This window comes from Helicoverpa zea, chromosome 3 (assembly GCF_022581195.2).
Source record: "Helicoverpa zea isolate HzStark_Cry1AcR chromosome 3, ilHelZeax1.1, whole genome shotgun sequence".
Lineage (NCBI taxonomy): Eukaryota > Metazoa > Arthropoda > Insecta > Lepidoptera > Noctuidae > Helicoverpa > Helicoverpa zea.
In genome coordinates, this window is record NC_061454.1 from 11235273 (window position 1) to 11299106 (window position 63834).

At 37.7% G+C, this 63834-nt stretch overlaps 5 protein-coding genes across 6 annotated transcripts; 2 read left to right on the forward strand and 3 right to left on the reverse strand.

Annotated features, from left to right (window-relative positions):
• Positions 1 to 7482: 7482 nt before the first annotated feature.
• On the reverse strand, positions 7483 to 14981 carry LOC124646303 (centromere protein I-like). Its single transcript, XM_047186424.1, has 14 exons — positions 14687 to 14981; positions 14452 to 14604; positions 14077 to 14162; positions 13527 to 13634; positions 13159 to 13305; positions 13020 to 13082; positions 12824 to 12936; positions 12115 to 12275; positions 11251 to 11408; positions 10704 to 10850; positions 10081 to 10213; positions 9703 to 9871; positions 8950 to 9347; positions 7483 to 8087 (listed from the first exon to the last, which is right to left on the reverse strand). The coding sequence occupies exons 1-13, from the start codon at positions 14853 to 14855 to the stop codon at positions 8954 to 8956; spliced, it is 2001 nt and encodes a 666-aa protein (XP_047042380.1). The 5' UTR covers positions 14856 to 14981; the 3' UTR covers positions 7483 to 8087; positions 8950 to 8953.
• A 2535-nt stretch (positions 14982 to 17516) lies between these two features.
• Positions 17517 to 25817, forward strand: LOC124645433 (BRCA2-interacting transcriptional repressor EMSY). The gene is made up of 6 exons (XM_047185237.1): positions 17517 to 17696; positions 17837 to 18011; positions 19111 to 19414; positions 19809 to 19977; positions 20052 to 21971; positions 22057 to 25817. The coding sequence occupies exons 1-6, from the start codon at positions 17636 to 17638 to the stop codon at positions 22524 to 22526; spliced, it is 3099 nt and encodes a 1032-aa protein (XP_047041193.1). The 5' UTR covers positions 17517 to 17635; the 3' UTR covers positions 22527 to 25817.
• A 68-nt stretch (positions 25818 to 25885) lies between these two features.
• On the reverse strand, positions 25886 to 40052 carry LOC124645442 (aspartate aminotransferase, mitochondrial). Of its 2 annotated transcripts, none has more exons than XR_006986231.1 (11): positions 39935 to 40052; positions 39184 to 39409; positions 38508 to 38664; positions 37699 to 37842; positions 37317 to 37523; positions 33408 to 33503; positions 33004 to 33154; positions 31218 to 31392; positions 28381 to 28531; positions 27515 to 27896; positions 25886 to 26275 (listed from the first exon to the last, which is right to left on the reverse strand). XR_006986231.1 is itself a non-coding variant. In XM_047185249.1 (11 exons), the coding sequence occupies exons 2-10, from the start codon at positions 39267 to 39269 to the stop codon at positions 27771 to 27773; spliced, it is 1293 nt and encodes a 430-aa protein (XP_047041205.1). In that variant the 5' UTR covers positions 39270 to 39409; positions 39935 to 40047; the 3' UTR covers positions 25886 to 26204; positions 27767 to 27770. The 2 variants fall into 2 exon arrangements, 1 of the variants encoding a protein (XP_047041205.1); XM_047185249.1 differs by having other exon boundaries at positions 25886 to 26204; positions 27767 to 27896; positions 39935 to 40047.
• Positions 40053 to 42032: 1980 nt separating this feature from the next.
• LOC124645875 (WD repeat and FYVE domain-containing protein 2) lies at positions 42033 to 52008 on the forward strand. Its single transcript, XM_047185840.1, has 9 exons — positions 42033 to 42296; positions 43684 to 43864; positions 44713 to 44879; positions 45376 to 45489; positions 46131 to 46256; positions 46651 to 46847; positions 48312 to 48453; positions 48883 to 49629; positions 49675 to 52008. The coding sequence occupies exons 1-8, from the start codon at positions 42136 to 42138 to the stop codon at positions 49049 to 49051; spliced, it is 1257 nt and encodes a 418-aa protein (XP_047041796.1). The 5' UTR covers positions 42033 to 42135; the 3' UTR covers positions 49052 to 49629; positions 49675 to 52008.
• On the reverse strand, positions 51610 to 54970 carry LOC124645874 (peritrophin-48-like). Its single transcript, XM_047185839.1, has 3 exons — positions 54247 to 54970; positions 52686 to 53991; positions 51610 to 52601 (listed from the first exon to the last, which is right to left on the reverse strand). The coding sequence occupies exons 1-3, from the start codon at positions 54329 to 54331 to the stop codon at positions 52316 to 52318; spliced, it is 1677 nt and encodes a 558-aa protein (XP_047041795.1). The 5' UTR covers positions 54332 to 54970; the 3' UTR covers positions 51610 to 52315.
• Between the last annotated feature and the right edge of the window lie 8864 nt (positions 54971 to 63834).

Sequence of the window (63834 nt, forward strand, 5' to 3'; positions counted from 1 at the left end):
TCAAAAGGATTCAATATTGGATTCATTAATTAATACTACCTTTGTGATAGGCATACCGCATTCGACATGCGGACACTGACAGACAGGGGGGGCGAACACTAATTAAGGGATTTTGGAAATGGTTTCGTTTTGTCTGGGCTAGACGGCTTTGATACGCCCGTGATGAACAATTTGAAGCCTGCATGTATTCTGGGTATCGATGCAATCATGTCGAATATTGAATCGCTAGTATTTCACAAAGGGTTCGCCTCCCCTCTGTTTATTAATAAAGCAAGTCTGGAGAGTACTCCACGGTGGAATTTAAATTCAGATGGATCTGTACGCCATGATTAATTTGTAACATTGCTATTTTGATCAAACATTTTTATGATGCATGGCATTCTGTTCTGTTATTTAGTCGTTGTAAATGTGATTGCCAGTATTGTTTTCCAGTTTGGGGAGGACCTTATATTTTATTTTTTTAAAGTATCGTATCGGTGGAATTATCGTCTGTAGTCTAGAAAAGTGAGCCACAAATGTGAACAGACACCTTGAAATTTATTTTCCCCGATTTTTTGGGACGAAAGTTTTCTATGAAAAGTTACCGCACCGGTCGCACCGAATTGCAGTTACTACATACATTGAATTTTAAAAAGTAGGTAGGTACCTAGTACCTAAATAAAAAGAAAATGCCACTTGATAATACTGATATTATTTAATAAACTTTCGCAAGCTTTGTGCTGGCATCAAAATGCACAATAATTTATCAAATTCGTGGCTCATAGGCATGGCGATGTTTTACGAGCCGCCATATTTCACGGGACATGACACATGGCGCGCTGGCTACATAACGGATGACTTGTGGCGCTCCCGGACAACCTACTGTCGTAATATCATATAAGTACTGCAACACTATGTCATGTGTTATTAAAATGTGACAGGCCACTTGGTGCCGGTTGAAACTTGAGAAAAGTTTTATATGTGACAGGTATTTTCCATCTTCCTCCCGCTTTTACTCTTATTATAGTTCGGCCATTCAGAGAATGCGTTCCTGACACGTCGCGATTGAACTGACGACGTAACTACATTCATTGATTATTGATATAATAATGTTGTTTTAATGCTCCTCAATTGTTAAAACGGTAAACAACCAGCAAAAATATTTTTATCGTAACTGCAACGCCATTGCAAAGTTACGTCGTCAGTTCAATCGCGACGTGTCAGGAACGCATTCTCTGAATGGCCGAACTATAGATAAGTACAAATTACAATGTAGCTTTGTTCATGTGAGTGACAGTTCCTTCTTATAAATATGCAATTTCTTTTCATTTTCAATTCTTCACGCTCATCCTTTCTTACCTCTTAGTTTGATGACCAGACACCTATTTAGATCAGTAATAAAAAAAAAACATAATCAACCCATTTATACATGGAGAACAAAGGAGTTCTTTCACGTATCGCACGATCCTCATCTTGACGCATCTAACATCCACCTGCAACTTTTCACAAGCCTCCCTCAACTACCAGACAAAGAACTCCCCAACAAAAACCGTAAAATAAAATAATAATTATAAATGCACTATCCATAGTAAAATACATTGCGCGTCAGACATGACACGGGAGGAGGTGGCTAGCTCGTCCGGGCGGGGGGAAACTGGGGAGGGGATGGATATTCTATCGAACTGTACTTATATCAGTTATAACTACAGCCATACTCCGACATGTTGGATATCCTGGAACCAGCGTACACAATTATATACCTGCCTATGTAAATGGAAGCTGGCGTATGTATTACGTAGATACACTGAGTGCACACATGCATCAATGTTGTGTGCGTTAGGCATTAATTTGGATCCGATTTCAATTATGGGCGCGGTAAGCAAGGTATTGCATCTATGTAGGTAATATTATTGCGATTGTTTGTTTATTATTGTATTGATTATTGAGATTACATGCGTGAAACGTAATTTCCTTCGTACTTACTTGGCGATTAGTAAGAAGCTATATGAAACGCTTTTAGATGATAACTGAAGAAAAAGAAGAAGCCTAGAATGCATTAAAAAGCCAAAGTACATTACCTACTTTTGTACTGCTTTTTCCTACTTCTAACACATTTGTCATACTTCAAAAAGTTTACCTATTGTAAATTCAACAAAAGCAGGATGAAGTGTGGCAACACCACGCAACAGTAACAAATAATATGTAAAATGTAGTGTTCATGTAAATGAGCTTCATGTTTGGCCACTCGCCGAGGAAAACAATTGTCTGCTCCCGACATTCTGCGCTTAAGGCCACACAAAATGTTATAAATAAAATAGAATTATACCAGCTCTACACTCTGAAATACTGTAGCAAAAGTGTGGTTTATGTTAAATAGGTACCCACCTAGTTTTACCCAAATACACATTTTCCGGAATATACATTTATGTAAATAGTGGTCCCCAATTAAGCCATCTGGTCATAAGAGACAGAGAATGATAGTTAATATGTATATCTAGATTGTTTTTCAAAAAACATTTGGTGACTCTGAAAAACTGATGCCTGGTGAAGAGGGACGGCTGGTCTACTCACCATGATAGATACCATAAAAAGTCGCCATTCGGAGAAGGTATTTACTTACTTTAGACAGTATTCTACATGACTCTAAAAGCACCATATGACCCTGTACATAAGTTACCATTTTGTGAATTGTGTTTTTAATAACAGACTTATTTCTGGTTTACTACGCTTACCCCAGGAAACGAACGCAAAATTCGCAACAATACTACTTAAGTACGCACATTTCACAAATCTAATTAGGTACCCATCAAGTGAGACAAAGCGGGCGTAGAATGCCGGAGTCAACAATGCCTAGCAATTTCCTGAACTCCGAACATAATTACCAGTAGTATAGCACGACGGCTTTGCGTCAGCGGAACATGTTTGTGAGCGAGCCATTCAGGAGAATGAGGTCAAACCCTCCACTCACGTAATCCCGTCGGAAGCTGCGTCCATCATATCTTGTCGCCCACTTTGAGCACCACTGCCCGGCCGCCACGCACTCAATAAATACCCAATAAGATTCATGACGGACCAACGAAATCAACTGCGTCAATACTCAGCTTTCTTCTTTTTATAGAACTTCTTAAAATTATAGCTAAAAAATGCCTAACTAACTTTCCCGCATTAGAATCCAGAGCTCTAAACAAAAGCTCACAGAAAAGCACCATTTTAGCATTTAGCTGAAAATACGCCAGCAAGCGTAGCAACCGAGTACGACGTTAGAACAACAAAGCTCCGTATGTAACGTCGCTGAAAGTGGCATTAAAGGAAATAATTAAAAACCTTGTTAGTCTTAGCTGCGAGCAATAAGAGAGCGGAGAGAGCCTGGCAAAGGAACGTCGAGCGAACAAAATAAAGCACAAGCGCTGGGGCGGGCGCCGTCTGAAACCTGTATAAATGCAGCACATTTCCAGGCGTCTACCTCTTTATTGCCTGCCCGAGCCGCGCGAGACAAAAGAACTAAAACTGCGCCTCGGGAATATTAATAAGAATTTATCTCACGCCGCCGTAAGTATCTGCAGCCCGCCTTCATTTTAAAATTCATAAAGCTACGACGCACGTTCCACAAAGAAAATGTTAGGTACGAAAACGATTTCGCTTTAAATGCAATTTACTTATTCATCGCTAAGTAATCCTGACCCGCAAAGAAATGTTTTAGCTCGTACTGAACAAACAGAGTTTTATGGGAAGAGAAAGTTTGCACGCCCTCGCTCCCTGGACAAAGCGGGCTACCGGCGAGCGAGAGCGGCCGGGTGCTGCGCCGCCACCGGGGGGACACGCGCCCCACATTACGATGCTGCGTGGTTGCTCCTACTTGTAATGCAGGATCGTGCCACCAACTTATTTGGGCAATCGTACGATCCACACATTTAGATAGAACTCGTGACACAGACCTATATTTTTTGCACATCTAAAACCTGGAATTAACTCTTTGTTATAAGTATATTACAAACTGGCTACTACTACTAGGTACTTTAATTAGGCTCTTGGTGAGCAAATGTGGTACTAGGGAGCAGAATAAATTGGGTAAGTAGGTAGATGCATATTAGTAAATCACGAGATCCAAATCCAATGTAGGAATCCAGGTCGCTTGCATACAATTAATCGGCTGAAAATACGAATTTAAATTATTCACGATTCGCTGAAGAAATGTGAATTTAGATGAAAATAATGCAAACGAAATGCCAACTCGACGCCCGACGTGAACGCACCCGATTTGTAATGGCTGGCGTCACGCGGTCTGGCAAGATGGCGGCGCGCGCTCCCTGGAAATGTTCCACCATTATTTTCGGGTTCTCCCATTTTCTACTATGAGAAAATTCCATGAATCGGTCTTAGAATTACACGGTAGTCAAAATATTCAAAAATATCTTCGTTTTCTTTTCTTAACCAAAATTTTAATTGGGTATTAAACCGTCCACAGAATCGTCGATCTATCTAAGGTAGCAAGTTGTACAACATTGAAGTAACACAAAACCATTAATAAGCCTCTTACCCTATCCGTCTAAGTCAACATCGGTGTTCTCGGAGATGCGGCGGGGTGGTGGCTGGGGGGACTCGGGGCGCGTTGCCATGGCAACGCACGGGGGCGCGGACCCGAATTTTATCGATTCGGGTACAGACAGCAGCCGGGTGAGCTTTCGCCTACACTAACACGATTCAACACCCGTGTTTGCAGATATCAGAGGTTTATACGGGCTTTGACATTCGGAAACACAGCCGTTTGTACGTCTCTCCATCTTCTTGATGTATACAGACCATGTTAGTCGCGTACAAACCGCAAATTAGTTACTTAGGATTAGCACTTAGGTAGGTAAAACGTAGGTTTTAGAAATTATTATAAAAGTTCCAACCATTAAAATCTAGGAATACCAATGTGCTACAACTTTTTAGGTACTTGGTTAAGAGGTGGTAAGACCTATACTAAAAGATAAGGGTTACCAAAAGCAACCTGAAGTTTGACCGTATCTCTAATCAAACTGAAAAAAAACTTTCAACTGTTAGACTTAACCAAGACTCCTTTAATCTAAATAGGTAGGTACCTAGGTATACAATTTCCTATACTAGTACCAACACATCTACAAAGCTAATTGGAGTAATGTAAGCAATATCACGACAGCCTTTCTTCGTGTTCACCCGAGCACATTAGTTTAGCATAGGAACGATGTGGATAACTACATAATCCGCGCCACCCTAAACAACAATTTGGCAAAAATGGGAGCAGTAGTTACTTCGCAACGAAAACACGTCTCCCGAAGCGATTTTTGAGTGGGGATAAAAAGGAAAGTGGGGTTGCAAAGGGTTCTCCACGCGAGATATGAACTAGTGCACCCTACCCGCGCCACCCCTATCAATTGTTACCAGTTGCGCATATTTTTACCCGCAGAAACTACCCGCTGGGAGCTGTGAGACCGCACCGTGTTTTGCGTTAAATCACACGAGAATATTCGCTTTCTTGAGTTATGGTATACTTGGTGCTTATTTGAATAAATATTGGTTATACGGCTGCACACGATGGCACTTAACTTGAATTAGAGTTTTGTTAAGGTAACTTTATGGCCATGTTCACACATTACTCCAGCAATGAGATTTCGCAATGCGTTAGATTTATGTGGCTTTGTCTAATGGTCTGAATGATAGTGCCGAATGCAAAATAGCAACTCTTTGTCATAAATTCATTCCATCATCCATCTTATCATATCGAGTTCTTCCGTGTTTCGGAAGACACGATAAAGTGATGGGTCCCGGCTGATTTGAACATCTTTAGCAGTCGTTAAAGTCTAACAACTAGTCTTACCAAGGGGTAAGAATCGGGTTGCCCGGTTGTGAAATTGTGAAAGTCAGATGTGCAGTCGCTCATGTACTCATGTAAAACACGGGTTTTCAACTGCATCCAGTTAAACTGTAAGCCGACCACAACAAAGTTGGGAAAAGGCAGACGATGATTAATTAATCATCATTTTAATTTCTACTCACTGTTGACAGCATTGTAAGTAGCCTAAGATTCTAATAACAGACGCCAGTGGACAGGCACCAATTTGTCAGTATACATCTGTAGGTGGGTGTCTTATCTATTACCGATCTGTTGGCTCGAATGCGGAAGCACCTCGTGTGTAAATAACGAGGGATAAGCTATAAGATTATTTTGTGAAACTTACATTTTCTTACATGAAAAGTTTATATTTCTCCATTTTTTTTTTCTTTGAGTCCTCACACCAATCAGGGTTGTAAGCATACAGGCCCATCCCGCCATCTCTTCATATTTCTTCTTACTACAATGCTATTGAACTCGGGCTCTCTGATAAGAATAGCAAGAGAAAGACCACTTTCAGAATAATAAACGAAAAACTTTTATCTTAAACCGAAGGGATTTATAAAATCTAGAATAATATTGTGACTCTTAAAATCTAATGTAGGTAATCCAGGCAGACAAACAACAATCAAACGCAAACGAGGCCGGGAGAATACGAGAAAAAAATCAGATTTTCCAGTCAACTTCCGTAGGCGGCATTCACAAAAAGTATCGCAGGGTCCGATTAACACAGTATCCTTGAAGATGTCGCTCGCAAAAAGGGGACAAAAGGCCCTGAAACATTTCTCATTGAGGCGAAGGGCGGCGAGCGGTCGTGGGGTGGCCCCCTCGGGCGACACCCCGCCACGTACCAGTCTCCAGCCACGGTGTCCATAATTTATGCTTTCGAGCGGACCACGAAAAATAAATGAGCACCAGTAACAAGACGAAATGGAAAAGTAACTCACGTCTTTGTGGAGAGCTGTTTATATGCTCATGCTCTCTTATATCAATCAGCTATGTAAATTGTGCATTTAAACGAAATGGGATCTTGGTACATAAGTATCGTGGGAAATGCTTCTACCTAAAATTGGTAACTTTGTAATTTGTACTTTTGATGGGGCAAAGAGTTTTTGATCGTCTAATAAACAGAAGCGTTGGCGAAGGTGTTTTTAATTTTAGAGACCAACTTTTTAGACATACTTATTCATGAAACGTGTGGATACCTTACTTTTGTAACACCAGTTGCCAAAACCATTTAAAATCCTAATTACCATCTTGGAGCTACTTTTTCTCAAGTGTACAGATACAGCTTGGATAGGTTTAATACGCGTATGGGATATACGCGTTTATTTGAGTTGTTGAACATTGTGATCATAGCTAACTTCGTATTATATAGGTAAGAATTACTAGGTTTGAATTAAAATCGCACTTTGCAATCAGCGATATCTGAAAATCCTACTAATATTATAAATGTGAAAGTTTGTGAAAATGTATGAATGTATGTTTGCTATTCTTTCACGAAAAAACTGCTCGACCGATTTGGTTGAGATTTAATATGTAGATAGGTGATACCCTGGATTAACACATAGGCTACTTTTATCAACACATCACGCGGGCGAAGCCGCGAGCGGAAGCTAGTATTTATCGACGAAATAAATAATTCAAAATTTATAGTCTCTTTTTATTTATTAAAAATGTTAAAACGATATAATATTGAATTACAATTAACATTCATAATCATTTTATTGAGATTACTTCCTAATTAAAATTTAGGCACATCACTTAGCACGAACTTAGGTACTTTATGTCAGGTATAATTCACACAATAGTTTCTTACAGTACTAAAAACCTAAAATATTACTTTATGTTACTCTAATTGGTCCATTCTTAAAATACTCAGTGGCAGTGAATATTTATTCAAACCTGTTATTGTCATAAACAATTGTAAGATTCCTTATTACCCTTCCACACTGGCGGATTTTCTGCGCGGTTACGCTCGGTTCGGAAAAACCTAGCGTATAACGGCAACAAAATCCACATGTATCACCACATGATCTGTCTACAGATTACGTCAAATTACTTTGTCAAAAAACCCCAGGCTTCTTAGGTATTGTGCTTTTAAATGAAATTGATTTGAAATCTTACACTAATCTCTCTTTGAGCCACACTTGCACAATTTTCAAAATCACATACACAATTGACATTTCGCCTAGACACAGGCACTACTAACTACTACTATTTAATTTCTATAACATAATCTTAATCACTGTTATAGATAGTTCAACTCAGATTTGCGCGCGGCCCTATGTGTGCGTCGGCTTGTAAATATACAACTTTCATTCGTGTGACAGTGACGTCGTCCGAGCATGACGTGTTCTTATCGCTTTTTGTTATGGGTACAGTCGTTTACGAAAATGTCTAGTTCTTCACGGACAAAATGTTTAAGGAGTCAGGTAGCGTTTCAAAAAATGAAACAACATTCAAAGCTTTTTATTATTACATTTTACAGTTTTTCATTATTTTCTCATAAGTTTTTTCAAATTGACGTTGACAGTATCTAAGAAATAAATGAGGTGAAATATCTAAGATGAATTAAATACTCCTTACATATTTTCTAGATCTCGGGGTACGCGGACAATAAATAAAAGTGTGGACTAAGAATGTAAAAAGACGTATAATCTAGTATAATAATGTAAACAAAATGTGTGAGGAATTTTAAAAAATAATATTGCTTCGCATAATGTCGACCAAAATAAGACGGAAATAATGAAACTCATAAATGAACGTTTAAGTCATATTGATGAAGGGATGTTGGGTAATACTTGTCGACATGTACAAAAGAAAAAAGAAAAATACTATAGACATTTTGACATGGAGTCAAAATTTATAATTTACCTCGGTGAGAGTAGCGAATCCGAAAATTCATCATTTGATTTTTCAAGTAGCGATTCAGAATCATTATAAATAAATAAACATTAAATTACGTAATAACTGTTTTTCTTTAAACAGCCGTAACCCCTAAATAACTGTATTTGTACCCGACTGTACCTCTTGTCACGCACACAAAGTCACTGTGTATGTACAAGGGTTACCCACACATAAGGCCGCGCGCAAGACTGAGTTGAACTTACTATACATTTATTGGTAGCGCAACTCCGTGACCACTTTCTTAAGAAACCTGCTCAAATTCGTGAACTCTTGACCAACGACGGCATTGAACCATAATTTGTTATCCGCATCCCGGTGATCTATAGCGTCCAACTGTACATAAGTGTAGGGGGCAAAAGCAATACTGTTTCTTATACTTAATTTGGAGTCTACATCAGGCATTAATGAAGCTAGTTTGCCAACTAACTGTGGGTGCATTTTATTGAAGACAAAGCCTTGTTTTCTGGCGCTGAGAAATTCTTCGCTGTACACACAGTTCACGAGGTCCGTTGTGTACGCTTGGAGTATCTGCATTTGATTTTCGAATTCTCCATCGTTGGTTATCGTGTTAGATTTTTTCATAGTTGAGATTATATTTTTGTACCTGTAAGAAAGAGATGTTTAAGGGTTTTTCTTTTGGTGTCTCCTACAATAATTGTAATTATAATTCATCCATTCGAAAAACAGGCCTACGATGTTGCTTATGTGGTATTCAAAAAAGGAGATTTTCAGTTGTTGTACGTAGGTAAGTTTGTGCGCGGTTAACTCATGTTAGGTTGAACATGGAGAATTAAGCGCGCGAAGTTTTAAATAGTTCGCTTTTGATATTGATTCTTTATTGAGTCTATTGAGTATTTTAGCGAGGCATTTGGGCTTTGGGCTTGTATGATAATACCGCCACTGGGAAAAGGCTCGGGAGATGATGAGAGTGAACAAATGAAAGTATGAGTAAGACATACAGTATCATGAGTCCCGCGACGCTGTCGAGCAGCGCGGCGGAGCAGGCCAGCAGCGGCAGCGCCAGCGCCAGCGCCGGCGCCGCGCACGGCGACGCGGCGCGGTGCGCGGCGCCGCTGCGCGCGCGGCACACGGCGCCCTGCACTGAGCTGTGTAGTACTATCATGTCATCTGTAAGCGAGAATACTTGTTATTTACGTGTTCAAATATTCACCTGTCCATATTGTCGCTTAGGTTACAATAGCGCGTAAGTCGAAAATTGGTCATATTTATACAGCATGGAAGACTTAAAGCAAGATAAAAACATTCTAAATTTGAATGGTATTCGGACAACCAATAACAAGTTCTCACGTTTAACACTACAACCAAAAAACAAATACCTGGATTAACTTGTAACTCCTTGTTGCACATGTCAGTGATGGCCGTTGCGACCATCTTCAGTACGGAGCTATAGCTCTCAGCTGACGGTGCGATGCCCATGAAGTGCAGGCGAGGTCTAGTACTGCAGTATACCTGAAAACATCACAATATATCACCTTCCTGCCTTAAGCCTTTTCTGGGGTTAGTTCCCAGTATAAAGAGACCAAGTACCACATATCCTCTTTATTATATTGGCATAGATAAAAGCTCGTCCTGAGATTTAAGTACACGTATTTAGTTAGTTAAGTTAACCTCAGCCCTTGCATTTGGTTGCTATTGAAAGGATGCATTAAGAACTACTGGTCCACCATCTTGGATACGCGGCCATATTGGATTTAGAATGACGTCAATGTCATTCAAACTGGACATACACAGCTCAATTGAGACGCAAGATTTCGCCAGCACATTTAACATATGCAAGTTAAATAAAAGATTTTATAGGCACTATATTAAATTCTGCTGAAAGTGACAATCCTAAGACAGTATGCATGTCGCGGATTAGGCCGAAGGAAACTTACTTGGTCTCTTTATACTAGGTTATCAGATGCAGCTGAGTACTAAGCCTATAAGTGAGAATACTTACGAGATTAGAGTACATATGGTTGAAGCTATTGAGTATAGCACACTGCTCTAGGGGCTGGGCTCGATGGTATATGTTGATGAGAGCCTCCAGCACGCTCGGCAGCTGCTGCGGGCTGTCCGCGCTCACCCACTCCACTAGCTGCAATATCTGAAAGGTAAAATCATATTTGTAATTTATTTACCCGGCTTCAAAAGCCATAAAATATAAATCAAATCTTAAAAATAGAAGGCAGGTAACTAAAATAAAAGTAATAGAAAAATACCAATGAAATTCTCTCTTCGAAGACGAAGTATACGAGGGCGGATGTGTTGTGCAATGTACCTTAACATTGCCCATTATTGCGCATTATTGTTGCAGATTATGAAAAAATAAATAAAAGTAAACGTGTACACAGGATGTCGCAAAACTCAGCGGCAACCTATAACAAGCAAAAGACCAAGTAATACCAGTTACAATCCCTTTTTTCGGTATTCTCGCCCGGTACTCGGAGGTTACCGTTAAATTTTACAACAACCAGTATACCTATCTATCTTATTATAATAACTACCTCAGCAAAATAATCCTTTTCGTTCCACAAGGGCAGGTACTGCGCCAAGAACCTGGTGATAACAGGTATGCCTTGCATCAATGTTTGCTGCAGTATAGCCAGCCGATGTAGTAGGTCTTGCTTCTGTATGTATGTGTGTGGTGAGACGCTGAGGAAACCTGTGAAGTGAGGAGAACGTTATTTTATTCTGTTTTTTTGTTTTTGTTTATAATGCTAAAGGGTACTTTTAGTGTAAGCAAATTGGCTTTTTGTATTTAATTTCGTAACAGTTATACTCCATTTAAAATAACATTATAAATTTAAGTAAACCTTTTTTACTGTTTGTTCAACCGATTTTGACTTCTATTGCGTTAGTAGTATGATTAATGGCGGCTGCAGTAAATACTTGGTATTGTAACCACTATTTTGCTTTCAATTTCGTTATTTTGTCTACGGAATAGAAGTCAAAATCGGTTGAACAAACAGTAAAGAAGGTTTACTTAAATTTCTAATATTATTTTAAATGGAGTATAAGTTACAATGTTGGTTACAAATCTACTAATATTTCAAAAGTCGATATATTGTAGATTGTCGTATGGTTAATAGGTACCTACCGGTAGAATTGTTTTTCTTGTAGCCCAGGCTGCATGTTTAAAAACAAAATAAAAAACATAAGAACGGTCATATTTTTTTTATATGCCATTTTTCCAAATTCTACTTGAAGTTACAATAGTGTAACATATCAACCTTTCATCGATGAAATAAATGGATAGCCTTTTCCCAAATATATTGGGGTGCAGTTGAGTACTAGTGCTTTACAAGGAGAGACTGCCTATCTGACCTCCTCTACTCAGTTACCTAGACAAACCAATACCCTATACTTACAGTTATTAAGTAGATGATGTAAATCATGTGACAGGAGTTCCTGTTCGTCATGCGAGGCGACCGCCAGCAGCGCGACGCCCGTCGCGTTGCACAGCAGCGCGCGGACCCGCGCCGGCCGGGACGCTGAGCTTTGTAACCCGCATTGAAGAACTGATACCGGACTGCATACAGGAAAACAAGATTTAAGTCCACAAAATGCTACTTATGCCCATTTTCACCAAGAAATACCTAAATTTAGGGATCCCCTAAGAGCATTTAGGGAACACTTAATACGAATTTCGTTTTCACCAAAGTTTAAGTGTCCCTTATTGGGGGAGCCCTTATTCTAAGTGACACTAAGTTAGGGAAACGTTAAGAGATTGTTGGTAAAACGGACATTAGTAACTCACCTTATACTCCATCTGAGAGTAAGTTCTTAACTAAAGGTGAACAATCAAGAAGTTGCTAGTAGCCAACTTTAGGGGAAAATCTACTCTTTAAGTGTTATGTACCTTGTTGGATGTATATGTAACAAAAACTAGTTACTATAACAAGAAAAATATATTTATCACCCAGAAAAAAATACGAGTGCACAAATATTTCAGTAACATTATTATGTATAAACCCATATCAAACCATGGAGCAGTCTCGTTTTTTTTTTTTTTCAATAAATTATTTTTTCAGCACAAAGTAAATTACAAAGATTCAAATCACTTTCTTAATAACTCACTCTGTAAAATCCAGGAATTCTCTTTCCTTGTCACTTGCATACTGTTTAGAGCCAATACTGAAAAACTCCATATTTGGAACCAATGGCTCTGCTTTCTTATTTCTTCCACGCTCCTGTAATTTTTATCAACCAAAAATTACTATGTTTTCAAAATTATAATTAGAATACTATATCCTAAAATACATATAATACTTACTGAATTAATAGGATTATTCCATGTCAAATGATGCTTTTCCTTGCGCAATGTGTTTCTGTTTTCCTAAAACAAAATAAAAAAATATATATGTCATAAAAAATCACTTTTTTTTTTTGAAGGAATATCTTGGGTCACTTACCTGGTTCCTCTTGAATCTAGCAAGGAGGTTGGGGTTGACCTTTTTGAAGGCTGTATGTACAGAGATGGCTGGCACATCTTCAGGAACACATTCTGGTTTGTAGGACTTGAATAGTCCTAGAAGGACCTGCAGTTGCTTGTACAAAGTCTGCAACAGTAAGTAGAAGTACATTACTATTTTAATGTACACTGTAGTACTGGGTTTAGATTTTTGTCTTTTGTAAGGCAAAACTGTTATAAAGCTTCACCAGAATTCAATATACATAAAGATATATCATACATTCAATCTGGCCACTACTTCAGTAGGCCTAATCAACTCATATGCCATACTAAGTTAAGTGACCATTGAAACCTATTTGAAGAGCTTACCTTTTTAGTCTCTCTTTTCCTGGCATAGTCAAGTAATTCAAGAACCCTCCTTCTAGTGACATCAATTGGTTTTGTGAGGGTGTACACCAGCTTCATGGCATGAGGTGACTGAAATTAAAGACAGATTTTTATTTACATACATAATTTACGCACATGGGATTTAAGACTGACTTTGTTTCTATGTAAGACACTGGTACTCAGCTGCAGCTGATTTGTCTCTATGAATTTGTAACCATAAAAATAATTGGAGGGCTTGACCAGCCATGAATCGATAGAACATTTCTGATGTACACAGTTACAGTATCTTGTTAAGAGTAGATAGAAGGATGATCAACTTCAAGGAACTGCTGTCTAATGATTTCTTTGTTTTCATGTTTTTTGGTATGCACATTACTTTTAAAGTTACCCATCAATCATACAAAGATAGATATTGTTTAATGGATCAGGATTGGCCAACAGTTTCATTTAGCATTCTCTGTTTAGACGGGTGCAATATTGATTCACCCAGAGTTAATAAGATAAAGATAAATAATGTTCTATCAATACTTACAAGAACTTCATAAGACAAACTGACGTAGAAGACATCATATCCAATTTCCAGAGTGTCCATATCAATACATTCACATTCCATGGCAGCTGTAAATCATAAATTTACAATGTAAACAATATTTGTAATGTTGTAAACATGTTATAATAACTGAAAAAACAGCAATATACACAGTCTCATTATGTTTGTTTGTTTGTAATGAATAAACTAAAAACTACTTGATTGATTTTATAAATTATTTCTCCATTAAAAAGCTACATTATCTGCAAGTAACAAAGGGCATATTTTATCCCAGTACGGGCTGTAATTCCCAAGGGACACGGACGTAACCGCGGGAAAACGGCTAGTGATAGATAATGTTGTTATTTGTCAACATACCTGTGAGCCAGTCAAGTAAAAATGCTATCCGTGTGAAGCTCGACTGGTCTTCGTAATTAGATAGTATCCAACTCAGAGCATATTCCACGGTACGATCGTCAACACTGTCTGGGGGTACAATGCAGGCACCCAAATTCACCCATTTTGTTTTCGCTGTAAACGCAACAGGTTCAATAACTTAAAAACCACCCGAGATAAGTTGAAACACTCGATACCATATTCAAAGAATACTTACGAATAGATAAATTCAACCAAACTTTAAACAAAGTATGGAAATCATTGTATTGTAAACCACTTGTATCAACTGCGTAAGCTAGTTCATCAATTTTATTCTGAAATAGATCTTTGTCAAACCCTTTCTTTAGTGATTTTATATAATCAATAATCTCATCTACATCTGCCATCTCAATAAGAAGTGAAAACTTTTCAAGATTATCAAAATATTATTCCACTTTTTATTCAATAAATTCAAACTTAAAGAACGTTGGGGATAATTGACTTTGTTGACACTATTGACAGACACGCCGCTGCGAATGGACGCTAGCAAAATAAGCATAGACAACGGCTTGGTCGCCCTAATCATTATTTTTAATTTGGTTATGGTTGTTAAGACAAATCTTTTAAATTGTAGCTATTTCTTATCGCTATATAATATCGATCAATTCGAACTTATAAAGCTATAAAATAAATATTCTGTGCACTATATCAAAAAATAGGTTTGTTTCTCTTGAGGTAACAGTTTGCGAGGAACGCTTGTGCTTATCGCAAAACTAATTGCACGTCAAAAACGCTACAGATTGACTGTTTTCTAAGAAAAATAGGAAGAAAATTAAAAAAAATCAAATAATCAGTTTGACATATTTACTTTTTATTCTTTAAATAATACGATAGGTTTGCAAAAAAAATGTCATTTCTGTACTTTCTTTGTAAATGCCCACTCAACGCGTCTACGTCTATGGTACAAACAAGTTATGTTACTATACCAAAAGTTTTCCCATAAACTGTGGAAACTGTTAAGTAGTAATTAAATTTAAATTACTCCAAATGCGAACTTTTTGTACCGGACAATACTGACAGACAAGACACACTTTCAAAATTCAATGCAATAGCCCCGGATATTAAATTAATTGATAAGGACTCTCTTTGTCTCCTTGGTTCCCCAATATATGAAAATTCATTTTCGAATTTTATTCAGGACAAAATACAAAATTTCAATCATATTTCGGAAAGGCTGCTCCAAATTAACATGCACTCAGCCATCACAATCATTAGATATTGTTGTTTTGGCCCAAAATTAACATACTATTTGCGCGCTTCCACTCTATGGAAGCACACAAACCTTTTGGAACAACTTGACAAAATTATTAGACACACATTAACATCAATTTTAAATGTGGCCTTGGACGACCGAGCCTGGATTCAGGCTACTCTTCCCGTTCGCATGGGAGGGCTTGGCGTCCGCAAAATTTCAAGTATTAGCCTACCGGCCTTTATATCCTCCGTCCATGGTACTGAGCAATTGACCAGGAAAATTCTTCCTATCACACTGGCCAATTGCGAGGTACCATGTCTGACTGAGGCTGTAGAGGCTTGGAAAATCACCTGCCCGAATACTGATCCACCCGTCAACCCGTCCTCCCAGAGACAGTGGGATGAGCCGCTCTGCAGAGTTATACGGAATAATCTGCTAAATACGTCAATTTCTTCTGCAGAGCGAGCGCGCCTTCTGGCTGTGGGCGAATGGGAGTCGGGTCTATGGCTTCTGGCACTTCCGTCGTCAAACATAGGCACATTGTTTGACGACACCACTTTCCGGCTTGCTGTTTGCTTGCGTTTGGGTGCTCCGTGCTGCTCTCCTCACCGCTGCCACTGTGGCGAAGCTGTCAGCAGCCTTGGACACCACGGCTTGTCGTGCAGCCGCAGCGCGGGACGATTTGCACGGCATGCGAATATCAATGACATAATCCGTCGCGCTCTTGTTGCCGTAGGCGTTCCAGCCATATTAGAACCCAGTGGTCTGGCACGCGACGATGGCAAGAGACCAGACGGTATGTCGTTGTTCCCGTGGAAGATGGGTAGGTCTTTAGTATGGGACGCGACTTGTGTCGATACTCTTGCACCATCTCACCTTCCTAGCTCGGCGCGATGTGCTGGTTCCGCTGCTGCGGCTGCAGAGAACCTCAAACGGCGCAAATATAGCACCCTGGTTGGTAACTATACCTTTGAGCCGTTTGGGGTTGAAACCCTCGGGCCGTGGGGTCCAAGTGCTCATCTGCTTTTTAAAGATCTGGCAAAGCGACTTGCTGACACTTCAAGTGACCCAAAGGCTGGTTTTTATTTTGGTCAAAAATTAAGCATTGCCATCCAACGTGGCAATGCTGCCAGCCTCTTGGGTACACTCCCGGTGGGCAGCGATGAGGAGTTTTTTGATGCCATTTTTTAGTTGTATATATGTATAAATAAGGCTTTTTTTTACGTCATGTAAATATGTACATAAACTGAACCCAACAATAAAATAAATAAAAAAGATTAAAATCCCTTATTTATTTCACAAGAGTTTTCTATTAAAATTGATAATCCCAAAAGTGATATCTTTCACGGTATTTACTTAATTGCTTGTATGTTCATCCGTTTCTCCGCCAATTATGTACCAATAAAAATTGCAATGTTTTTATTTTATTGACTGGATCACGAACCTGTTTCATCGTCGGCGTCGTACAAAAATAGTTTTACTTCATATTTCTACATTACATGAGTTATGGTTATTAACGTTTAATTCATCCCATGAGACATAGTCAGCATTAAAACAGTACAAATATATGTATATTTAAGCAGTCATGTACCTATAAATTTTTGTTTCTATTCACAGTTTTCAATCTACAAACATTTATCCCATTTTAGTTGTATAATACTGTCTTCAAAACTATGTACTTTCGTTTGTCAGTGCCAATTTTGCCTTAGATTTTTTGGTTTCACGTGGATTTTGTAGGAAAATAGCTGGTATCACTAAATAACATAGACACGACGCTTTATATTTTCGCTTCTCTTATTTGAAGTGTCAAAATGAACGAATTGTCGTTTGAAGTAAACAGTATGGATATTTGCCAATTGACTATTTTATAAAATATGTTTAAAATCATATAATCAAGAGTTAACTTTTAGTGTTAAATAAAAGCCGTCTAAAATGTGGCCCATGCTCCTTAATATGACGCGCGACGAATGTCGCCTCACGCTCCGCAGACTCGGTATATATTTAGTCCTATAAATGGCTTTCATTTTCCCTCCTATGGATTTCTTAAATTATACTCAACGCGTTGTAGCTAATTTGTCGACAATCGTATTATAAATATGCTTAGATAGTAAGAGTTTACTCATTTGTTTGTAGAATTGGAAGCCTACTCGAATATGATCAGTGTGTTTAGAGCACAAGGAGCATTGGAAGACAACAGAAAAAAGCTACTGGAGGAACTGCGCGCCGTTTTGCATATAAGCAATGATCGGCATAGCGCTGAGGCGCGCCGCGTGTCTAATGATGAATTATTAGCTACAATTGCTGATCAGTAAGTAGATATTTCATATTTTCAGTGTAGGGTTGTTGATTTATTTTTAAACACTGTTACACAAAGTCAAAGATGGCTGAGAATAACTGAAAGTCATAGCTATTAACATATTGCTCTGGTTTAATAGCATTTCTAATGGATTGTATGCATTATAATCATACAAGATTGTTTTAAAAGTTAATATTTTTTTAACTTCTTTTTATGTATTGTATTGTTATATTGAATCTCAGCCTTGTAGATGTTTGTTTGGTGTGACAATGTGAGTTGACTACTGCTTTTTGGAAACGTTTTTGGTTGTTTTAGTGTAATAAAAGTATGAAAAAGTAATTTTGATTATATGAAATTTTGACAGATAACCTATTCATCTGAAATGTCAAATTATTTTTTAATAATATTTTGATGAAACTTATTAAAAAGTTTGTCTTTTAATTAAAAAGTTTTACTTTTGATGGTAAGATATGTGCAGTGTTTCGAAATACAATTATATAGACTATTTACAAGAATATAGAAATTAATGATTACATAAAATGTTTTTTTTTTCTACTGATTTGAGATAACTGTGTACTGTTTGACATAAAAAAAAATATTTTTAGATAAAAATAAATATCCACATTGATTATATCGGGTGTGTCGTTCACAATCACATTAAATCATATCGCATATACATACTTTATGATATTCTAAGGCGAATTGTAAAAAAAATAACCTAATCCATTCAGTGGTTTAACCACAGGAGTCATTTTTCGTTTTTATAATTTACAACATCATGTGTAAAGCAGATAAAGTTAGGAGTATCGTATGTTTTGATCAGTTGACAGCTGTCAGTTTTCAAGGGAGAATTTCAGTTGTTTGTAAGAACTGTCTTTTATATGGTGTTCTAATTTTTGCACATTTTTATTCCATTTACTTTGTTTGAAAAAGTCATTTTTTTATTTTTAGGTATTTTTCTTTTATCTTTGTGTTAATCGACATATATTAACCAGTATATTAACGCATTTCATTTAATGTGATTATGAACGACACACCCGATATATTTTCAAATGATTTGTATATTTTTGATCACCTTACTCTATGTATAATAATTATACTTTCCCATTAGGTTAGCAGGCCCAAACACAGGGTTAGCATGGATCAGCGAGGGTCGCAGACGGGTGCCACTGATGCCCCGGGGCATAGCTCAGACTATTTACACAGAAATTGCAGATAAAGCTGCGGAAGTTGCAGCAGCTGAAAATAAGGAAATCCAGAAGAGGCTGGAAGCTGAAAAACTCATTGCTCCAAAGTCTAATGAGGAAGAGATGCCTGATGCTGAGGGTCAAACTGCCGAGAGTGCCCTCACATCTAATGACACCATGGATGAGACCATGTACCCTCCTGTGGCCATGGAAGATCAGACAACTAAAGTTAGTCTCACTTTTCAAAAATATTTAATAAAAAATTCTCAATTGTCAATTTATAAAATTTAAGAAATATTCTCCTAAAAATCTTAGCTCATTGGATTCTGCATATGAGTGGTAACTACTTACATAACAACAATAAACTGTGAGGTATAATAAGTCATAAAAGATTGAGCTTGCCTGTAACCGTACTGTAAACAGAAAACATACAGATTTATAATACCAATGAACATTCAAGAATTTGTTATGCTTTTCACTCACCATGCCTAATTTAATAAAAGTAAAATATGTATGGCTTAACATAAATGCTGTTCAGTTTGCTAGATTTTCAATAATAAACCATATTTTGCATTGATTTTATGCAGTCTACTACAAACTACACAATAAGTTTCACTTTCAGATTTGGGAAACTGAACTTGTGAGTCGAAAACGGAAAGTTCCTGAAAGTGGTGCAATACCAGACGATGCCAGCACTCCTGTCAAAAATATGAGAAACATACCTGTCAACAACAACCAAAAGCATTTGAATTTATCACAGCTGTACTCAAAATTCTCACAACCAGCAACAAGTGAGCTAATCAATATCATTATGTTTTCATATTAATGTTGAAAGTATGGTCTAATGATATTTTATTTTGTGCAGGTAAACCGTCAGGCCAGTCAAAACACTCATATAACCAAGTAAGCAAAGTATCAACCAGTAAACCGAGTCAAGGACACGGGCCGCGCGCCACACCACACAAGAGGTCACACAAAAGTGCCAAGGGTGCACATAGCGTTCTATCTAAATCACAAATGAAAAAACAAGAAATGCCAGGTTCCCCTAACAAACAGTACAATCCAACTTCAATACAAATGGAGTATTCAGGGCCCCCTAACACCTTTCAAGCTAGTTATGCTCAATCTATATTAGGTAGTAAGTCGAAACCAGACTACATGGACGAATTGAAGCCTAAAGTGTTGTCTTCCCCGGGAATGGTGACGGACTCGCCCACCATGCAGCTGTTGACGCAGCCCGCTACGGTCCCGCACGAGCTCGAGGTGTCGGAGAACCCGCACCCCGACGACCCCGCGTCGCTGCAGGCGCAGAGCACCCCCGTCACCAATAAGGTCATATCCGGGAAACCTTGCCAACTTATCATAAAAAATCGCGGCGAAATCACCACAGACAAAAAAGTACAAAAAATGTCTGAACTAAAACTATTACAAAAACCCGCTGAAAGTATAAAACTCTTGTCCAACAGACAAGTAGTCGTAGCGCCCAGTTCCGCTCAGAAAGGATTAAACCCTTCGGGTAAACTAGTGACTACGAAAGTGATCGGATCGTTGCCGAAACCGCGACATCCTAGCACGCCTCTTATGACTGAAAAAATGATCGTTGTTTCTAAACCTGCGTCAGAAAACAAAAGCATGCCCAACTCTAAAGTAATAATCACATCGGCCGTGAGCACGCCGCACAAGGAGAACCCAACTAGTACCAACAGCATATCAAACAAATTAACTGAAACACTTACACCTAAGGGCATTCCCGCCACTGATTTAAGAGTATCTGCGAAAGCAGTCGTTTTGAATCCTAAATCAGGTCAAAAGATGGTTGTGTTACCTGCAAAGGCTCGAACGAAATCGGGAAACGAAGGGCAAATCCCACTAATACATTTCAAGGGTATACCCACTGCTATGAAGTTAGTACCAGTGAGCTCCCAATCCGTCACACAAGTAACTAAATCGCCTGCTATGACTGTTATGTCTAAACCTACAACAGTTAGCTCAATACCATCTAACGCTAAAATCGTTGGTGTAGAGCCAATTAAAACCGCTAACTTAGCGGACATTGTTCCAGTTAAGGGTTTGGCGCCGGTAACTACTCCTAAAATTTCGAACCCTATCGTTCGACCATCTAGTGCGAAGGGAAGCGTTATTGTAGTACAGAAAGGTACGACGATAGGTAAAGCCTTAACATTTGCCAAAAATGGGAACGACATGTCTAAAGTTATAATGGGTAAAAATGTTAATCAACTTTTGCAAGCATCAAAATCAGAACAAGCCGAAGCCGCCAAGTGCGCAGGCAATGTTATCGTACTAGAGTTGAACAACGAACAGACCGGCCGCACTACTACCATGTCAGAGATATTAGATAGTCGCGGGAGCAACGCACCGCGCACTTCCGATGACTCCAAAAAGTTATCTCAAATAACCGCAGACACACCAGTGTTGTTCGATAACCAAATAACAGAAGAGACTTGCAATGCAAGCAGCTTAGACTCCACCGCCGAGAGCATAGGAGAAATGGTACCCATTGAGGATACCAGTTTGTCACTCATCGAGAAAGATGACGGCAAATCAAATTACACAAAAGAATCGGAAGGTGGCAAAGATTCGTCGAGCGTCACCGACTGGGAAATGGAACTGGACACGGTATCAAGGAAGGGGAAAGATGAAGATAAATTAAACTCCTTACACCTAGACTTGGGCATGTCCAGTGACAGCGACAGTGAATATATCACCACACACAAATCAAAAAAACACTCAGCACAGGAAAGCATGCAACGGGCGACACCAAGCGGTAATCTATTCATTTGATTCCACCTTTATTTTATTTTTGTTTGTTCTTCCGATTAATTTGTAAGAATACCTAAATATTTGTTCAGGTGAGAGCAGCGAAATGTTCAGCAGTTCGAGCGCAATGTCCCTCGCGACGCGAACCTTACTCAGCCAGCTGCAAGACGATGGATCGTCAAGTAACGATTCGTCGTTCGCTCTTAAAACTAAATTAGATAAGCTAAAAGAGAACGATTCTAAGCTGGATAAATCAGAATCAGAAGCTCTCACGAAGGCGAAAGAGAAACTTTCTGAGAAAGTAGCCGAAGCTAAGTCGATGCAGAAGAGAATAGACATTTACAGCACTGCAATCACGACTTCAGACATAAACTTAGACTCGTTCTCGTATCTGGACGAGGGCGACATGATGGCGGGCGACGACGTGTTCGCCGTGGACGCCAAGCGCGAGCCGCGCCGTGCCGACACGCTGGACGACCAGCTCAGTCGACTGTTAGGCGAAGACTCCGCTAACTCGACTGACTCACAAACTGTAAGTGAAACTATGCCTTTAAATAAATAATGAGCAATAAAATAGGTTAAATATATGATGGAGCCTGTGGAAGATATCGTTAATAAAATGTAATGAAGTTAGAATAAGCGCGGACATATAATGTGAAGTGTAAAGTGATGACAGTGTCGGTCTCTCGGGAGCCGTGATCATAGTGCTGTTTTGTTTGTTCTGTTCAAATATACAGTTTTTGAAAGGTGTTTGTATACTATCTGCGTATGACATATTTCCCTTAACAATAAAGAGGCTAACAGATTGAAATACAGTTTACTAGTTTGGAATCAACAACATATCTACACAAGCTACATCTCTAACTGAAAATAAAAACTTAAATCATTATCATTTAGGAACCACAACATTTCTACAATAAAACAATTAAAAAAAGAATATTATTCTGAAGGTTTGATACAAGTTGCTCAAGTAAGAGTATTCAAATAAAACGTAGGCGCCATGAATAACTCATTTATTCATGTAAATTGATACATTTTTGCATTTGCTTTGTAACTTACACAATCAAGGTAACTGCTAACATTTTACAGTAACTAGTATATTATTTTAACGTGCATATAGTACAGGTCAATATAATATATTTAACCTGCATTCAAAAATGTGCATATTATATTAAGTTGGTGTAATGACAATGCATGCAGTTTAGTCTGTGTAGTAATGGGTTTCAGTGGTTAATTATATTCTCAGGTATGTGTGAAGAGAGGTTGGGTTTATGATTACATATAACTTTAATAGAATATGGGACCACTTGTTTTACCACTATCTTACAGAAGTCTGGTGCTTACTGTGGTCCCACATATATTTCAGTGTGGAATGTATAGCAATTAAAAGCTTAGATTTAGTTTACCAAGGCAACTTTGTCATGAAGTACCTAGACATTATTAGAACGCACAAATTGTTTCTAGTTGTTTAGTTCGTGATTATGAATTTTATTTACATTTAATGTTTGTCTTACCAATAAAATGGCCTCTTAATTAATTTTAATTCATCTGATTTTGACATAGTGATTGTGTTTGTATCTAAGTATAAGACTGGTGTTCACGGCGAAGTTAATGCAGCAATAATGTTCAATATACACAGTGTACCTACTGTTGATATAGCCTTCGGGCGTTTTAAACAAAATATATATCTTATATAGAATAATTTTATTTATTATACATCGCTTTTTAGAATTTTCATATTATAATAACACACCTGTAATATTAATCACATTATTTATTACACAAGTTTCATAGTTGTTACTATTCAAATAGATGTAACTGGGGTGCATAACAATTACTAAATATGTAAAGCAAAACATTGCAGTAAATATTATTTTTCATGGTAGGTAACTTGGTAAGGTATAAAGGTGTACATTATTCGTATCATATACTTTTTATAGCATAAATAGCCCAGTGTAAAGTTATAGACATAAGTCCAAGTTCACCAACAAAATTAAAGTCAGTTTTCTTAAGACAACTGTTTACTATGAATTTTAATGTTGAATTTTCCAAGTAAACAGTTAACAGTTTTAAGGAAATCGGACGTTTATGTCGTCTGTGAAAATGGACCAAAAACTGTTAAAAACGGAAATAGCCACATATTAAACTCGAATGTTATAATTTAATTAACTGCCTCTGTGTTCTGGTTGCAGTTTTTAAAGTCAATAGATAGATCTTAATAGCATTATGTATCCAATCAAATCAACCAAGTAATAGTAGTAGAAAAACTAAGCCTCAGTTTGAATTATGTTTTTTCTTGCACAATACAGCAAACCATAAACAAATACACATCAAATAATTTTCAATGCTTTCAGTAAACGTTCAAATATATAACATAGATCATACCACTTCAGAAACTTTTTTACAAAACAACATATTAAAATATTTTGTATGTTTAGACTACTACATCTCTCAAACAGATATTTCTAGCTATATCTTAGTATATTGTAAAAACCCTATACCACGTTGCACATACACTCTGTTACGTTTATAGTTGTCAGAGTATTTGTTACCGATTTACTTGTATTACAACGGTGTTATAGCAACTTATAAGTACACATCATGCTTCCTTTGGTAACCCCATCATATTCATTTTTATGATTAGTCGTTACTACATGCAGTGTAAAAGTAGCCCTTTGAGTGAGAGATAAACACATTAATTAAGTTCTAATGTAACAATATTATTGTTCAAATGTAATGTACTCCAAGTTGAGTGCAAAAAGGCCTAATATCGATAGATCCTTGTTTGTGGTAAGTGAATAACTTTTAAATTGTTGTATATTGTTTTTCCTCCAATTATGGGGTAAACTTACCAATGATGCGTATTTGAAGCACCGCTGGTCGAGGCTTGGAGGCGTGAGGGAGACATGCAGTAAGGAACTAATGTAGATATTTACAATTTGTCTTTACAAAAAGGGTGGTGCTACATGATACTTACGTTTCTTATAATCAGAGCACTTGAGATATTTTAGCTGTAGTAAATGTGGTAGTGATTGTGCATAATTAATGACACACATATTTTTGAATGTATGATTCTTAAAGAAAATCTTATTTTTTGAAGTTTCTAAATTGAGAAGCCCTTTTTCCAAAAGTAATGTTTCGTAAGAGGGTTGTACCTGAGCCACGTCCTCGCAAAGATCAGAAGAGCCCGGTCGGAATGGGAGCTTCAAGATAAAGGAATCCTCGACAGTCGAGGTGTGTATATTAATGGTACATATTTCTTGCTTTAAATAGAATGTATGTACATTCTAAAGAAATAGTGCCATGGGTAGCAATTAGTTTGTTCTATGATAATTTCTGTACATATAATGTTAATGTTACTATTTTTATGGAAGATATCATTGACTACCTGTCAACTTATAAAAAATGTACTAGTATATTTTGTATCATAATAATGTACGAAAAAGCATTTTTGGATATTTATGTATGTCCTACAATAAACTGATTTAGTTTAGCGAAATGTTAATAGGTTTATGTCAATAGTGGATGCAGGTGAATATGTTTAAGATTGTTACCACGATGCAATAAAATTGTGGATAAAATGTGTTCCCTTTAGGTATAATAATTGTCCTTTAAGGATTATCTATTGTATAATATAAATTCTTGTTAAAATTTCGAGGCAATGTTAACGATTGACCTGCATCTGTTTATTTTATAAACGTAGAGTAAGATGTTTATTTGTTTCGTCAGCTGTAAATATTTTGCGTAGTTATTCCTAGGACCGTCGTAGAATCAAACATGTTGATACAATTTTCTGTGTTTTTCGCAAGTTTATTTTATCTACTTATTTTAACGAATAAAATTTTAATCAAAATTGGGTATTTTTCTGTCCACACCTATGCAAAAAAATGAATACCTTAAATAAAAAATAAAAGAAAATAATTCTGTTTCAAATATGTAGCCCCTTATTCATAAAGTTATTGCAAATGCTTCACTTATCACATCATAAACTTAAATATGACTAAGACAGTTTAAAAAAATATTAAATTCAAGGGATATTTTATGAATAAGAGGGTTACGTTTTTTAATTTAAAAATAAAATAGATATAAAAGTATATGATAAAAGCAAATAGAAAAATAATAATTAAAAACAAGCTGGTTTTATAAATACTGTGTTCTCTCGGTACGTTGAAGTAATCTCGGAAACGTCGCGACGCAACGGTACTGCACGACACAATTGACTAAGTCGGTTAATGTGTAGCTGAAAAACAGTAATTCCGATATAAATGTATGCTTCACATAACTGGAATAATATGACAGATATATTTTAAAGAAGACGGATCAAAATTGCCCCACGTCCTATAACAATGTGACGTATCTCAAAAAAAAGATAAAAATGTTTAAAAAAATATGGCATACTCTCCAATTCATTTTTTTTACACCTTCATACGAAAAAAATGCTTTAAAAATTGTTCAGGCGCTGTTATGAAAACATCGTTCATGGGACTATTTATGGACTATTTTATTAAATTATTTTTTGTTTTGATAGGGTATACCTCACAGATGGTCCCATAATCATCAGGTCAGGATCTGATAATGGAAACCCTGAGAAATCCAGGGCAACTTTTGAAAGTTGTAGGCATGCGCAGGATAAAAACTTGACTATAAGGTGTATGTCTTATAACAATATGCAACAGTGAAGGTTTGAAGCTGACTTGATGATGGCGACCAGAGAAGGGCGAGGGAACTGGACAACTGAATATGTGAACTGCCTCGTGTTTGGGCTTATATTATTCGTATTGATAAGAACTTTCCACTTATGCGGATAGTGACAACTGTGCTTGTCACTGAAAAGCCAAAAATATAAAAAAAAACTTATTACGATAAAAAAACTTCCAAAAACACTGAAAAGCAAAAAAAAACTAATCTTAGGAGCATCGGCCTAAAAGTCGTTGGGGAAATAAACTTAGGTACATCCATTAGACACCGACTTCTGAGGTAGTTTAAATATTTTGCTGTCGATTTCCCTCGACCTTCTCTGGTCTCCATCGACGGGTCAGCTCCAAACCTTCACTGTTGCAAAGGTCTATTCAATACAAATAATATGAGCCCAAACACGAGGTAGTTTACATATTCAGTTGTCGAGTTCCCTCGACCTTCTTTCGTCTCCATCATCAGGTCAGCTCCAAACCTTTACTGTTGCATATTGTTATAAGACATACACCTTATAGTCAAGTTTTTATCCTGCGCATACCTACAACTTTCAAAAGTTGCCCTGGATTTCTCAGGGTTTTCATTATCAGATCCGGACCTGATGATTATGGGACCAACTGTGAGGTATACCCTATCAAAAAAAAAAAAAAATAATTAAATAGTCCATAAATAGTCCCATGAACGATGTTTTCATAACAGCGCCTGAACAATTTTTAAAGCATTTTTTTCGTATGAAGGTGTAAAAAAAATGAATTGGAGAGTATGCCATATTTTTTTAAACATTTTTATCTTTTTTTTGAGATACGTCACATTGTTATAGGACGTGGGGCAATTTTGTATGGATTGTGATCCGTCTTCTTTATGGTGCTATCTAAAATCAACAGAATAAAAAACGCAGAATTGCTCCAACTACCACTGTTACAGTTTCCTTCAAAAGAATTACAGGGGGGACGGAGGGATTGACAATTGACATGATTCAAATGTTAAAATCCAAACTCTAATTCCGATTAAACAATGGATAGACCGGATATAGAAACCCGCAGTTTTGTAAATACTCTTTGCATTTTAAAAGCAATGTTGCAGGCTTAAAATAATAAAAAGAACAAGTACCCTATTATTTGCTGGTGACCTTGTGCATTGCCTCAGCTATGTAATCGACGTTATTTGAAGAGATGCCAGCTACGGAGATACGGCCGTCCTTCGTCAGGTAAATGTGGAATTCCTTAGTAAGACGCTCAACCTGGAAACAGTTAAAAATAGAAGTAAGTATACTTGTGATCGGTTTATGTAACATGCACTTCAAGTAAACAACTGATAATATATGAGTCGGCTACTGTAAATAGATAAACACACTGTCAAGTTTATAGATGAATCGCATTTGAAATATTTCAGACTTCCCAATAATGACAGAATTTATGAAATCGGTTTGTAGTTCCAGACAACGGAGTAAAGAAGGATGAGCGGTGATGCCACAATGCGGGTAGGTCAGACTCCATCTCCTCGGTCAGATACAAGTATCCGTCAACGATTATTCGTATTACAAAAAAACATCGGGTCCAAAGAATGCGTTTACGGACGAAGAAAATGTACGAACTATTCCCCCGAACTCCCACATTTTGGCGTGTTACTTTCTTAGTTGATTTTCCGTTATAGCACCTCCACTCGTCATTTTGTTCTCTATGTTTCGGACCCTATATAAAACAATCAAATGTTTCTGTATCTACCTCATTGGGCTTGAGTCCAGTGTAGCAGAACATGCCGATCTGGTCAGTAATGTGTTTCCAGTTGTTCTTGTTGCCGTGCTTCTCGATACCAGAGCGCAGGCGTTTGCGCATTGTGATGATACGGTCGGCCATGAGTTTGACATCCTCTAACCTGGAACGTTTTGGTAGTGGTTATAGAGAAATAATGAAAACTATATAGTCACGTGAGGAGTTCGCTATGTAACTACATATTCAGTCAACGAGAAACTCCATAAAGGAACTTGATAAACTAAATAATAGCCCGGTCAAAATAGACATAAAAGTAGTGGTCAAATAACAAAAATTCCCAGAAAGCTGATTTTTGGTGGAGAGCTAGATTTGATCATTATAAATAAAATACTAAAAGTCCCCATCGATCCCATGTGTGCATCAAAAGTTATTCGAGGTTAAATGTCAACATTTTTGGTTTTTTGTGTTTTTTTCGAAAACGGTAAGTTTTATCAAAAAAATACATCAGACCAAAATTGTAGATTATAAAATTTTCTAAAAAAATGGCATTAACAGTTTTCTCCTAAATGTTACCATTCTTGAGATATCGCGCTTCAAAGAGTCACGCTACACATGATATGCACATAAGAGCCACGTATATACGAGAGCTGCCTTTTAAGTTGTGTCGTTTGAAATAAGTGTAGACAATCTAATAGGTTAATAACATTTATTGTTTATCAAATAATTCCCCGCGATATTTAATGCACTTTTGCATGCATTTAAACCAGTTCTTGAAACATTTATTCCATTCTGAAGGGGGGTAGTCAAAATGGCCGATTTGTGTGAGTCAACAGCTTTTTCAGGTGTGCTGAAACGTTGACCACGAAGACTACTTAATTTTGGGGAATGTAAAATAATCGTTATGCCCACGGGTCTATGTCACGGTATATTACATGTTGGTCAGCGAGAATTAACTGCCGCTTAGCCTCGATATTATCTTGGGTCATGGCGGGTTTTGAACTACCTTCACGTGGTTTGTCACTGAAGCTAGAGTGCCCACGTTGAAATTCTAAATCAAAATCAAAATAATTTTATTTCAAAAATGCCTTTGCAGGCTCCTATGAAACAAAAAGTTGGTCTCATGGAGAAGAGCCGGCAAGAAACTCCATAGACACTCTTTTAAAAAGTAATATTTTCACAAACAGTCTATTACTTAACAATAGTAAGCTGACAAAATTATACAATGCAACTGAAAGTTAAACTGTAAACTCCTAACTCCTAACTTTATCTCTGTTTTACACATGATGTTGTAAATTAGGGCACGCCACCATAGTGGCCGTAAGTCCCCTCTTTGGGGAGTGGCTCGGGAGGAGTCATGGCGGCTCACCGGATACGTTTGTTTCGGAAGGTATCTGTATCGAATCGGTCGTGAGGAGGCGCCCTGGTGTCATCACTGTGCGGACAGCCCCAAGGGCACGTTGGACCACACAGTCCAGGTGTGCCCTGTGTGGGAAGAGCACCGTCGGGTCCTCGTCGTGGCTTTAGGCAGCGGTGACCTCTCGCGTCCGAGAAGGAGGAGGCGGAACGACAAAGAGTTCGCACCTCTCATCCCGGCCGCCGCGCAGGACCTGGTAGACACCAAGGGCTCCGGGTGTCGCGAAACGACTCCCGGCCACCGTAGGCGTGGGTCTCTGTGCGGTAGGTTCGGGTGGCTCATCGCTCATGTCTAGTTAATAGACAAAAAACCCGTGTCGGCGGCGCGTTGTTCCACGCGCTCCTCAAAGACATGTCAGCAACCCCAGCGGGGCCCAGCAGGGCCAAGGCCTGTCGGGGCTGCGGGATTGTTCGAAAGAGTTACCGCGGCCCTGGTACATAAAAGGCTTACGACGGAACACGACGGTTTTTAGTCAGTGTCAAAAGCCCTCGTATATACGTTGCTTATATGTGCATATCATGTGTAGTGTGACTCTTTGAATCGCGATATCTCAGGAATGGTAACATTTAGGAGAAAACTGTTAATGCCATTTTTTTAGAAAATTTTAAGATCTACAACTTTGGTCTGATGTTCTTTTTTGATAAAACTTACCGTTTTCGAAAAAAAGTAAAAAAACCAAAAATTTTGACATTTAACCTCGAATAACTTTTGACGCACACATGGGATCGATGGGGACTTTTAGTATTTTATTTATAATGATCAAATCTAGCTCTCCACCAAAAATCAGCTTTCTGGGAATTTTTGTTATTTCAAATGTCTATTTTGACCGGGCTATAAATAAATATTGTCGGGACACCTTTTCACACACGGTTGGTTAGCCCCATGGTAAGTTATTAATTAACTTGTGTTATGGGTGCTAACACAACTGATAAACTACATATAGCTACACATATACATATTTATAAATACATATTGTAACACCCAGACCACGACCAACAAGCATGCTCATCACACAAATGTCGACCGAACCGGGAATCGAACCCGGGACCTCAGATTCGGCAGTCCGGCTTGGTGACCATTGCGCCACAGAGGTCGAAACTATGTCATTAATTATACTGTCATGTTAAGGACGGATTAAGTCCAGTAATGCTCAATTTCACTAACAACTGCTTTTACTACTACTTCTTTGAAAATGGAACCTGTTCCTATTCATAGTCACTTGTTAGAAAACTGACGTTTATGTTGTCGATGAACTTGGGCCCTAAATGATTTTTATAAATCGGTCTATTAATTTTTCTTCTGGTGGGATATCCATCGGATGACCCCTCCCGCTGTGGGTGCAGCGTGTCTGACTTACTGACCAAAACCCTTTATATAGCAGGGCCGCGGTAATTCTTTTGAACAATTCCCCAGGCCCGTCGCTTCTATAGCTTACCATTCTTTCTTGAGTTCGGGGGAGGTGAGGATTTCTGTGACGAGGCGGGATCCATTGATGGAGGGGTTGGAGTACATGGTGCGGATCATGATCTTGAGCTGGGACATCATGTTGGCGGCAGTGTCGGGGTCCCCACAAAGGAAGGTGAGAGCTCCCACACGCTCTCCGTACAAACCTGGAAGTGTTATTTGGATTTTTCTGAGTAAAGAATAGGTATGCAATTCTATAACCAATGTTATTTTCTATGATAGGAAAGTCAAAACTGTACATTGAATATTTTTTTTAAAGAATACTTGGGGAGTGATCCATAATCGATTCTGAACCCAAATATGTAGTTTTTTTATATCAAAGTTTGGATTTATATCAAATTAGCATGACTATTACCTGGGGGCCGGTTCAACACATAGGTTATATATTATCACGCTATCACCTACGGGGGTTGAGCAATGAATGATTAATTAAACGAAATTGGAAATTCTATATTGCTCACGCAGACGAAGTCGCGGGCAACAGCTAGTTCATAATATTGGTATGTAATTGTAATGTATTTTTTGACTATTACCGCGAGACAGAGGTTATGACGTTTTCAAAATATACTGCAAGAAATGGTAGACAACCCTATTGTGCAACTAGCTTAATTTTTCTTTTAAAAAGTCTCAGAGTCAATTGAATTTGACTTTAACTTATATGATTTTGCCAAATTATGATATTAGTTAGTTTACAGATAAAACTGCCATGGGTACAGATGTCCTTGGCCCCCCATTTATAAAGATAAAGTCGCGCGGAATATTTCAAATCATAAGATAACAACAAAAAAACATAATTAGTATCCACTTTAAACCGGATACGCAAACAATATTTTCTGGTTAAAAACTTGAGAGTAACCCCCACAATGGTCGAGCGAATGACGTAAATAAAACTCTGATAAGATAACAAGGTCAGTTGTAAACAATCGGTTCATCGTTCACAAACACGGGATGACGACACGAGAACTCGACTATACATAGATATCGATATTACATCGTTTTATTAACGAAATCTAATCAGAATAACAATAACGGGTCTTAAAATATGGAGTAGCAACTTTACTTTGCTAATTGAAATTGAACTCCTTTTATTATACGTCACTTATTGCCGTCTTATCTACTATGTAATCAGCTAATCTATCAATGAACTTCTCAGCGTATTGTATTATAACGTCAGTCAACATTATTTGCTGAATATTTGGTTACTTTCCGATAGCTAACGTAACAAACCTTATAATTCATTAACGCCTTGCAAGTATTATCGAAAAAGTGAATTAAATTATCCATCGGTGCACTTAAAAATCTTCTTTAACTGGTTAAAATTAACAATAAATGTAGTATCTAATTTCTGTTAATATAATAATTAATATATAAATATATTAACACTACAAAAATGCCTTATGCAATATGCACATACCTTGCATATACATGCCTTACACATAGCGTAAAACTAAAAATGTTTCGAAATCGCTGTAGCTTTACATACGTGCCCTTTCCTTATATTTCTATACCTTATTATAATAAAATAAATTTAATAATAAACTAGCTTCTGCCAGCGGTTTCACCCGCATCCCGTGGGAACCTCTGCACGAACCCGGATAAAAAGTAGCCTATAGCCTTCCTCGATAAATGGACTATCTAACACCGAAAGAATTGTTCAAATCGGACCAGTAGTTCCTGAGATTAGCGCGTTCAAACAAACAAACAAACTCTTCAGCTTTATAATATTAGTATAGATAATTACAATGTCATTGACTTACCCATGTTCTTAGCAAAACTCTGTGCAAGCATCAGTTGGTGGCCTTCCTTTTCAAAGAGACGTACGGCATAGGCGTCGTTGTCAACGTTGCCGGTGGCAAATCCTTGGTACGCCATGTCGAAGAATGGCAGCAACTTCTTCTCTTTGATAATCTGTCAATTATCCAATTTTGTCAGTCATCATCATCCTCCGAGACTTTTCCCAACTTCGGTGAGGTCGGCTTCCAATCTAACCGGATTCTGCTAAGCACTAGTGTTTTAAAAGGAGCGACTGCCTATCTGACCTCCTCAACCCAGTTACCCGGGCAAAATTCATATAAAAAAAAAAATACCGCACCTTTTGATTTTGAAAGTTTAACTTGAAGGTCTGTTTTTGTACTGTTATAATTTTTGTTAAAGAACTTACCTTCGACAGAGTTTGCCACTCTTCCTTTTTGGGGTCGACACCAGTGGGGTTGTGTGCACAGGCGTGCAGAAGAATGATGGAACCTTCGGGCATTGACTGCAATTATAATAAATAACATTACAGTATTAAAACACTAAAATACACCAGCAAAACCAAGGATTTCTTTACCCTCGTAGAGACCCTCACCTGGACAGCAATAAAAAAGTGGGTATCGCCCTGAAAGGGCGGCGAACCAGAAGAAAATAAATTTTAATGAATTTAAATTAAGAAAACAGTGTTAAAAATATAAATTAATAATAGTGTGAATACAAAAAAAAAAATATTTAAAAAAAGCGTGGGGTGCATGGTGTCAATAGTTATAAATATTTTATTGACAGATATGAGTACAGTGATTTTCATTTCGATAATATCTTAAAAAGCACCCCACGCTTTTTTTAAATATTTTTTTTTTTGTATTCACACTATTATTAATTTATATTTTTAACACTGTTTTCTTAATTTAAATTCATTAAAATTTATTTTCTATTTTTTAGTTTATTTTTCTATAAAAAGCGTGTTTTTTAGTTTTTTTAAACTATTATTTATTTTCTACTTTTTAGTTTGTTTTAAAACTATTATTTGTTTTGTAGAATTAAAATTCTTTTTAGTATACAAAAATTTGTCAATATTAGAGAAAACGGCTAAAGATAATTATCGGAAATAAAAATTAACATCGAGTCCTGCCTTATCGACTGTAGAGAAAAAATCTAGAAAATTTTAATTAATTTTCTTACCTTATCGACTATAGATGAAAATTATATAAATTAACAAAAATCATATTTTGCAAATTGAAAAGCCTAGAAGTCGGTGTCTAATGGATGTTACTAAGTTAATTTTGCCACCGACTTCTAGGCCGATGCACCTAAAATTAGTTTTTTTTTTTGCTTTTTAGTGTTTTGGGAAGTCGGTTTAATTTTTTTGTAAAAAGGTTATTCATTTAAAGCTTTTCAGTGATATGAATAGTTGTCACTATCCATACATGTGGGAAGTTCTCATCAATACAAAGAATATAAGTCCAAACGAGGTAGTTTACATATTCAGTTGTCGAGTTCCCTCGACTTTCTCTGGACTCCATCATCAGGTCAGCTCTAAACCTTCACTGTTGCAAAGGTCTTGTCAATAGAAATAATTTAAGCCCAAACACGAGGTAGTTTACATATTCAGTTGTCGAGTTCCCTCGACCCTCACTGGTCTCCATCATCAGGTCAGCTCCAAATCTTCACAGTTGAATAGTGCTTTTAGGCGTACACCTGAGTGTCAAGTTTTTACCCTATGTATGCCTACAACTTTTGAAGGTTGCCCTCGATTTCTCAGGGTTTCCATCATCAGATCCCGACCTGATGACTATGGGACCAACTGGCAGCTATTCCGAGTCGAACAAAAAAAGAATCACGTAAATCGGTCTATAAACCTCCGAGTAATCGATGTGTATGTGTAACCTACTCCTTTTTGGGAAGTCGGTTAAAAATGGAATAATTTTATCAAATTAGTGTATTGTCATCGGTCCTCAATAAATCTACAAAGTTTGAACGAAATCTGGCCGTTTAAAGTGGGTCAAAATCGCGACCAAAGAAGTCGGTTACAAACCTACAAACATACAAACATACAAACATACAGGTGAAGCTAATAAAAAGCGTGTAAAAAGGCAAGTGCCTATGCATAAAGGGGCCTGTATACCCGCATCTTCAGCGAACGCAGGTTAATTGCCTGCCGCATTATAAAATCCAATTGCATCCAAATTGGTTCGGTTGTTTCATCATGGTATCATCGCATCGTAGACAGATAAATATTACGACGCATTTTGGTATAATATTATACGTATGGATTAATTCATGTAATATCACTATAAACATAGCCTTTACTATGCCAACAATAATAAACTTTTGTTACTAATTCAACTACCGCTAGTTTATTCAGGGTCGTTTGGTAATAGGTATATATTGACTGAGTAGTATAAAATTGTTTCATGAAACTGCGATAAGGCCATGCTTACCATTGTTTTAGATTTATTTATCCTATAAAACTGGAAAATTATGTAGCTGCAAGACATTAACAGCCAGTTTCTTCATCAAAAGTAAAAGTCAAAGTAATGTCTAAAGTAAAAGTAACGGTTAAATTCATTTTTTTCTATTAGTTTTGCTGTCACTGTAGCCTTGAAAAAACGAATTTGACCGTTACTTTTACTCTAGACCTTACTTTGAGTTTTACTTTTGATGAAGAAACTGGCCGTAAGACATACGGCACGCCGAACAGCGGGCGTTCCACTAGTCTCGCGTTTTTTTTAGTAGGTAATGGCATCTCGCAGTTCAGCCTAGGAGGCTGGTGAGTGCTCAACCGGCCAAGTTCCCTGTGGAAGCCCAGCATTTTAGGCCTCCATCAATAAAAAGACCGTGGTATTTTTACGTCTCATTGGTTATTATTGATTTGGAATCGATTCGCACGACACACTACCTCTGTACAGTTTTTAGCTTTAAGTACGCACACATTTTAGTTTAAATATACTATTTTTCTGCAACTCAGGAGTTTTATTTTATCACGCCTATCAGCGGTACTAATTGCTGAAGCAGCTGAAAGAATGAATTTTTATACGCTATGCGATGCGTAGGAGAGGCAATAATGCTAAATCGATAAGAACTCTAGTAGTATATACCTAGTGGGGCACTGTTGGATTTCATAGATAGTTGAAAATAAGAATAAACTGTGTGGAGGAATCGCGGAAAAGAGCCCCATGTACCTACGCAACAATGGCTTAAGGAATTTCTATTTCAATTTGTTTGCCAAGTTTTAATATTTTGTGTCGTCATAATATCATGGTACCATTTACGCGGATGTGATGGTTATGTTAGCAACTATTACATATTAATTATGTATCATGTATGTCTAAGAATTATTATCTACCGAAACAAAAATAAAGGTCAAGGTTACAAACCAACTTCGTCATACTTTTGGGGTAATGTAAGCAATCCAAACTAATATTATAAATGCGAAAGTAACTCTGTCTGTCTGTCTGTCTTTTCTTCACGCCTAAACTACTGAACCGATTTGTGTGAAATTTGGTACAGACATAGTTTGAAACTTGAGAAGGATAGTTTTTATTACAAAAAAAAATAAAATTATTCCGGACATAAAGCGCCATCTATTGGTCAAATCAAAAATCTGCTGCTAGTCACTATTCCACGCGAACGAAGTTGCGGGCAAAAGCTAGTCTACCATAATTAGGTTTTAAGTAGGTATATCAAGTGTAATGAATTTGTCTCCAACCGACTTTTTTTTAAATATCCTATCACTCATATCACGCGAACAACTCGTGAATAGCTTTATCGTTTTATCTTACAAGAACCAGTAAATATTTTTTGTTATGCCCTAACCGGTTATACCTATTAAATACGATAATAGTATTTGAGTATTTACAATAATCGTATTATAAGTAGACAAAGGGCAAAGTAAGTATAACTAAGTACCGAATTAAATGTAAAGGAGTCATTTTTTAATTAATAGTAAATTAGGGCATAATATTGTTTCCCTTGCCTATGCTATTTTTACTTTGTGGGTGTGTCCTTAACAATATTAGTGCCTTAGTAACCAGTACTAACAGCTTCTAATCATAAAATGAAAGTGAAGCATTAGAAATGTTTACACACTATTTAGAAGCCTTGTGATTATAACAGTCCACAATTCTGGACAAGCGTTACTTTTTTGTGTGGGTAATCTTTCTTTAAATATGCACATTTTGTTATAGTAGTTTTTGTATCAAATAACAGATCAAAATTATATACAAATGTTTGCTTCTATTCCATTCAAACTGTTGAGTTTGATAACATACAATATCGCAGTGACATAATAAACTCTGATAAGATAAACGTAACTTACACAGATATCTTCGCAGGCACCCTGCAGGTTGAAGCCATGCGTCTTGGGGTCATAGTAGCGGTACTTCTTGTGGGGCAGCTTGAGAGTGTTACAGATCTGAGGGTGGTTGCCCCAAGTGGGGGTGGGGAACCAGACTTCCTTCACCTGCTCGTAATGCTTTGTAATGAACTCCAGTCCTAGTCGGAGGGCCCCAGTACCGGATAGTGTCTACGAGAAGAAAATATATTATTCAAAAGTATTAAGCTTTAGACTTGCGCTAGCACAGTATATATATGCTTGTAAATATTACTAGTGCGAACTCGCTTGTGTCTTCATACAATATGAGGGATAATATTTTTAAGAAGTTCTTATAAACATTGTAATAAGTTTGAAAACAACTCACCTGTACTGTGCAGTTGGTTTTCTCTTTGAGTGCTAAACTGCATTGTCCGAAGGCCAGTTCAGCCACAGCTTTGGTGTATACTGCCTCCCCAGCAATCGGTGCATACTCGTGATTCATGCATTTGCTGTAGATCAGCTCTTCTGCCTATGATTTAAGACAACCAAAATATTAAACAAGTACCTAAGTATGTCGGCAATAACGGAATCAAGCTACAATAATATTATAACACTGAAGTGTTTTTTTCATTTGAAAATGCTAATCTCAGGAATTTAGGCTATTGATACTGTTTGTCCAGGTGCCTCATGTAGTTTCCATGGAGGACGGAAAAAACCGCTGCCATAAGCTAGCATAAAATAATTCTACTTTTCTTTGAGTGTTTTATTATAGCATAACTTTGAACTGACATTTCTGTCCTTTGCCAATGCAAACAAAAAAACTCGCTAAATATAAATTTATCTCAAAGAAGTGTACTTGCAGTAAACAAACTAGATAGACATTGCAGCAACTATGTAATCCTTACTAATATTATAAATGTGAAAGTAACTCTGTCTGTCTGTCTGTCTCTTTTCTTCACGCCTAAACTAATGGACTGATTTGTGTGAAATTTGGTACAGACGTAGTCTGGAACTTGAGAAAGGACATAGGATAGTTTTTATTACAAAGACATACAAAAATAAAAATAAAATTTATTCCGGACATATACCGCCATCTATTGGTCAAACCATAAATCTGCCGCAAGTCACTATTCCACGCGAACGAAGTCGCGGGCAAAAGCTAGTTATGTATAATGCATGTTAGATAATACTGACCTTCCTCACTGATGGCAAGATGAAAGGTTTTCCTTCATCGTCTCTGTACGCACCAACACCCAGATTCACTTTCTTAGGGTGTTTGTCTTTCTTGTAAGCTTCCGTGATGCCCAGGATGACGTCCGGGGGTCCCATAGGAACTTTGCCCCAGAAAGAACTGCAATATTTATTCATTCATCTTAGTCTTACAGGTTTGTTAAAGTATGTTTACTTATAGCTATAAACTTTGAAAAATAAAACCTACTTCCGTCATACATTACCTAAAACCTACTCCTCAGTCTGAACAATCCTGCACCGAAAACTCAAAATCGTTTCAGCCAAACGTGAGATAATGGCGCACAAACATACATACTTACTATGTAGGTTAAACTGAGAACCTTATTTTTTTAAGTTGGTTAATTATTTTTTTTTTCAAATGACTGTCTTGTAAGAATCTTATTAGATACTGTTCCTATATGCAGGTGTTTACATATAGATACTGTGTAAATATTAGCAATACATCGTTTATTTGCGTTACACTTGGCACTAAATACAAAAAGGATTCAATAAAAATAATAATCAGTTACAACTAAAACGTGGTTTTGAGCGAACATCTGACATTTTACAAGATCATCTATTTTCTTTGCACAAAAACACATGAGTTACGTAAATAACCAGATGCCGGCGAATTCCTTACCTGGCAGCCCTCGAGGCTGCGTAAAAGATAGGCACATTGGTATTCCTTGCTAACACTTGAGCCGTCAACGACATAGAGGGAGGCATTTTTAATACTGTCTGACACCAGCTGTGGCTTCTGCACGAGTAAACTAATTAAAGTTCCACCGCAGCAATACCGCTGCGCTTATCTGCCGTTGAGCAAGTGTAGCTGTAGGTAGCGATCACCACGGAAGATTACAAAGTCCCTGAAAAAAATATTTAATTTTTGTCGTCAGCGTTGCTTCTATTTTATTAGCCTTCCAACATGCACACTAGTTCAGGCTTTTTGTCAATTTTGAGTAAGTATCCCAAAGAAGCTTAGCATTCTTTCATGAATCTATGCTAATCAGCGATGACGAAAAAAATAATTTTACCCAGTTCTAAAGGAATTTTTTAGAAGCTGACAACATTATTATTAGCAAACGTCACATTTGCATGCATCTGATGGATATCAATGTCACAAAAGGTCATCATGAATTTTATACAACTTTACAATTCGCTTTTCGGGAATTCCTTATTATAATGTAGGTACATGACTAGCTGTCCTTCCCGCACCCGGATAAAAGATGCCTACTTATGTCCTTTCTAGGGCTCGTAGACATCGATTCTGTAGTTTTGGCTGAAAGCCGGGCAAACACAATCTGGGTTCCTTTTTCATTAATTGATATTTTATTTTAAAGAAATAAGTTTAAACGATAAATCTATCTACAAAATTTGAAGAAATAGTTTACCATAATCTTTATCCCATGTACTCCATTGTAGTTTTATTTTATTTCTATTTTTTTTTTATATGTTACTCGCGTCACATTTTAGAACCTGAAATTTGAACAGTTTTGAACGGTTTTCAGAATCTCAGGAGTTCAAATCTGTCAGTGTTGGCAAATCTCAGAATTAGGCCGGCAGCACACATCCGGTTTCCGGATACGGTTTCCTGATCAGGAATTCCTATTCGGGATTCCGTGACACTAGCGCACACATTCGGTTTTTTTCATTCTGAATTTACATGGCCAGTACGTATAGAGCCACTTAAGTGAAAACACGGATCATGGAGGATGACTAGTTAATTGCGATTGCACTCTTACTTTCGTTAAAAGAGAAAAAAATTAAGCGGCGTCACTGGGTACACCCGTTAAATACACGGAGATTGGCCGAAAGTCAATTCTACATTAAAAGAGCCATGTTACGGGCGTACCCCGAAGAATTTTTTAAATACTATCGGATGTCCATCAAATCATTTGATGAACATTTGTTTTTAAAATTTCTATCTTTTTTTTTTTTGAGGTACGTCACTTTGTTATAGGACATGGGGCAATTTTGTATGGATTGTGATCCGCCTTCTTTAAACTATTTATCTTTTATGTATGCAAATATGTATGTATATACTAGCTTCTGCCAGCGGTTTCACCCGCATCCCGTGGGAACTACTTCCCGTACTGGGATAAAAAGCCGATAAGTAGCCTATAGCCTTCCTCGATAAATGGGCTATCTAACACTGAAAGAAATTTTCAAATCGGACCAGTAGTACCTGAGATTAGCGCGTTCAAACAATCAAACAAACTCTTCAGCTTTATAATATTAGTATAGATTTGTTAATTGTTTAATAAACTGGATTTCATCTCTCAAAAAAAAAAAATATATACAAAAATAAAAACAAATATAAAAAAGCAAGTGACAAGCGGGCTCTGATACACATCCATTCGGAACAGGGCTACCTTGATTCAGAATGAAAATTTCCGTATGTATTCACAAGAGAAACAAAAAAAAACATTATTTTTATGCATTTATTTATGTAAATATATGTATTTTTGTTAATTGTTAAATAAACAGTTTTTTTTAAATAATATTTAATACAAAAATAAAAACATATTATAAAAAAAAGCAAGTCACAGGCAGGCTCTAAATGCCACACGAAACACGTCGATACGGAACAGGGCTACCTTGATTCTGAATGAAAACTTCCGTATGTGGGCGGCGGCCGAACCAAATTGTTCGAGAGCGCTGCGTTCGGAATGACGTCATTAGGTTTTTTCCATTCTGAGTACCCGAACGCACGGAGAAAATTTCAAAGCGAATGTCAGGTTTGTAGAGAACGTGTGCGCTCTTGTGAACATTTTGTATGAAATAAGAGCATTTCGGTTCCGAATCTGAATTCTTGATCAGGAAACCGAATTCGGAAACCGATTGTGTGCGTCCGGGCTAAGGTGCCTGACTGACTGACATCAGTCAGATTCGTCGTCAATGTTGTTGACTGCAAAAAAGGTTGTAGTCAATCCGTTACTTGCGGATCTTTTTAGTTTAGCATACCTACAACTTCTCTTAGGTACTCTATAACTCAAAATGTTTGTACCTATAAGTTGCACGGTGGGCGGGCCACAAAAATTGTGCATGGCACTTGCACTCTCTATAGTAAATAGGGCCCTTACGTTTGACTATATTACAATATCAATATATTATGCCAGAAAAATCAAATGTACAAAGGCGGTATATGTTTTATCTTCTGATGAAAGAACATGGAAGAATATATTCCTCGATGGTCCATCTTCTGAGGTTTTATCATGCTGCTAGTAGGTGGTATTGCATGTGGCAACTGCGTAGAACGGATTGCGTAGATAGAAAGGGGTGTATTCTAAAATACACGTAGACTTTTATTATTATTTTGCAATCAACTGTCAATTGCAAAAATTATTTTTTTTTTTTTAATGAAAAAAATAAATATTAAGTAATTGTTTAGAAATCTGGACTCGTTAAAAATGTTTAAATAGGCTGACCCAATATTATAACTTAACTTCCACTGAACTTGGATACCACACATTCTACAGAATAGCCCTCTAAACTTGACTGTCAAAATTATTATGACGTTTTCTTTTCGCAGAAAGAATTAGTGTCGTATAATCGTGTTTATTTAGTAATTCTACTTTAAAACAATTGAAATATGGCTGCTGAAATCAAGCCTGCACCAAGGACACCCAACGATAGGTTCTCTACTACAAAAAAACCTGCCCTTCTAAGCAAATTGGAAGGCTGTACCGACGATGTAAATGCAGCGGTCGTTATACCTGGCGAGGACGGTGTAATTAGCGTTTGTGATGATAAGTAAGAGTTCTGACTCATATTTTGTCCATTGTTTGATAACAAGACTCTATTATCTGTTTTATTTTGTGAAAAACATGTTCACTTTGTACCCTCCTAGAACTGTCAACGTATTCGAAATCACCCCCTACGTGGGCTGTACATACCATCTATAAGTTTTTTAATTAATCAACTAATTGCTGGCTAACGTATTTATGTTGATCATCTAGATATTTTTTTCAGTATCATTGTAATTGACATGAAGGCTAAACTAAATGTGTTATAGTTTAATATTGTGTATTGTAAATGGCAGTTGCTAAACATATTGTATTTTTAAAATTAAATATGATGCAATTTGAAAGATTATCAAACTTTTATATCTAACAATCTGTTATAAGTGTTCACAAGGTTCAAACAATATTTTTCAGAATTTTACTAGGAGTGTTTCCTAAAAATGTTTTCTAATAAAAAAGAAATAATAATCAATAAACGATTGTTCCTACAGTTATAATAACATAATTGAGCTCATTCTCGGTTTTACATTGTTGATATGGCTCATCCCATCTTGTAATGCCTAGGAAATTCATTAGGTAATTTAGCATTTTACCATAGCCAAAGCCATAGACACAATGGCTATAACAGAAACAGTAACCATATCTGTACAGCAATATCGAATCTAAGATTGTAATTGCAATTTTATTTATAACTAGCTGTTTTGTCACGGTTTCACCCACATCTCGTACAGGGATAAAATATAGCCTATGTTTAAATATACATAGATAGTGTAGATTTCCATCAGTAAAAGATTTTTTCAATCTGTTCAGTTCCTATAATATATACTTAACTGTAAGAGATCGCTTTTAGCGATAAGATCGCCAGTTGTGTACCAAAATATTGTGTTTGTTTTTTGTAATATAATACATCTATCCATCTAGTATGCATAGGTCAATTTGATTGATTGATCTCTAGCAAATAACCTATATAGGTTTTCTAGTTTTCAGCCATGTTTACTTAACACAGTATAGTATTAGAACACTGCTGTAAGTTGATACTTGACAACTACACCTACTTATTGGAACAGCTGAATGGCCTCATGTGTTCCAAACCAGTTTTTGTTTATCATGTTGATCAACACATTTCTAATGAATATTTAACACTGTCCGAAAACATCTTGTATAATATTTAAACAATGTTGTTAAGTTGTAAATTGAATATTATATCAGTTTTGTTTCTTTGCCTAAGCTGTCCCACTGCTGGGCAAAGGCCTCCCCAATATTTTTCCATTCTTCCTGGTCAGAAGCACACTGTTGCCAATCGGCGAGGAAAGAGTCCAAATCTTCTTACCAGTGCTTCCGTGGTCTTGCCTCCAGGTTGCCTTAATTTCTAACTAATTCATATTTAATAATTGCAGAACAGTGCGAGTATGGCTAAAGCGTGATTCAGGGCAATACTGGCCATCTATTTGCCAGTATATGCCATCAGGGTGCACCTCCATGTTCTACACGCCAGAGACAAGGCAACTCTTTATTGGCCAGGAGAACGGAACAGTCTCCGAGTTCACATTGGCAACAGATTGTAATAGGATAAATCCTGTGAGTATTTATGTTAATCAATGGTTTTTTGTTAATCAGTTGTTATCTTCCAAAAATTAATTACTAAGCATCTTTTGATCCTGTGGGAACAATAATTTAAATGGGTAATGTTATTTTGATTACATATTAGCAATTAATGGTTCTGTGGGTATATACATAAATATTTTATCAAGTATCAGTAAATTAGTTGATAATACAGTTCTCTGTGTTCAACTTCCATTAGCCATGCATTTTTCCTTATCATATGTTTTATATAAATATTATATTAAGTTAATTGCCTCATCCACCTTTGAATACAGACTCCTTTTTAACTTTTTTTAAACAACAGATTGTAAATTTATTGATTGCTAGTTTTTTGGTTCAGCCAACCGGAATAATGTGATTTGGCAGTTGATTCAATTAGGCTAACAGATAGTGTGAAAGTGTTCTTATAACATGTTTGACCTTGTCTTTGTTGTATTGTCCTCTAAATAAATGTTTGTTTATGTTTATGTAAATACTATCTTTGTTGCCATTTGCATTTTGTGAAGGGCAATTTTCTTTTCACTGGCATTTGTCAGCAGAATGAAGATTAGGTATTTTAATTTTTGAAATATACTGTGATATTACTACATGGCGCTTTTAAAGATTAGCGCACAGTTTAAAATATATTTATAAATATTCATAAAAACACTGACCATCACAAATCTGTATTTTCTGAGTACCATTTAGTTAGTTAGAGAATGTAGGCACATATTATACCATGTATAAACTTTGTTTTGTTGATTTTTCGTTCTCTTACAAGTTGCACTATGGTCAGGTTGATAGGTCATAAACAAAAAACAGATTACAATAGAAACTTTTTGCAGGCTCGCGAGTATTTAGCGCACACAGCTCGCGTGACTGCCGTGAACTTCTCTCTGAGCTGCGAATGGGTACTCTCTGTAAGTCGAGACAAGTTGTTCGCCTACCATTGCAGTGAGACTGGCAGGAGGATCGGCGGGTACTCATTCGAAGCATGGTGTACGTCGTTGCAGTATCCTTTTGTAATTACCTAAATAATGTTATTTTGGTATTCTGATATGTAAGATTTTACAGCTAAGTTTCATCAAAATAAATTCAACCGTTTGTGGTAGGAAAAGTTACCAACAGAAATTTTATAGACAAATGTTGACAAAAGGATTCAGTAATGAATTCCTGTACAGGATGTACAACACCTATTATGCATACGTAATCTGAAAGTATTTATTGGAATTGCTTAATTCCATTCATACATATTTTATCCATGCTACTACTGCAAATGTAATTAAAATCTGACTCCATACTAATCATATTAATTGAAACTACTTCAGATGTTGACCTCCAAAAGCATGCTTATCCATGCAGTAAAAAAATGCTCCAGTAATTATGGCATTGTACTGTAATATAAAGTACACCTTTCAAAAAACCGTTTAATCAGAATTACTTAGTGATAAGAATTTAACAGGAGTTTTATCAGTTCACAAATGAGTTTCCTGAACGTATCCCGTCAGATTCGACTCCCAGTCGAAATACGCTTTTGTTGGCGACTACAGCGGCCAGATAACGATGCTGAAGTTAGATAACAATGGCGCCACGCTTGTTACTACGCTCAAGGGTCACACTGGGTAAGTTTAGCTTTTAACAGACTTTACAAAAAGGAGGAGTTCGTGAATTCGGATGTTTGTATTTTTTTATGGTTTTAGGGCACTTTCAACTTCTGCGTTTCTTGACGGTGGTGATCGGATCGGGCAAATGATACATGTCTGGACTCGGCTTAACGCACCGCAGCAGGCCGTCAAGGAACGTATAAGTTGAAAGCGCCCTTATTTTTTACATCTCGCTATAATGCTCCAGCGCTTGTACTTGATAGGGGTCAGAGATGGCTACATACCTAGGTCACGACCCCTCTCTTTTTCACATGGGTATTTAGATGCGAATGAAAACATTAAGTGCGTAAACGTAGGTAGGTACGTTAAATGCAGCTGAAAAGTTTCTCATAGACCAGGTGTTCTATGAGAGTCATTGCAAATGACGATCCACTTATGATCACATCGGCTGTACTCATGTTTGTCATTGATGTGTTTAATTTTTATATTAATACCACACAACACATAACATTTTTGTTATTTGGATGCTATCATTTTGTAAAGTACGGTTTATATATATTTTTTTTATTTCAATTTAATTTTTGTCTTCCCTTTCTTAATTAATCTTCCATATCTTAATTCTTTTAAATCTTATCTAACTCTTTTGGTGTTATTTTCAGTTCCGTAAGGGTGCTGAACTGGGCCCCCCTGCCTCAGCTGTTGTTCAGCGGGTCATTTGACCAGACAATAATAGTGTGGGACATAGGCGGACAAAAGGGCACAGCTTACGAACTACAGGGCCACAGGTAAATATTTCGTTTAATTGTATTAGTTAGTAGTCATTGAAATCTTTTTTCATTTGGTTGATATTGTTTTTTCCCACAGATAAAGACTAAAATTGTATAAAATGTTGTTCCAAGATGCTGCTAGAGAAAGTACTACAGTGTTTGCCTGCAAATAGCTTCTTATAACTCAATATAGAGTGCTAACTTTCTCTTGCAGTTTTACCTCAGTCTCTTGAAATGTACCATCTACATCTTAACACAATATTATAAATGCAAAAAGATTTTTTTTTACATAGAATTTTTATTTTCAAATTTGGAATCAAATGTTAACCAATTTATTACCTCTATCACATATCAACCAATTTGAAATATCAAGAATTTTATTTCTAAACTGTTTCCATGACCATTATTCCAGCAACAAAGTAACAGGTCTATGGTACGTGGGCAGCTGCGAGCGTCTGATCTCAGCGGGCGAGGACGGCGCCCTCGGCGTGTGGGAGATGGGGGTGAGACGCCGCGAGACGCCCGCCTGGAAGGAGTCCGACCTCTGCCAGATATGCCGAGCTCCCTTTATATGGAATGTTAGAGCTATGATGGAGAAGAAGCAGCTTGGTGAGTGGTGTTGGGTGGCAATGAAGGGCTGTGTTCGGTCGGTTGAGATTAATTAAATAACATTGTATTTTCATTCTAACCAAGACATTAAGGCTTCGACGTTCCGTAACCGAGACGTTCTTACTAGGATTTTCTGATCGACTGTTTGTAGGACGTGTGTCTCGCTCTATAGTAATCAGTGTGGTCTATTTTTCTCCATCATGAGGAGATCATGTACGCTGATGATCTGTGTTTTGTTACCAACTCTGCACAAGAGCTCCAGAACCTGATGACTAACCTTCAGGGAGTCTGTTGTCGTTTCGGTCTAAAAATCAGTGTTAAGAAAACTGAGGTAATGGCAAGCGACTCTCAAGGAGCTACAGAACCTGTCAAGGTAAATATTGGCGATACTGAGCTGAAGCAAGTGAATACCTTCAAATATCTGGGCAGCACAATTACATCCAAGTGTGACTTTGATACCGAAATAAACCATCGCATTGGCGCTGCATCAGCTGCTTTCGGTAAATTACGAGCCAAGGTCTTACACACACATGATTTGAAGCTTTCGACAAAAATCTCCGTTTACAAGGCCATAGTCCTCCCAAATCTTTTATACTCGGCTGAAACATGGGTCCTCTATCGGAAACATATACGGGCGCTGGACCGATTTCATCTAAAGTGCATAAGAGACATTCTGAAAATCAAATGGTCGGATCGGATTAGAAATACCGAAGTGCTACGACGCGCGAATGTCTGCGGCATAGAAGCGTACCTGATGCGGCGACAGCTCAGATGGTGCGGTCATGTTTTACGCATGGATGATGATAGGGTGGCCAAGCGCATCTTCTTTTCTGAACTCCAGAACGGCAGACGGAAACAAGGTGGCCAGTTCTTACGCTTCAAGGATGTTCAGAAAAGACACATGAAAAGGTGCAACATTGATCCTCAGAACTGGGAGACAAAAGCCATTTGCCGCCCTGAATGGAGAGGCCTACTTAAAAATGCGATCAAAGATTTCGAAGAGCAAAGGAAATCCGCACTGGATGCGAAGCGTGATGCTCTTAAGGCTAAAACACCAGTAGCCATTCATTATAACTACGTGGACGGTATCCTAACGTGCAGCCAATGCTCGCGCACGTTTACACATAAAATAGGGTACTGCAGCCATCAAAGGGCGCATAGAAGAGCTGATCATCCTAGTTCTTCTCTCAATGATAACTGAAAGCAGTCACCATAGCCGGAATCGGCAGGGAAGAGTATATTTTTCTCCTAGAAAATTTAGGTGTAGAAAGAAATAATTATGTACATACTTTTAAACTGCTAAATATAAATAACATAGTGCAGTAGTTTTGGGTTAAAGTGTTATGAGTTAGCCAGCATGATCAGAGCGACCTTACTGTCAATATCAGTTCCCATGGGTGGTCCGATAGATGTCGCCACAAGTTCTATACTCAGCCACACTACAGCATATCCTTGTCTCCGCAGGTCTCCGACAGCACCACTGCCGCTGGTGCGGCGCGGCGGTGTGCGCGGCATGCTCGCCGCACCGGCTGCCGCTGCCCGTCATGGGCTTCGAGTTCCCGCAGCGCGTCTGCACCGCCTGCTACGACACGCTGCGTCATGAGCCGTGAGTTTACGTCTTAACATTATCAGTGCCAATTTAAGTTCCCTCTTTTAAAAATCATGGATGTGAGGTGGAGATCGGTACCTGGGGTAGGTATAGGTATGTAATAGGAATTTTAGAGGCAGGTTTTGAAGAAGTTCTCTCGGCCGCAAAATAGGTCACACCACGGTACCAACCTACTAGTACCGTTTATGCAACTTTTTCAAATGGTCCGATTTGGTGTTAATTTGACGTTTTGTGTGAATAAATAGTTGTTTGTGGTGTCTCCGTTTTTCTTTGCGAAATGTATATGACCAGAATATTTGAAACTATTTCGGCACATCTAAAACCCATACGTAACTGAGATTTGGAACAAAACACATGGCTCACCCTCACAGTCTCTTCGAAAAACGTCGTTATTCGAATCTCACTTTTATTTCTCTAACATTACAGTCGCGAATCGCTCGCGTCGTTCCACGACATGAAGCACGCGGTATCGTCGCTGTACATGGACGAGGCGACGGGCCGCATGTGCACGGCCGGCAAGGACCGCGTCATCAAGGTGTGGGACGTGGGCGTGCTGCTCGCGCCCGCGCCGCGCCCCTCCGCCGCCGACCAGTAGCCGCATGTATGTGTCCAGCTTTATTATAACAGTTCGATTTTCAAATTGGAACAGTTTTCTTTTTTTATTAATCACTCTTTCTTTTTTTATTATAAAATTTTCAATTTGAATTCGGAATCAATAAAAGACAATCGATTCTTTTATGAGTATTAAATATTTTATGTTATTGAGCTTCTTATATTGGAAGAGAAATCAAAATGAAATTATAGATTGAACTTCATCGGGCTGTTCGCGTTAATGTTAATCTTTATAGTCGTTATAATATTATTATTTAATGTGTATCTAATATATTATCTAATATATTTGTTGTTGATAGTCCAACGAAAGTTTTGCTTTCTGTCACTTGTCGTGAGGTAAGACTGAGACTTTCCTTTCTGAAGTGTGTCGTTTATTATGGATAGTAAATACTAAATATATTTGTGTCATCATATTATCATATAAATGATATAAAAATGAGACGGAGATCTCAAAACTATTTTATATGTGTGTGATCAAAAATAATCGTCTTTCTATATAATCTGAAACTTTCACACATTGAGTGTACATAAGTCTGTCAATTGCTTTGAATTACATTCATTATAAAAAAAAAAAATGCATACATGCATACATTTTTTTTTTTTTAAAGTTATCTATCATCTTCTATGAAAGTTCACAGTCAATCATTTGAGATATTTCATTTATATGTCTAGAATAAAATGTGGAACCAACGTTCTCGTGGGCGAATGTTGTGTGAGAAATAAGTGAGTTAATGAATTGTGTTCACGATATGGTCTGGGAGTGTGGTTACATCATTGTTGCATGGTAGGGCCCCTTTACTCTGCAGTCTCCCAAACGGCGTTCTATACACTGCGAATATTGCTAGCGAAACAAACGGTATTCATAACTCTTGCGCATTTGTATAGCAATAATTTGCATTGTGTAACCAGCCTAAATATATTATAATTCCGTTGCTATGGAAACGGGCTGCTACCAAAACACCCACAAAACCTATCTTTATTTAGATCTTCAAATATTTCAAAAGCATATTTAGAGCTGCTCTAGTCCAGAATATATTTAAGCTTCGTAGAATCAAGCCGCGTTTAGTGGTGACAACGAATCATATAGCATTAGGTATCATATCGATAAAAAGTTTCATAAAATCATCTTTATCGACTTTCATTTACTTTAATGCAGCTCAAATAGACTAACGTTTGATATAGTTTTGTCTAAATAAAGCTTAGCTTATGGGGGTGTTTCAACGTGTGACAATAGATCTCAGTTTTCATCAAGGGTGGCTTTAATTATCGATACAGAGGTCTCTTAGAGCCCCAACTGACTGCAGATTAAAGTTTCCGCCGATTATCCTTATAAATACCTTTGATGAAAACTCTATATAATATTGTTAGCGTTCATACGAGTACTGTGTTAAACGTTTAGATATTACACTACAGTAGTTATGTATGGCATTACAATATTATTTACTTTTTTAATTTCGATAAATTATAATTCCAATGTATTCTATTTTCTATTCCAACTTGGCATTGCTAAACAGAGTTATTTGTATTTTAAATAAATTTTCTTAATCATAAACATTATTTTAACTTATTATATTTGATATTGTGACATAATTATTGTAACGGACTAAAATTTAAATTGTATTTATTAAGAATAGTTTTGGTTTAATATATTTCATAAATATATTTTCATAAATTGAGCTAATTGCATTACTTCTACTAGGTACTTTACAATGTACGGAGATCGTTTTGATAGTTCGTACAATACTTATTTGATTAACACTATTGAATCTGACAATAAATATGTTATATGATCTACCCCTATAAAATAGTGATGTGCACTGTCATCATTTATCGACACTATTGTTACATAGAAGAAACCTATCGATCTAATCGGGAATTTAATGGAAAGGTGCTTTTATGTCAAGTCACCCTGTATAGGTATGTTGTCAGTTGTTTAATGTTGTCAACGAACAAAATATAGTCTTCTCAGCTTAGTGCTCCGCTTTCGAAAGCACCGATTGGCCGCGCCCGTCATTTACCAAGTAACTGTTGGTATCATATAACTTTTCATTTTGAAACAAGTTTTGACATTTTCGGCGTGGACCAATTGAACTTTTATAAAATAAAAAAATAATCCTTGTATAAACTTAGGTAATCTATCGTAAAGTGTGTCCGAGTAGGTCAGAAAATTGTTTAAAGTTCTGTAATTGAGTGTTGTATAAAAATGTATAAAACAAATTTAGAGGTATTAGCCGGTGCCTTGAGTTAGAGAAGTGGTGCCTGGGGGTGTGGAAACAGTTGAACAACGACATAAGGCATTGTTTAGGTCAAACGTACTGTCGGTCGCTGACTGTGAGCGCGCGCGCAGTTTGTCACTTCCATAAATCCACTAGCTATACGCTGTTCCGCAGTGTGTTGTCGCTGACTCTCGGTGTAGCAAACTTACAGTAGGCGGCGTACACTACGCTTGTTGTGAACGATGCCTAAGTCTCCCCTTTCCGCGCAGATGACATCGTTAATCACTCAGGTTAGGCACCGGCTTATAAATAATATACACAAAAATATAAATTGAAAACATTTATTAAATACGTAACATATTATGCTATGTAAATTATTTAGACATGCTTTCCTAGTTATGAATAATGCCAAAATTGTTTAGATATTTGTATTCAACAGTTCTAACGAAAATTGCACGTTTACAATACCTATATTCAACTATTTTCTATTATTTATAATTATCTTTTTTACTGTAATGATAACATTTGTCATACTCAAGGGCTTTGCATCATCCTAAACTAATGTGGAATTATACTACATGTGTCTACCTACTTCAATGTGACAAGTATTATCATGAACTGGTTTGTAAAGATTCGCTTATAATTTTTGTTAATTTAAGGTCGAGGATATATTATCTATATTAATATAAATAAATAAATTAACTATTCTTTTATGTCGTTAAAAGAGATTTTATTTTTCTATTCATGGAGCTTACTATTCATTTGTAAAGTAATACTGTAAGATATAGTCAATGTGTAATTACTATTAGAAGTAATTAGGTCGCTTGGAAGTTTCTATGCCAATAAACAGTAAGAAGTAATCGTGTCTTATTCTGATATAGGAGGTATAGAGGTAGATGCTTGGTACGGGCGTCGAGCGGTCGCGGAGCGCTGCACTAACCGAGTAGCGGTCCTGGGTTAGGGTTCACAGCCTCGAAATAAATAAAGCGTTCAGGTACATGTGAGTGTGTCCAGCGTATACACGCGGGTGCTCAGCCGGGGCACGAGTGCTGCGCGCGCGGCACGCACAGCTGTCCGTTGAACAGCTGCCCCGCGCCGCACGACAGCGCCGTCCTCACGCCGCCCACGCAGAAGTAGTAGCGCCGGCACCCTGACCCCGCCTGCACGAAGAACCCGTCGCGTGCGCAGCCCTCCGCCTCCGCGCCGCCCGCGCCGCACTGCGCCCGCGAGCCCCGCACGCACGCCCGCCCGTCGAACACCTTGCCGCCCAGGCACGACAGCGTCACCAGCCGGTCTCCGTGCTCGCAATAGAAATACCTGCAATACGTACACATGGTTTAATTTATATTGGTTAAACTCTCTAGGGTATGTTTTGCCAATTAATAATAGAAAAATAGGTACCTTCTACATCCTGACTCGATCTCTGCGTGATAACCGTTCGAGAGACCTTCGCAGGAGAAGTCATCACGTACGCACAATCCAGGCCGTGCTGGCACGCAAGAGTCACCGTCGAATACGCGTCCCACTGGGCACGCGTAGACGGCCTTCTCGCCTCGCACGCACTCGTAGTACCCGCGGCAGCCGGAGTCGGCGGCGCGGTACCGCCCGTCCGGCCGGCCGTAGCAGGACTCGCGCTCCAAGCTCGGGCACAAGTAACGTGACTCCGGTGAACACCGCACTCCATCATACACCTGACCTGGAGGACACTCTAGCATCGTACGGAAACGGCCTTCACAGTGAAAGTATCTCGTACAGTTAGACTCGAGGTCTTGATATGTTCCACTCGGGAGTCCCTCACAGTCGGCCGAAAGTGCTGGTCCGTCGCATAAAAATGTTTCAGAAGGCGCACATCCGGTACCGTCGAAAACTAATCCCGGTGCACACGTACCACGCTTTATAACACGCTCCCGCCGACATTCGAACCAGGATTTGCAGTCGTGCCAGTCACGATGCAGTCCATCGTGCCTGTTAAAGCAAGGGCTAAGCGCAGGTGGCGGGCACACTGTATGAGCGGCCGGCTCGCATGCACCATCCGAGAACAGTAGGCCCGGCTCGCACACTCCCCGGCGTATCACTCGGTTCGCTTCACATACAAAATACTCGCGGCAGCTGGTGGTGCGGTCTGCATAGGCTCCATCAGGCGTGTCGCGGCACAAGGATGAACAGGCTTCATCTGAGCAAAAGTCGGCGTCACCAGCCGGCAGCGGCACGGCGGCGGCGCGGGGTGGTGGACATGAAGATGAACACGCCGCGCCGCACGACGACACCGTACGAAGTTCACTGCCGCGACAGTGTAGAATGCGGCGACAGTCCTGAGACACATCAGGATAGTCGCCGTCCGGTAGACCGGCACACACCGGCTCGAAGCATGTGCCAGCACCACGGGTGCACGCCTGGTGTTCGAGGTCGAACCATGCTCCCGTAGGGCAGGAGCGCTCTATGGCCGTGCCATTTTCACATCGGTAGTACTGACGGCAAGCAGTGCCCGGACTGGCATACCCGAGCGTATCGTTAGGCGCGCACTCCCGGCGGATGCAGGGCCGGCGCTCGCGGGGAACACACGCAGCCTCGGCTTCACTGAACACCCGTCCCTCAGGGCACGAATACCGACCGGTCACTTCACCACTGCTGCACCGCACATATTTTTGACAATCTGAGTCATAGTCTGTGTGAAAACCGTCTCTGTGGCACTGAAAACCCTGAACACCTGAAAAAAATTGAAATAAAATATTAATTATCATCATCTTTCTTTCATAATCAAGTCTTAATGAACCCCAAGGAAATGTATGGGTAGCTTCGTGCGGTAGATCGCTTAGAGAAAATAAATTGACAGGGGATGTTATTCGTTCTTTTATTAAGTATCTATTACTATTATTAAGTAACAATCAGTAAACAATAAAACAGCGAGCCAATGTTCAGTTGATCATGGTTATTTGTGAAGGTATGAAGTAACAGTACTCACTGGCGATCCTCGCGAAGACAGAGATCGCTGCGAGCGCGCTGAGCGCGGCGGCGAGGCGCGGACAGACGGGCGCGCGCGCAGACATGTCGGCTGCGACTGCGGCGGCGCAGGCCCTCGCGCGACGCTAGGGTTCCTTGACATTCGCACGCCCCCGCCGTAACTTGATCCCTGCGGTGGCCCGGATGCAGCCTCCGAGTTAACAATCTAGACACGCCTTGTTTATCGAACGCCTGATGCTCGAGTGAAAATGACCCGGCGATGAAGCTCGCTGGCCGTGAACTTTGTCTTCTTATGTAACGACAATGAGAAATATTCGATGAATGAACCTAAACCACAAAGGACACATTAGCGCATTTAATGTTAGTTACAGTCTTGGTTATTTGTGGAGCCATTGCAAATATCAGCATTGTTTTTCGGTCAAGTATTTTAAAACACACTGTGATGCGAATTTAAATATCGGAACATAAATTACTCGAAGGACACCTCTACTACATGACCTTCTACAATGTTTTGCTTTCAATGTCATAAATCTTGTCTTCCATTTATAAGATGGACGAATGAATTGCTGCTATTCTGCCGTTGTACCCGTGGGAAAATATTATAAAAACACCTCAGCAAAAACATGCATAGATCGTGTCGAAACGTATTTAATACTCGGTAGTGAGCCGGAATCTCCGAGAATCCGCATAAGCATACGAATGATATTCTATTGACATACATAGATTGTATGATAATGATATAGCACAAATATTTGCGTTCGGTATTGTAGTTATGGGTTGATTGGATAACTGACTTTAAGCTCCAGGTAAATTCAGAAGAAAATATTCATAAGATAAACTAGGCATAGCTAAAACGACTAAATCTTGCCAAGTTCCTGTTTAAATGGATTGACAAAAAATTGTAAATCTTCCATTGCGTGAAATTCTCAATGCATTAAGTCTAAGAATAATACGTTAGACCGAAGAATTTAAGATTGCATTGAAGTCAATGTCTTTTGTAAAATTGCTGTCGTCATGCGGACAGTCCATTACAAGGGCAAAATCGCATTACTCATTGACATTGTTCAAAGTGCGATCCTTTCTGAAGACGGCATTATAATTTTTCTAAGAAAGAAACTGACCATTCAAATGCCAAAGATACGTGTTTACGTAGATGTCATCATCCATCTAGGAACCTTTAATATTGGTCTATTTCTGGACATACATTTGTAGGTGTCTCTGGACTCGGCTCAAGTTAAGGGTATCTTTATAGACATAAAACTAAAGATATACCTATTTCAAAATGCGACGCGACATATAATTGAGGGGCAATTTCTAGTTTCCCACACTACTGATGTCCGTGTTAAAATAGTTTCTGAACTACGTCCCGCCATTAGATTAAAGCTTCGTGGTAACATGAGACCTGAGATAACACGGAGGAATGGCAAGAATGCGAGTGATGCGTGAGTCCGTCTCTCGGCCGCAGCGGGGGGCGCATTCCTCCATGCTACGAGTACGTACGCAACCAGTACGGCACGTGGCAGAGATGAGCAAGTCGTGACTCGAAACTGTGCGGTTCCGTTAACGAATTACCTACCTGGGTATAGGTAGTAGGTAGTAAGGGTTTCTTACACATTATCATCCACATTCATATGACCGAATCAAGATTCGTAGAAGAGTTGTAAATGGACTGACAGACGTTACAGATTCAATTCATTTAGTGATTGACAGCATCTATCTTTGATATTCTAGAATACAAAAGTTGAGGTAGATCCCAGAAAATATTTTTTCAGTGGCTTCCAGAAGAGTAGTATTTTTAAGCCGAGAGCAACACTGGCACAAGAACCAAGTTCATGAATTGCTAGTGCAGTCCATACCCTAATCGATTAGGTACCTTTCGATTATTATCTCGCATCCAGCTTCAATTACTTACAATAACCATAGCCTCGGGCTTAGTTCCGTATCGCGCCGCTTAGCGTTTGATCGACGATATTATTTGCAATCGTGATTGTGCACCATTACTCGACAATATCCTTCCTCATATTTCCTGTCACATGCCTTTCTTTAATTTATTACCATAATTTCGTTTCCTCTAGTTGGTCAACGGTAGGTCAAAGAGTTTCTTATACACCTTAAAAAATGCGTGTGTTTTGACTCTAACAGGAAAATATGGATACAATGAACTACGAGAAAAAAAACTTCATTGTTTTTTTAACCTAAGTATTTGGTAAACATAACTTGAATAATCGCCAACGTATATAGGTATTTAAGTTACCTACAGCCAGCCTAGAATTCACGAGACATGAGAAAACGTGAGACACGCAGAATTATGGGGCAATTGTCGTTAATGGCAAATTGTGTACAATTCGCACTGAAAAGACGTAATATATTGGATAACCCATTGTAAACGATATTCAATTGGTCTTTCAGATTACACATAGAAAATTTCTGACGGTAAGTAGGTACATAAATTTTTTTTGATGCTGGATTGCCTAATCGTCACGATCAAGATTTTACTACATAATTATTAATTAGACATGTTATGAGTGGTTCAAAATAGATACGTTAATTGATAACTATCAAGCTTTAACACCTCCAAAACGTATTGAGTGTAAAATAAATATGTAATACTAGTTGACGATTTAAATTATTTGGATGGGAAGTCCGAGAATGGAAAAACCTGAGTGGTAAAATGCAAAAAAAAGTATTGACGACTTTGTAATTATCATCCGTTCTCATTTTTTAATGTTGTAATTTGTATTTGTATTAGGTATGTCAAAGAAGTCCTCTGAAAGTAATTTGACTTATGACCAGTTGCATACTTGGGAAGACAGTTAAAAAGCTGTGTCAAGGAAGCTTTCATTCAAGCCTTTCAATAGGCGCTGCATTTTTTTACACTTCTTTAAAAAAAAAATAAACCGGCCAAGTGCGAGTCGGACTCGCGCACCGAGGGTTCCGTACAAATCCTGTATAGCTAAAAAGTGAGTCTCGCGCCAACCATTCAATTGAGAACAATCATAGTTATGGTAATTTCGTGAGAGTCAAAATAATTAATATTTTTTATTTTATAATATAACTAAATTGAGGGTACTGGTAAACAGTGAAGGTTTGGAGCTGATTTGATTATGGAGACTACAGAGAGTCGAGGGAACTCCTGAACGGTATGTTGCAACTACCATGTGTTTGGGCTTATTTTATTCGTAGGTATTGGCGAAGACTTTCCAAATAGATAGGTTTGACTGCCATTGTGGGATCGATAGCAAAGATCAGATATAGTTATGGGAACTCCTTTACAATTTATAACGTAACTTTGTGTTGGAGCTTATTTTATTTTAGGTGATGAGAATTCACTACTAATGGGATCTTTTATTTTTGAGGGATTAATCACCTAATGAGCCCCAGTTTCAGGTTTTGTTCGAAACTGCCTGACGACTTGTAACTGTCGAATTGTAACAACGACTGCTAGAGAGTAGGATTCGGGGCTGCTGGCTTTACGTTTCTAGAGCCTTGACAAAAGTGTAATTCTGTCCCTTTCTTTGTTTTATAAAGTCGGCTTTATTTTATTTTGTAGCATTTTACAAACAAATCCAACTTCAAACATATAAAAAAGCAAGAAAGAAATTAAAAAGATGTTAGGTGCATCGGTCTAGAAGTCGGTGTCTGGAGGATGCATCTATATTTATTTAATCACCGAGATCTAGACCGATGCATATAAACAGTTTTCTTGTTGTTTTTAGAAGTTTTTTTTTTTTTTTTTTTTTTTTATAATGTCGGGACACCTTTTCACACACGGTCGGTTAGCCCCATGGTTAGTTATTAATTAACTTGTGTTATGGGTCCTAACACAACTGATAAACTACATATAGCTACATATATACATATTTATGAATACATATTGTAACACCCAGACCACGGCTAACAAGCATGCTCATCACACAAATGTCGACCGAGCCGGGAATCGAACCCGGGACCTCAGCTTCGGCAGTCCGGCATGGTGACCATTGCGCCATCGAGGTCGTCAATTTTTAACTTTTGTGAAAAGTTCTCGTCAATACGAATAATATAAGCCCAAACACGACGTAACTAAAACATACCGTTGAGGAGTTCTCTCGACTTTCTCACGTCTCCATCATCAGGTAAGCTCTAAACCTTCACTGTTTGATAGTATCACCAGACATACATCTGAGAATCAAGTTGTAATCCTATGCATGCCTACAATTTCTGCTAGTTGCCCTCGATTTCTCAGGATTTCCATCATCAGATCCTGACCTGATGACAATGGAAATAAACGAAGAGTATACTCTTTCACTACAAAGAAATGATTTCTCAAATTATCAATCCGTGAAACTTGATCGTTTAAATTCCCCATTATTAATGAGGAAAATATTTGATGTTTACACCTGATTTTCTCTAGATTCCCATGGTTCACATTGATGCGACTAATGCCATAGTAAATCAAAGCCTTTATCATTATACTGTGCTATATTTCGTTCGTATCCGCCGTGGGTATGGTTTCCATACTAAGGTGCCCAATGGCCTTTGAATGATTTAAAATTTTTCACAGTTTAGAGGCAATTATATTTAGGAAGTGTTTGGTATGAATTTCAACTTTAATATCTCTACGCGTTCATGTGAAAGGGTAGGTAGTAAGTTTATAATTATTAAAAAAATATTTTATGTCATGTAAGCGCAAAATAATATTTTAATATTTTATGTAACTTCAAATTTATCATTTTCGCAATTTTTCCTTTATCTGTACTATATAACGTTGCTTCGTGCCGAATTTCAGGATTCTGAGTTCACGGGAAGTACCTTGTAGGTTTTGATTCCCTAGCGTGTGACGGAAATTCGTCTAAGGTGTCGGTATAACTGCTGTATCTTTTGATCGCGTTAACTTAGAAGTTTGATTTTTTCACTGCCTAAAGGGACAATAGACCTAGGTATTTGGTATAAATTTCAATTTGATACCTTTATTCGTTCGTGAGAAATAAGGTAGTAAGTTTCATTTTATTAAAATATTTTTTTTTATATTATATAACTAAAAAAATGAGATTTTCGTAATTTTTCCTATATTTGCATTATATGACAATGCTTCATGCCAAATTTCAAGACTCTGAGTTTACGGGAAGTATCCTGTAGGTTTTGATTCCTTTGCGAGTGTCGAAAATTTGTTGAAAATATCGACATCATCGGCTGTATCTTTGGATTGGCTTGGCTAAGATGTTTGATATTTTCACAGCTTAAAGGGACAACAGACCTGAGCATTTCATGTGAATTTCATCTTGATACGTCCACGCGTTCTTGAGATAAAGGGTCTTGACAGACAGACAGACAGACAGACAGACAGACAGACGGACAACAAAGTGATCCTATAAGGGTTCCGTTTTTTCCTTTTGAGGTACGGAACCCTAAAAACAATTTTTTCTAGTGTTATTTACAGCAAAAAGCCCAACTTTTGATCTGGCCCATAAACTATTTGAAAATAACGTATCGTCCACAAAATATTTTAAAGACAAAATAATTAATTAACCTTACGACCTAAAATGTCATAATTTTTCAATTATTTAAATTTTCATAGGAATTCCTCGGGTTAATTTTAATTTATAATTTTACGAGTCGTACCTAAATGCCTGTCTATGGTATGCGAAATGGCAGTAAAAGTGCGTGTGAGTGGATGACATGCGGATGTTTCACAATATTTGTTCGTTATTAAAGATGAGGTATCAAGTTTTTATAGTTTTCTTCATTCCTGGCCATAAATGTGCCAATGGTACAAGGTGCCTATTTTTCTATTAAAATTCAAAAAAATTTACGCCTGTTGTTAGCCACCTGGCTAAATTATATTAGGTTCCGGGTTCTAGTCTAGAAAATAAAGTTCTGTAAGTGCCTAGGTAACAGCAGCTCTACTACAAGTCTGTAATTCAAGTGATAAATGATAATATAACGTCAGGTGACTCAGTCTAGGAGTTCCGTTCTGAAATAGGTCTCCAGTGTATGAGAAAGACAGCCATTTTAATATAATGCAACAACCAGCTTAATTACGTAAGTTAATATCCTGTACGAAATCGCTCGGTTGTGAATGCGTGTCCATACGTTTAAGAGTTATAATTAGCAGATATAGTAGATGCTCGAATTATGGCGGATCTTGTGTTTTTGTGCGCATTCCTAACGCACAATTAATATGCCCTAGGTGGACACAGTTCCGCGCTTTTTGACGCGTTGCTACTCTGCTGAAACTGACAATACTTATCCGGGTTAAACTTGCCAGTAAAAGCGTTTAAGGTCATTTAAATATCGTGGCATTTATCTATTGATCCTGCTTATAAGTATTATATCTACCGTACACAAAGAAGCTTCAACTGACGTGACAATGCAGATAAATATAGATGTTTAACTGCGTCTTAACGAACGTCCCTGTCACGAAAAAATATTGATATTCAAAACTATAATTGGCAAATAAATCTGATACAAGAAAACACACATTACCACTATGAAAATAATCTTGATGATCTTTTAAAACTTCGATAAGTAAATTTTATAATATTGATCAGGAACTCCGGCTTACGGTGACCTGATCCGAGTTAATTTGCACATTTAGACGTAAAATCACATAAAGATAACATTTTAGACATTATAATTATATTTGAATTAGTTTTGCTAGCGGGGGGTGCAATCATGAAGGTCAAATTCAACAGATTACATTGCGCCCACTTGATTGGTTAGGTTGAGTTATTTTAATTTAGACTTAAAATACTTCGTTTACCTAATATAAATAGATTACATCTATCGTTTCATGATATCAATATTAGTTACAATAGTGCTGTTGGGATGTTTGTAAATAATAACTGCTACTACCTAGTGTATGTAATTATTGCCGGTAAATTATGTTGATTGTCTCACTAAAAATGGGTATTTTGATACCAAACTAAACCACAAACTTGGATTCCCCAGAGTTCATTTGCTCTGTAGGTATGTCAATTATATCCACACTTTTAAGCATATGGTTCACGCAAGCAATACATAAGTGTTAGAGTTTGAAGTCCACAGTACTGATCTCATCATCGACTTTAGTTCCTGAAAAATAATTATTTAATGTTATAATTATATAAGTTAGTACCGAATCCAAAGTTATATTATTGCGAAACTAAAGCTACTTTCGCAGGTCAGGTTGCACTGTTGTACTATGCAACTGTAGATGAAAGGAGAAATCTGATATCCTAGAAAGCAGGTAGGTACTCGTGTGGATTCGCATCAAAATGATGTTAAGAATCTCAATATCAATATATGTTGTAACGTATAAGTCGACGGTCATTGGTTTAAACTCCTACACTGGAGACGAGATCACTAGCTAGAGGACGACGGACTAGCGAGACGAAGAAATGTGTCTACGAGTGTGCGATTACTCACCTACGTAATCTGCGATTTTTCTGCCCAAATTAGCAAATGTAGGAATATAGAAAACGAATCGTGCAGGAGGATCCCATGGTGTATTCTCACGCCGGCGGACAAGGGTTGATGCTCATGATGTTCAATTAACATAGTTTTAGCTGAGCTTCCAATTATGATAGGTACAACTAGAGATTCACCGTGCAAAAATCTAAGTATGTAAGACTCACCTATATCTTGTCAAATATGGTAGAAATATCAAGGTCGCTTAATTAGCGACTTGTAAAAAAGAAGGAATTGTACCATTTACGTGATCCGCATTCAATCTCCGCAGTGTTGTTTGTCTAACAGCAGTACTTTGCAACATTGATGCTAGTATTTATTTTATAAATTATTATCATCATTTAGCTCACGTGCTGCTTCTGTTATTAACTTCAAGGGTTTAGGTAAATTACATACAATAAGGTTTCCTCAAGCATACCAACGTAATTGATCATCATATTTATTAAAGAAAAACGTCAATTATAGATTTATCCGCATTTATATTGCATATCACACACCTAAGTTTTACATTCTGCACACTTTATTTGCATTTACGTAACGATAAAAATCTCGTGTAATGCTCCTTATAATATTTTAACAGTCCGTGTATCTTTTCAGAATGCGTCCTTTGCTTGAATCAAGCAGTTACAATCTGTTCGGTACACAGTAGGTAAGTAGTTGAAGCCTGCAGCGCGCCCAATCTGCGGACCTTCGGCTTAATATTAGAGTCGGCTACGTTGAATCCTATTAATACATATTTAGGTACCTACATAATTTTCAATTAAGTGAATATGTGTGCTCAAGTTATTAACTTGAAGTTTATAAGTGGTTTTAATTATAGTGACTCACGCTCTTCCGTAGTGCAACGAAGCCGGATATGTTTACGTCAAAGCTAATAAAAAGCAAGTAAATATGGCGGCGTTTTGGCGGGACTGTTGTTGCAATACTAGATGTTGTGTATAATAAAAATAGATTATCATTCAATTTTGTTCTTAGTTGTATATTTTGCTCGTTTTAGCATAATTAGAAGCTTACTGCCAGCCGGAACTTGAACTTAGAGCACCTGCTTAAGGCTTGTGCACATGTGCGCTCATTAAACATGTATATATTAATGAATATATCTGAATAGCTATCAGTTAAGATCTACACGGACAGGGTGAATCACATGTGTGTGAGCAGTGGGTGTGGCCAATCAACTGGTGATTAATTGCTTCTACTAAATCTGATCCAAATTGGTTAATCCCCAATTATGTTGTTGTAACCTCGATAAATTATATTAGAAGGTATAAAATGACGGCCTGCTATTTAATTAAATAAATACTAACTGGTCCCCCGGCTTGGAGTCAAATTTTCCATTAATCTAAGTTTTTTTTTCAGACGTAAGAAGTATAGCGTCATTTTCGTCGTAGGAAAAAGTGACATAAGATAAAAAAATACGGCATGGGTTTGAAACAAAAAAGCTCCTTAAAACTGAAAAAAAAATGTCAACTGCTATCTGTCAACTCTCATTGACTTAAATACCTAACGAATAATTATTTGACATGGGTATTCCAAATCCTATGGAAAGGTTTAATGATCGGTATCAAGAAGTCAATTAACGCTATTAGCAATAACAAGCTTCAAAGTTTCGATCTCGGGACGGTCATGTTGCACTTAAGTGTGATGCACCCAGTTGCACCTCTGTCCTTCATTAAGGTCGGAACACACCGAAAAATTCGCGGGAACCGGCATAGCATTAAAAATGAGTCATCTCATATCTACTTTTTAGTAGTCTTTAGTCTTTAAATAACCGTTATCCTTAGCCTAGGTAACGGTTGGAAAGACTTTATCCTTATTCCGATTGCGGATTGTTCTTAACATTGTCGTAAAGGCCGAGTTAGCCGCACGCAGTTATTGATATAACATTTAATACAATATACCTAAGTAAAAGCACAATAACATTCACATGTTATTACAATCACGTCACTACACATTGCTTAAGTGGGTAATATAAAGTAGTGACAAATACACGATGCATGCTCTTGACACTATTGTATGTCCTCAGCCTAACCATATTACAATGAAACTCTTCGATTATTATTATTGCATAAATATGCATATTTGATGTGTTTTTTACGTTTTTCGTGAGTAATCCACACAGGCCCGCCGCTAGCTGTTTGTTCGCCCGCGTGCAAAACCGATT

Excerpts from the sequence above, each read along its gene's own strand:
- LOC124646303 (XM_047186424.1), bottom strand. The coding sequence starts at position 14,855 with ATGGCAGATGTAGATGAGATTATTGATTATATAAAATCACTAAAGAAA. Across the intron at positions 14,163-14,451 it reads TTTACTTGACTGGCTCACAG|CTGCCATGGAATGTGAATGT; the intron begins GTATGTTGACAA and ends TATGATTTACAG. Across the intron at positions 9,872-10,080 it reads GGAGTTACAAGTTAATCCAG|ATGACATGATAGTACTACAC; the intron begins GTATTTGTTTTT and ends TCTCGCTTACAG.
- LOC124645433 (XM_047185237.1), top strand. The coding sequence starts at position 17,636 with ATGTGGCCCATGCTCCTTAATATGACGCGCGACGAATGTCGCCTCACG. Across the intron at positions 17,697-17,836 it reads CCTCACGCTCCGCAGACTCG|AATTGGAAGCCTACTCGAAT; the intron begins GTATATATTTAG and ends ATTTGTTTGTAG. Across the intron at positions 19,415-19,808 it reads TGGAAGATCAGACAACTAAA|ATTTGGGAAACTGAACTTGT; the intron begins GTTAGTCTCACT and ends TTTCACTTTCAG.
- LOC124645442 (XM_047185249.1), bottom strand. The coding sequence starts at position 39,269 with ATGCCTCCCTCTATGTCGTTGACGGCTCAAGTGTTAGCAAGGAATACC. Across the intron at positions 38,665-39,183 it reads GCAGCCTCGAGGGCTGCCAG|TTCTTTCTGGGGCAAAGTTC; the intron begins GTAAGGAATTCG and ends TAAATATTGCAG. Across the intron at positions 33,504-37,316 it reads GTGCCTGCGAAGATATCTGT|TCAATGCCCGAAGGTTCCAT; the intron begins GTAAGTTACGTT and ends TTATAATTGCAG.
- LOC124645875 (XM_047185840.1), top strand. The coding sequence starts at position 42,136 with ATGGCTGCTGAAATCAAGCCTGCACCAAGGACACCCAACGATAGGTTC. Across the intron at positions 44,880-45,375 it reads GCATGGTGTACGTCGTTGCA|ATTCGACTCCCAGTCGAAAT; the intron begins GTATCCTTTTGT and ends GTATCCCGTCAG. Across the intron at positions 45,490-46,130 it reads ACGCTCAAGGGTCACACTGG|TTCCGTAAGGGTGCTGAACT; the intron begins GTAAGTTTAGCT and ends TGTTATTTTCAG.
- LOC124645874 (XM_047185839.1), bottom strand. The coding sequence starts at position 54,331 with ATGTCTGCGCGCGCGCCCGTCTGTCCGCGCCTCGCCGCCGCGCTCAGC. Across the intron at positions 53,992-54,246 it reads TGTCTTCGCGAGGATCGCCA|GTGTTCAGGGTTTTCAGTGC; the intron begins GTGAGTACTGTT and ends AATTTTTTTCAG. Across the intron at positions 52,602-52,685 it reads ATCGAGTCAGGATGTAGAAG|GTATTTCTATTGCGAGCACG; the intron begins GTACCTATTTTT and ends TACGTATTGCAG.